Source organism: Aulonocara sp. 'chitande type north' Nkhata Bay, linkage group LG6 (assembly GCF_057382095.1).
Source record: "Aulonocara sp. 'chitande type north' Nkhata Bay isolate Kocher_YH1m ecotype deep benthic linkage group LG6, A_spYH_male_GT1.1, whole genome shotgun sequence".
In the NCBI taxonomy this organism is placed as follows: Eukaryota; Metazoa; Chordata; class Actinopteri; order Cichliformes; family Cichlidae; genus Aulonocara; species Aulonocara sp. 'chitande type north' Nkhata Bay.
The window spans coordinates 8,418,652-8,480,275 of NC_141349.1; the positions used below are offsets into that span (position 1 = coordinate 8,418,652).

The following is a 61,624-nucleotide window of genomic DNA, read 5'->3' on the forward strand; positions in this document are numbered from 1 at the left end:
TGCGTTGCCTCAAAATATAAACTTTTTTTTTTGCATTTTGAAGTACACCTACAAGAGAAACAGGGGTTCAAAAAGCAAAGTAAATGTCAAGTATATATGTCGTGATATCCTGCTGTGTCTTGTACCCCTGATATGACGCATGTTTAAGCTGCTATGCAGATCCTCACCGGATGTGCTTTATTTTGACAGCGGCGGGAGGAAATATTATTACCTGGTTCCTTGTAGCTTGACAGTGGCGACAGCGCAGAGCTGCAAGTGGAAAGTCAAATACATCTTTGCGCTTCTGGCTTTTTGCACAAAATGAGAGGAAATGCGAGTTTTTGCCTATGTGATCACAGCAGACACGAGTTTAGACCCTGATCGTGTGTGTGACTGACACGACTCTGAAACTGAAGCTGCACTTGTGAGAATTATCAGTTAATTGGGCCATTCAGGAACTGTAAAAAAGGAGGAAGACGAAGAAGTGATGGAGGACCCGTTACGAAATTAACCCAGAACTTTAAAAAATGACGTTGATTTTAAATAAGGCGGCTAAGAGCACGTTTTAAATGACCTACAACATTTAACTGAGATTCTTTTTTTTAATTTATTTTGCTTTACCATGCGTAACAGATGGATACGCCGGAGGTTGCTTGTCTTAATTTTCACCTTCTTCATCATTCTCTACGTGGATTTTCAGCTTCGAACCAGCAGCCTTCCCAAAGTTATAGTGGTTCACCATCCATCACCCGGTGCGATCCACCACCGGACCATCCAGCAGGCTACCTTCCTGGTCAGGGACGCGCAGAACCCGGCGAAAAGTACCAGAAGCAGCGGGGATACAGCATTGGCCGATGGAGGTCGCTCGGTGCCCGAGGACGCACATGTCAGCCAGCCCGAACTGAAGGTGGAGGACGTCTACATAGCTGTGAAAACCACCGGGAGGTTCCACAAGACGCGCCTCGCGCTTCTTTTGGAGACCTGGATCTCCAGAACCAAAGCGCACGTGAGTGTGATGTCTGTTTCCTGAAACATCTTACTCTTCTCATCACACAGCAGCTCCTGATTCAAGCAAACCACCAGATTTTTAAAAAAGATTTAAACTCTCTCCTATATTTAGTAGAACATTCGTTTAAAAATATTTACGCAATCACAGGAAGCTGTTGATTTAACCGAACCCGTGAACAAAACAGATAAAAGAGGAACTCCAATGCATTTATTAATCCTATAATGGTATGACAGAATGAAACTGATATAACACGTAAAGCTCAAGAGTTTAATTTCTTAGAAATATTTCAGGCAAAACAAAGAAGAAAAAAGTAAACATGTGATCTGTCAAACCATGTGCCATGACTCTAAAGATGAAGTGAAAACACTCACTTCCTTTCTGCTCTGGTGCTGCAGGTCTGATGGCTCATTAAAGTTAAATTTAGTTTCTTTTGTTGATCACTTCATGCTAGTCTTGTCCCACTAGCATGAAGAAAAACACCCCAAACAAACAGAGAGTAACATAAAGAAATCAGTTCTGTTTTGGTTTTACAGTCTGCACGTCTCACTTCACGACTATGTAAGGGTCTATTTTTAAATATTGGCATAGAGTGTCAAACCTGTTAGAAAGCCTGATCTGTGAGGTATTGGGTATTCAGCTTAAAAGTCTTTTGCTACAGCTCATCCAACATTTTGAACATACAACAGTGGTGGTACTTGTGGTGCAGAATTTCAAAGGGGTTTGGGACATTTTTTTTCACCCTTTTCCTTCATCTGGGTAATTTCTGTTACTATACTTAGAAAACTAGTTACTGGCATGTATACAATACAATATATTTATTTTTTCAGGAACATATCTATCTTATACTTCAGTGGCATCAGCCTAAAGATGTTTGAGTTGTCTTTACCTGACCTTTAAAATCAGACTTCCTTTAGGTTCTGGAAACAACCCAAGTTACTCTGAGTCGCTTGTATCGGCTTAGAGGTTTTCATTGACCACTGTGCCTGTTTGTGTGTCAGTGCTGTCAAATATGCAAGTCAGTGAGCAGTTTCACTATTTAAAATTTCAGGATTCTTCTATTTAAATACACACATACAGTGTACAGAGTGTACATACAGAGTTCATTTCCTTTTTGACACCAGATGAAAGAGCTGAGGAAGCACATTTCTTTTCACATCTCAGAGCGCTGAAAGACATTTTTAAAGACGCCTTGGTTTATACTCTTCCTCTTTCTCTTTGCAAACACAAAACAAAATGTTGCTTTAGCGTTTGTCGATGGTAGTGCCTGCACACAGTCACACACACACACACACACACACACACACACACACACACACACACACACACACACACACACACACACACACACACACACACACACACACACACAGGCCCTATATTTATTTATCTATCTCTCTCTATATATGTATATCTATAGCTACACAATGACACAAAGATGCAACTACACACCCAGTGGTAGATGAAAACATACAGACGCATACACAGGAAGCTGCGCAGGCAGGCTGTCTCAGCCGAGGGGAAGCAGCCGCCGTGTAGTGACTCTGTTAACAATACTAAAACGGAAGCTGGTCATAGAAAAGGAAGTGTAGGGCTGATTGCAGAACAGAATGAACCCCATACCCACATATGCTTACACACACACACACACACACACACACACACACACACACACACACACACACACCTGGGGTGAAAAGTCAACCAGCTTGGCAGCAGCTTCCACAAAATATTGAAGCTAATCTGCTTAGACCTGACAGCAGCTGGCAACAGCTTGTTGGAAGCCCTAAAACAGTAAATACATTGTGATAATCCCTAATATGATCTTGGCCTCAGTCTAGCTTCGGATCTTCAAAAAATTCTATCACATCTTTCAGCACCAACAACAGAAATGATCTCAGAGGTGGAAACAGATATAAGTGGATGGAGAAATGGCTAACATCTTTAATGACCAATTTAGACATTTGGAGTAAAGGTTTTATGCTAAAAGTTAGAATTTTGGCCTCACGGTGGCGCAAGAGGACAAGTGAGGAGGATTTCAATCATTAAAATGTTTTGTTCCTGTGTACTCTATGGCTATGTATCCAGTAGAAGCTGAGATATTTCACATTCAGAGTGGAAAGTTTGATCTGGAGTGATGCACAGAGAAGAATTATCTCATTAAAAATTTAAAGCAAACCGTCAAAAAAGTTTTCGAATAGTTGTTACACTGTAAAATGAGCAATCTAGAAAGGTGGAGTTTTTCAGGAGTATAAATGTTGAAGAAAATATATCATCAAAGCACAAGTGTTATGGTACTAAATTTCCAGCTTTTAATATATATCTCAGTATATGAAGGATTATGAAACAAGAATGCCCCTAACTACTGAGCAGCATGCATTGTAGTATAAACCAAAAACAGGAGAGCATCTCATTTTAAAAGCTACAACAAATCATCATCTCAAGTCCCAAACTTGGAGATTGTCAAAAGAAGAAGTGATGCAACACAGTGGTAAACATGCCCCTGTCTCTTTATTTTATAAATGTTTAAATCACATTTTAAACCATTTTAATCCAACAGAAATGAGGATTTTTAACATTTGATATGTTTGACTTCTGTTATTTCTATTAAACATTGAGTGCCTTTTTTGTAGCGCATTATTCAGACACACGGTCATAAAAAATAATTAACTATGCTGTAATAGATACAAAGTGCTACACTGTGTGTTGTTCCTTGACAGTTGCCATCTTATAGACTAGTTTTAGTAAATCATTGGTATTTCACCTTACAACTCTAAATTGTTAATGGAGATTCAGTGTTTTATACCTGAAACTAAGTTCACTGATAAAGCTATCAGATCTGTGGTTCAGGTTATATATTGTGCACTTTTTAACTGCAATTTATTCTTGGTTTTGTTATTTCGGTTAGTCAGCATGCGAGAATGTGTGACCCTGTGCCTGGTTTCACAATTTCAGATTTTTTCTTACTCCCCAAAAACTGCCATTGGTATCAGCGTCAGTTTGGCCATAACAATTATAGAATGATTTTGCCCCCTTCTACTCTCAACAAATTTCCCATTCAAGCTTCTCAGAGTGCCACAGTTGAACAGACTGAGCATCCAAATGTCCGATTCAGAAGCCAGATTATCATCATCATACTACAAAGGAATCACTGAAATATTGATCAGAGCCCTTATTAAGATATATTGCAGTCATTTTGTGTTATGGGGTGGTACAAATCTTACTTAATAGCCCTTTAAGAGTGTGAAAAACAAGTTCAGATTTATGCATTCCCACCTGACCTCAGTGAAACGTCCCTGCAAACTCTGTTTACGAGCCGCTCCAACTCCACGCTCTGTCGTTTTCGTTCCTCGTCCCAGGCTGACTGATTTCAGTGCAGGTGCTTTAGTTTGAGTTATGGCCAGAGGTGGAGAAACTAATTGTAATGGCAAAATTTTCTCTGGAGGATTTAGTGGCGTAGGTGGTGGTGGTTGTCGTGATGATAGCGGGGGGGAGGATTGATCCTGGTATCTCATTACTCCTCCTTCTCCTGCTTCAGTGATGGAGAGATGACAGGAAGGGATGAAAAAAGGTTAAAAAAGGCCTTTGGGAGAACTAGTGAGGGGGGGGGATAGAGCTCCAGCTGTATTAAAATGACCAAAGTAATGATTTAGAGGCTGTTTGATGTCACTTCAAGGGAGAACGGGAGAGCGAGCGAGAGGAATAGAGAATATTATAATTTGATTGATGGACTGGGATGCTATAATAAAACAGTGTACTTAAGAATAGATGAAGCCTTTCTCTTTGAATGCAGCAGAGAGGATATTATGGAAACTCACTTTAATGTAAATACAGAGAAAAATACACATAATCACAGCTAGTAAAACGGTCAGACAGTGAGCCTGCCATTTTTAAACACATGAATTTGCACAGTTACCTCAAATTAACACTAGTATGGCATTTCCCTGGAAGCTTACACAATTTTATAGACTGAAAGTTAACTTACTGGATTAATTTTGGAGCTCTCGTTCACATTTTACACTTCCTTCACAACTCCCTGCCTTCACTAACTAGAAGTGGGACTTACCAGACATCATCCGATATGATCATAATACAATATTATTCCGATTTTGTAACATTTTTGCTAATTAATTACATTATAACAAGCAATTATTATTATTACAATGGTGTATGTTCATATTAACTGCTTCATACTGCTTGGTTTCACTGCTTTCTGCTATTGGCCATATACTGTGTGTACATGTATTAGTGCAACTGCAATCTACATAGTGCTGCACCTCCACGAGAGAGCGTGGTAGAGGAATGATGGAAGCAGTAACAGTGTTGAACAAGAGAAGCCTGCACACCCTAAGCAACAGAATAAATACTGAAGAGTGCAGTGTTTTCAGTGTCTGACGTCTTTCTGTAGGAGTGACAACGGTTAAAAGACAAAAAGGAAACAAAAAGGCAAATGAGGCTCCTGGTGAAATAATGGAGGTGCTGAATATAGTTTCCCCAGAGACACTCACTGTGGCTCAACCAAAAGCAGAACAAAAGAAAAGTTGCAACTTTGCTTATATCTGAGCATTTCTGCATTGTGGTGTTTTGTAAAATTGTAAATAATGAGGAAAAGAAGGAAAGAAAAAACAGGTTACATATTGGTGCAGTGGGTGGCACCATCAATTACAATGAGAATGTCAGGCCCTTTCCAGCTGGGGCCTTTCTGGGTGGAGTTTTGCATGTTCTCCCCGTGCCTGTGTGGGTTCTCTGTAAGTACTCCAGCTTCCTCTCACAGTCCAAAGACATGCATGCTAGGCTAATAGCTGATTTTACATTGACTGTTAGTGTAACTGGTCAATCTCTATGTGACAGCCCTGAGACAGCCGAGCTGTGACAATAAAGCTGACATTTTCACACCACTAGATGTCAGTATTGCTCTTCTATCTATCTATCTATCTATCTATCTATCTATCTATCTATCTATCTATCTATCTATCTATCTATCTATCTATCTATCTATCTATCTATCTATCTATCTATCTATCTATCTATATAGTGATATGGGGGTCTGCCAAAGAAGAAACTGACTCAGCCATATCGTGCTGCTCTGACCACTCTGGATCATGATGCTGTGTGTGTATGTGTGTGTACAATGACTCATTGTTTTAGCTCACAGCAGGGAACCTTGTTTTTGTCACGTCGCATTGCTCCATCACATTGATCCCATTGATCCTTGTGAGTATATGATGTGTTTGTGTTCTTGCTCTCTAATGAGAGTACTTTCAGGATGATGTGTTACAGATGTTGAGAAGAAGACAGATAACCAATCGAAGCTCCTGTTTTTAATTCCTTATCTTCTTTTATATTTCCTTTTTTCTTTTGTATAGACGTTCATTTTCACAGACACAGAGGATGTGGACCTAACTTCAGAAGGTAAGCAGCAATCTTGAATCTCATTCACACAAAAATTTAGATTTAAATCAGAATATTTATATATGTGGGCGCATGCAAATGTGTCTTCCATTCCTTATATGGGATGTTTCTCAGATAATGCTGGCGCACACAACCTTAAATATGTAAGCTCATTCTCTGTTTCAAGATGACAATGCCACAGTGTACAAATGCAACACCACAGACATCAGGAAGACTTCTAATACTGGCGTGCACACAGGAATGAGATGAAGTGACCCATAACTCTTACCCAAGGCTACAGGATAACTAGGCAGCTGCCTTAGGCATCCCCTGTTGAAATATTTTGTTATTGCTCCTGCGCTGCTCTTTAAAGTCTGCCACTAACACCCGCTATCAACACCACTGCTCATACTGCAGCAATAAACATGTGACACAAAGGGGAGACTGCAGGCAGGCAGTTAAAGGACTCTCCAACAATCTGCAATGAAAATTTACATTAAAATCAGACATTTTGATATTAATCGAGCAGCAATAAATCCAGATGTGCCCAGATGTTGTGAGAGTCACCAAAAATGAATGCAACATAACCTCACAGGAGCTGAAGTTGTGTTTTTGGAAGTCTTTTTTTCCCCTAAGAGTATTAGGAAGGATGAATATGAGCATGCCCATACAGAGAGAGGCGCATACATTTACTCATGTGGCACGACAGCAGTAACTTCATCAATTATTTAGTTACAAACACTAAAACCCCCAAACCATAGCCACAGCCCTGGCTTAACCAACTCTGTAAATGCTTGTTGTGACTGCAACAGTGCTTCGATTTCCAGCTGGCCTCTCATTTCTAGTCTGTTTTGCCGAGTAAAAATGACAACTGGGCAGACTGCAAGCCAGACCTCATCACCCTACATCAGTGACTGTTTTTTACAAATGCTCCTGTGGGTAAATTGAAGGGAATCCTTTCAATCTGGGTCCTAAATATCGTGGAGTGTCTTAAATAGATAAGTTAAGTGGAGGCTGAGCTGTCTACTCATGCTGTTAGCTTGTTAGTTTTTTCCTTCTTCTGTTCACCCCTGTTATATTGTTTCCTCACTCTCTATCACACACATCTCTATCTTTATATTTTCTCTCCATTTCTAATATCACTTGTCAGTCACAAACAGGGTTGATCATGGCTGATGGTAAAATAATGTACCATGCAGAATGGTATAATCATCAATACACCCAACCATGTGCAACTGCTTTGAAACAGATGGCATCCAGTAGTATCTCTTTCTCATCTCTCTCTGTCTGTCTCTGTCACCAGGTTATAACATGGTGGTAACAGACTGCCAGTCTGATCACAGTCAGCAGGCTCTGTCCTGCAAGATGTCTGCAGAGTACGACGGTTTCATGGCCTCAAACAAGAGGTGAGCCCGATTACGGTCTGTCTAACACCCTCTCTGCACCGGCTTTAAAGATCAGATTAAGATTGCAAACTTTAATGATCACCGTGGGGAAATCAGACCGTTACAGCAGCACTTAGTGCGGCAAGAAATCAAAGAAGTAAATTATGTTCCAGGGTTACAGAGGCATAAACAGAGGTGAGGATTATTACAGTCACACTTATTACAACAGTAATCTTTGAGGAGTTTAAAAGACTGGAATTTATTTAAGCATAACCTGTGCATTAATCGATCATCTTAACTACCTTTTCTGTGCGGTGCTGTCCAACTTGTAAAGGTATGAAGAACAGCCTTTTATGTTTTTATTTTTTATGCATTTAAAATAAAATGAATATAATTAAAAATATTATTAATATTAGGTTCGGAGGACAGACTTGTTTAGAAATTCTTGGAATTCTTTGAAAGAGGAGGAATTTCTTTGCCTTTTTCTGGTTCCTTCATTTCCTCTTCCATCTGCTGTTTTAAATGAATGAGTCTGTCCATCCATTCATCTGTGGCTTTTTCCTCTGCACCAAAATTCTCCTTCAGGGTTCTAATTGATTGTAGGAGCCAGGAAGTTTCTCCTGCGCTCCTGGCTACTTTCATTTTCCATGTCCTTTTGTGCCTGAAGTACTGATGTGGTCTGTCTGTGCTCAGCCAGGAGACGGCACTGGTCCTCCTCTCAAATATCATCTTTGGTCCTGTAGCATTCTGTGAATGTGGGCCAGTACAGCCTTACACCTGCTGTGATAAGTCTGTCTGAGCCTTCCTCTTAGTGTTTTTAACACTAAGATTGTCTTTGAGTTGTTTAATTTATTTGGGACAAATCTGCATCTGTGGGAGTTCTGTGCAAACGATACTTTTTTTCTTCCCACTGTCACCAAGTTTTAGCTCCATATGGGATTGTCTGAATGTTGGGGCTGTATTATTGTAGGGTCTTTAGTTTACAATATAAAGCACCTGGGGTGATTGTTGTGACTTGACACTATGTAAACAAAAATTAACTGAATTGAACTGAATCAGTGACTTATGAAGAATGTGGAACAGGAGCATATAATAATATCAAGGACATAAGAGTATCTGCATAGGGAATGAAATGTCTGCCTTATTTAAGGAGACAGAACTGTTTAAAGAGCTTCTTGCAACACAAAATGATGAGGCAGAACAGGAGACTAGGACAAAGGACACACTTTGAAAATGCAGAGTGGCACATAAACACATAGACAGTGAAAGGAGTTACGTGAAGAAGAAATACACAGTGAGAAGCCCCCAGCAGCCCAGGCCTATTGTAGCATAACTAAGGGAGGGTTCAGGGTCACCTGATCCAACCCTAACTATATGCTTTATCAAAAAGGAAAGTTTAAAGCCTAATCTTAAGAGCACAGAGGGTTTCTGCCTCACAGAAGGTATCAAGCTAGATTCTCTAATCCAGGGGTAGGCAACTCCAGGCCTCGAGTGCCAGTGTCCTGCAGGTTTTAGATATCACCCTGGGTCAACACACCTGAATCAAATGATTAGTTTGTTACCAGGCCTCTGGAGAGCTTCAAGACATGTTGAGGAGGTAATTTAAACACATAAATCAGCTGTGTTGGATCAAGGACACATCTAAAACCTGAAGAACACCTGCTTTCGAGGCCTGGAGTTGTTTCATCTCCTCTGTTAAATACTCTACCAAGACATCAGGTGACATAGATTAGACAAACATAATAACTTTTTTTCTTCTTCACCGTATTGGTGAGAAAGGACAGCCGGTGCACTCTTGTAGTGTGTTATTTCACATTGATTTTCTCAGTTTTGAAGTAGTTACTTTTAACTAGCACCCTGTTTGCCCAAATGGCATCTAGGTAATTGGGACTAAGTAGGTCTTGACATATCCTGACATACAGCAATTTATGTCTTGTGGTTTGATAATTGGAGGCTCTGGCTTGGGTACTGTAACAGTCAATTTACGCACAGTTGTTTGGCAGTATTCTAGCAACTGCAGTAGGTGGGAAGCCCAAACAGCATGCTGATGCTTGATGACGTGAAGACTCCAGCGACACTTAAAGTATTAGGAAACAGCTTTATTAAGTGACCAATGCGTTTCAGCCTTCATCAGGGTCATTGCAAAATGTCAAACAGTTTGCGTTTAAATAAAAAACAGGAAACAGAAAAAAATCCAAGTGGACCAATCACACCTTCAGGAAATATACAAGCTGACCAGTTAACATTTAACAAGGTGGTATTGGCTGATTTGTTAATTGGTTAAGCCGCAGCCCAAATAGGTTCTGGGCTGAACCACTACAGATTAAAACGGGGAGAAAATAAATAAATAAATGAAAACATTCCCATCATGTCTTAATGTAAGACATACTCAAAATTACACAGAAAAATGCAAATAATCTGGTGACAGTTGCAGAGAAGAGGACATTAAAGAAACTGTTGGACATTATGAACAATGCTGGGCATCCTCTGCACACGGCCATAAACAACCAGAGGAGTCTGTTCAGTGACAGGTTGCTTCTCCCAAAGTCAAGGACCAACAGACTTAAAAACTCCTTTGTCCCACACGCCATCAGACTGTTTAACTCCTTGCTGAAGGGGAGAGGGAGGGGAAACCGGGGGACAAAGGAGGGGGGAACAACCAGTCAGATTCTACGTTTCTCTGACTCGTGTCCTTAGCAGTACACATGGCACAAGTTTGAAGGGGATGTTGAGATCGATGGAAAACCAGCAAACAGATATACAGAAATTGCTTAATTAGTTAGATAAATGTATGACTGCATTCTGTAATAGCTAACATCATTAGATGGATGTGCAGTCAATAGCTGCCAAACTAATTATTCACCCACTATCACTTCTCAGATAAATTAACCGTGCCCTGGTTGCTTCAGTTTGAGGCTTGAGTCTGACAGCGTTGAGCCTCCTCTGTGTTCACTGAGCTTATTTGAACCACACCTTTCAGTCACTGTCAGCTATCCATAACACCTTTCAACTGGGGCAAAACTAAAATAATGCAATCTGCTCTTAATGGGCCCAGAATGAAGATGATGTATGATCCCCTACACTCTTGTCTGCATCTTTTCCAATTTCATGCCTTGTCTCGAACACTGCATTAGCACACAGTGCAGGCTACCCTTGTGTCATTGTTGTATTTATTAGCTCTTTGTGCGTTATGTGATCACAGAAGAAGAAGAAGCAGGAAAAAAACAGGATTAAAATATTTCCAAGAAACTGAAAAGTTTGTTTATTAGGGACTTGAATATGCACGAGACAACGCTGCTTGATGCTGCTGTACAATATAAAGTATTGACAATCCTTTGATACTGATCTATGGAAAAATGAATGAAACTTAACAGCTTGTGTTTGGGGTGGGAGTGAATGGGGGGGCGTTCATTATTAGAATGGCAGTGAAAATGTTTTCAAATTGGTTCCAAGGCACACTTACAAACCTCCCCAGTTTCACTCAAGTCCCACTCAAGAGGGAAGTGAGGATGTTTGGTTTGGAAGTAAGCCTTTTCTGTTGTTGGGCAGCAATTAGGATGGCAGAGGAAACAAGGCAGCACTTCAGTTTGGTACCAGCAGCTTTGTAATTTGGACTCTGATGTTGCAGTGCAAGCCTGTTTGGTTTGGAATGAGGCTCTGACATCATGTCCAGTCATTAAGATGGCAGAGAAAAAAATCAAACAGCTCGATTACTCACAGAGCAATTCAAGCTGTGAGGACAAAAACAAATGTAGATGAAAAAAGCTTCAAAATGGGAGAAGATCTTAAATCTTCTCCCATTAAAATGCCCAAATTCAACATTTCTTTGCTAGCTTTTCCAGAGCTCTTGTGACAGTATCACATAGAATGATCTGCCAAGATAACCAAGAGTTATCATTACACATACAACCTTATCTCTTATCACGTGACCTTAACAACTACCATTAACTGAAGAAGTTAACTAGAAGTTGAAGTAAATTATTACAGATGTACCTCATCATGTTCTTCTTCCACAAAAAGATTAAGTTCCCTCTGAAAGGGACACGATATCTTGCTTCACAGGCGTTCTTGAGCCACAATGACATCCTTCTCATGAAGAACACTGTCTGAATGAGTGGGGATAGAGCCATAACTTTAATTCTAATACTAATTGGGACACAAAAATATTTCAAGTAAATCTGATGAAAAACATTCCTTAAATAAGTTTGTGACTCTGCCTAAAAGTAGGGATTGAAAAGCCCCCCCCTATAAGTCCTACTTTATTAATGCCTCAGTTAAGACTGCAGACACAATCAGTGTCTCTGGTTTTCTATCAGAGCCCTGAACAAACTCCATGCTAAGCCATGTTATGGATATAATAAGCCAAGAAATGTGATAAGTACCCCTACCTACATCTTTGCTTCATTAAGAATGTGCCTGCGAGTGCATAGCCGTGAATGTCAATGACATGCAGGCATCAGCAAAGCAACGTGATTGGCTCTGAAAGATTGGATGCTGATTTGCTGTCTGGGGTCAATTTCTGTTTTTCCATGTCTGTCTCATATAATGTCTCTGTTTATGTACAGCATTTCAGTCAGGTTGAGGTCTGGACCTTGACATTTTCAGCCACTCTGCTGTGTATTTACTAGTGTGCTAGAGATCATTGTCCTGTTCTACGAACCAATTTTGTGTGTCTGTTGGATATAAGAACACATATGGGTCTAGAATACATTGGTGTAGAGAGGAATTCATGGTCGACTCCAAGGTCCTAGGTAATGTGGCTGCAAAACAAGCCTAAATCATCACCCCTCCACCATCGTGCTTGGCAACCCCTTGCAACCCTTCCAAACAAGCCATCGGTTGTTTGTGCTGTCGTGATCTTTAACATTGAACGTGGTACCTGAGGCCTGTGGCATCTGAGCTGTAGTGCTTGTTTTTTTTTTTTGCTATATTTCTGAGAATTGCATTTTTTGACCTTGGGATAAATTTACTGAAACATTGACTCCAGGGAAGACTGGCAGCTGTGCTGCATGTTTTCTGTTTGTGAATTATTTTTCTCACTGCACAAATGATGGACTTCAAATTGTTTGTATTGTCTGCTCCACACCAGCGAACTGCCAAACCTTCTGCTTCTATAGAGGTGCTCGTACTCGCTGAGGATCAATTAATCAAGTGCACTTGATCAGCAGCACCTGACTGCTGCTTACTGCTTTAATTCCTAAGTACTTACTACTTAGTTTCTCATTGCACAGCACAGAGTCCCATAAAAACTCTTTTTCACATGCTGTACCTTGTAAACTGTGATATGAATAGTTTACAGACTGCTGTGACTCCAGGTGTCTTTTCTCTCTGTTCTCTCACCTGATCTCATGAATTTAACAGTCACATTTACAAGTTGGTGAGACTGTTAAAAGACTACACGCTGAGTCAAGCTCTGGGTCTGTGTTTGTTGGTTACTCGAGGTAAAGCCTATCAGTGATGTCTATAAACACAAACAGCAGGATACGAGCACATACAAATGCTTTTCAGTCTCTGTTGTAAATCTTGTGGTTAAGTGGCTGTCAGTTCTCTATTTAGATGAAGTATCTGGCACTATGTGCCAACATAACCTTTTTCTTTTCAATGTCTGTAATGAAGATAGGCTTGCAAGGGCTTCAGGATATTTATATGACCAAAGGTCAACTATTTTTCACATGGAGTCCTAAAATATCAAACTTAAAAGAAAATCTCATATTTTTGCTGTGGCATCCAACCACAAGTAAATACATGCATATGGGTAACTAGATGACTTGGGGTTACAGCATTGATCACACTTGGTTTGAGGAATTTCATCCCGCTTCCGTTTCTCCTCTTCCAGTCAGTGTAAGGTATCGCCATTTCAAGTACAGATGCACGATGCATTACTTAGGTAAGACTTTTTTCATTTCTCTGTTGCAAGAGTGGAAGCAACAAAGAAGAAAATTAGTCTTCAGATTTTTTTTCCGCCTGATTGCAAATGTCAACAGGAGAAATGGAGCGAAGCTGAGAAAACTATTATTATAAACCCAGCACCACGGTTACATTTTAAATGAATATTTTTCCTTTTCTTTCACCGATCGCTCCTCAGGTGGTTTTGTCATGTGGACGATGATAACTATGTCAACCCAGAAGCTCTCCTCTCGCTGCTGTCAGCCTTCCCCCAGGAAGGTGACATCTACGTGGGCAAGCCGAGCCTGGACAAGCCCATCACTGCTCATGAACTGCTGGAGGGCAACGCAACGGTACGATACCACTCATGAGTATTTTAGGTTTCTTGGCAGAGTCAACCTTAGCACTAGGACTTGGCTGAGCTTTGCAAAGTACATGCTGAAGTCGTGATTTAGTGAGGAGCATATAACTGCACCCTGAAGAAAAAAAATCTCTTAAATATGCAAAAAGGGACGAAAACATGAAGGTTTTGGTTACAGTTCCACGTTCAGTACATCTCATTTTAAAGACGGAAACTGACACCCACTCAAAAAATACTCTTTGTAGCACAGCATAATGCAACTCTAAACTCAATTTTATTAATGTGGAATGATCATTGATTAGAGCAGGATGGCCGTCCGCAGATTTAATTTTTCCAGTGAGCCTCCTGAGATTCTTTATCTTTCTCCATCTTGGTTTCCTTCTCTCCTCCTTTGTTTTCAATGTTTTCTTATTTGCTGTTATGTCACTTGCTTGTTGTTATTAAATCAACCCTACTGTTTCTCCGGTTTGTGCTCTCTCACTCCATGGATTCTTTTTTCGTTCCTTCTGTCCTTGTTTCACGGTGTCCCTTTTTCGCTCTGTTTTGCGGTGATAGTGAACAGCTTCTTTCTGGAAAGGTTAATTGCTTCGACTAATACCCACAGAGTGCTCGACTCTTTAATGCGTTCTCCACCAGAAATATTTTCACAGTTTTGATCCTTACTGGAAACGGTTACAGGACCAATTTCAAGAAATCACATGTTAACATGTTTAATTGGGTCAGGCTTATTGCTATTTGGATGTAACAAAGGGTTTCTGCTAGTGTGTAAAAGCCCAAACTGGGCCCCCTGCTAGTAATACCAGCAGCTTTCTCTTCATATTTATTTGTTGTACTTAAAAAAATCATTTTAGACACGAGCTATAACCATTAGTATAATTAATGATACCATCCTACTGTTTCCATTAACTGGCTTTACTCATATGGAAGAGTCTCACAAAAACTAAAGGAAAGTTAAAAAAGGGAGTAAAGAACCAGGAAAATGTTATGACCTTTTAGGGTTTTAGCTGTTCAGCTGGAATCTGTCCACTCATGAACACGAATGAAACAAAACAAAATCATTTATAGCTGTATGTGAACAAGGTCAGCTGTGATTCAGTGCTTTTCTGCTTGTGTTCACGTCTTACATCTGACGCCGTGTGCATATTGTCCCCCATGCTGGAAGTTACATATCTGCAAACACTCACAAACTAGTAGTGAGTGTGATGAACCCAGAAATAGAGAATGTTTGTATTCAGAGTAAAAGTGCACAGCGCTGAGGCTTTCAGACAAGCCGGCATCTTGCAGGCAATCTACTAGCAATCAAATCAATGGCATGGATGTTTTCATTGGGGGTGGCTGTAGCTCAGGAGGAGCTAACCCCAAGTTGCTCTCCGATGCATCCATCGGAGTGTGAATGTACTTAGATAGCACTGAGTATAGATAAAGTGCTTGTAAGAATGGGTGTGATTGGGTGAATGTGGCATGTTGTGTAGAGCGCTTTGGAGCTTTGGAGCGTCTGGGAGAGTAGAAAAGCGCTGTAGAAGAATCAGTCCATTTACCATTCATTGCAGCACCTCGTACCTCTGAAACCATTTTACCTTGCGGCTGCCAGCAACTGCCAGCAATCACTTACTAACCAGTTTAGGAATAGACATTTGTCCCAGTCTCTAAGCCTGTGTTACTGGAGCCTTATGGTGTTTTTGAATTTGAATTTATTTATTTAAAAGGGACAGTGCAGTTTAACATAGTCCAAGTACAAAAATACGAAACTGATGTAACGCACATAAGTTTATAGCTATTGCTAATTTTCAACAATTGTCCCTTGTTGGGTTTACAATCAAAATCGATACATTTTACAATAAAACATACATTTTCATAAAACCAAATTACATCATAAATTAATTAATAATTTTAATTAATAAACAATAAATTAAAATTAAATTAAAATTATCATCAATCCAATGACTACATCTCGGATTTCCCTTTAACCAGATTTGAACCTTTAATGTAAAAGATCTGATGTCTGTAATCAATTTGATTTCGGCTGGAAGTGTGTTCCACAGATGGCAAGCCTTTATGGAAAAAGCTGACTGACCAAATGTAGATCTGCAATATGATATCTTGCAGTTGCTTGCCACGTCCCTGGAGCTGGACAGAAGAGACAAGTGTACGACGGTATCTTCTGTGTGGTGGCACCTATTGTTCAGGGGAGTGCTGCGGCGGCTTCCTGCGCCTTAACGGCGGGCTTAGATAGATGCGACTGCCTGCTGATGTTACAGCGCTGCATGAAATGACTGCTGTAACTGGCGCTTCGCTTACAGTTCAATTCAATTCAATTTTATTTATATAGCGCCAAATCACAACAAAAGTCGCCTCAAGGCGCTTCATAGATACAGAGAAAAACCCAACAATCATATGACCCCCTATGAGCAAGCACTTTCCTTCCTGTATGCCTTCCTTCATACAGGAAGGATGATCTGATGTCACATTAATTTTCACGTGGTTAGTGAAAACACGAGTGTAAAACCTGAATATATATACACATATATGTTTCTCTTCATGCTGGTGTCTTCGCTCTGTATTCCTCCACATAAGCTGTCCCACTGTTCCCTTAGAGCCAACACACAATTAGCAATTAATGCTATAGCAGGTAGTTAGCACTACAGGAACCAAGTACGACATTCAGTCCTCAAATTTCAGCTGAATTAATGACTAATTCAGTTCAGTTATTAGACTCAATGTCAAAAGGTGACAGAGTTCAGATCACTGTGATGCATCAGCACATTAAACATAAGTTTGTCCTGTGTGCTCAGTGAGGGGAACTTAGAGAAGACATCTAGAAAGGTCATCGTGACATATCTCTTACCATGATCATTACCATGGCAACATTTTATTTTTATGGTACATAAAGCTGCTGCTCCACATCGAAAGGAGCCAGCTGAGGTGGTTCGGGCATCTGACAAGGATGCCCCCTGGGCGCCTCCTGGGTGAGGTGTTCCAGGCATGTCCCACCGGGAGGAGGCCCCGGGGCAGACCCAGGACACGCTGGAGAGATTATATCTCTCGGCTGGCCTGGGAACGCCTTGGTATTCCCTCGGACAAGCTGGAGGAGGTGGCTGGGGAGAGGGAGGTCTGGGCCTCTTTGCTTAGGCTGCTGCCCCCGCGACCCGACCCCGGACAAAGCGGATGACGATGGATGGATGGATGGATGGTACATAAAGTAAGTTGTTAGCATTATGCATGTCAGTGGTGCTGATTATAGAATGAGTAACAAATCCTAGAGATGAGATGAAAAAATATTGCTGCTGTAAAGGTAAGAGGATGGGTCACCACAGAGTGAAGATTTCCAATATCAAGAGGGAAAACTAAAAATGAGATGAATGAAAGCAGCCAGGGTTTTCCCTCCTGCTCACACAGCAGAGAGAGCAGCTGATGTCAGAGGACACCGTCCCTGTCAAGAACTGCTGGAGTCTGTCGATCACATGTAATTTACACAAGGAGCTTATGGAAAAAAACTATTTTCTGATGGTCATTTTCCTTTTTCCCTCCTTTCCTTCGTTTGTCTATCCATCATGCTTCTCTTCTTTCTCTTCTTTTTGATCTTTGGCTTTGCTGGTCTTCTGCAGGCACCATTAAACAGTAAAACAAAGCTGAAGCTGCTCCTATCGGTTTTATGTCAAGTTTCACCCAAGTCAGGTTAACTGCTGCCATTCAAAATCCATACCATCCATTCTGTTTTCTTCATTTTCACTCTCCACTGCTGCAGGGGCTCCCCCTGAGGTCAGCAGCATCTTCTTCTGAATACACATGTCCTCGTGTGTGTGCATGAGTGTGTGCGGCGCACGTGCGCCTACATTGGTATGCATGTGTGTTATTGAGTTTACAGAATTAATGCTGCTATTGAGTTAAAGAGCATCCTGACTCCAGCATGCTCTCTGAATAGGGTGTCGTGCTCTGTCTCTCTCTGCTTCCCTCTTGCACTTTACAGTCTCTCTCATTCGTTTCTTGAAATGACTCTCTCCGTCTCCCTCGTGTCACATTCTCTGCTCTGATTGCAGCCATTTGCAGGGAAGAATAGATCTTTATTAATCTTTGCTTTGCTTTTTCTCTCTCTTCCCTTCTTCCTTCCTTCTTTCTGTTCCCTTTAGTGAAAACAAAAAAAAAAGGCGATGTCAGGCTCCTCTCTGTCTCCTCATCTCATTTTCTTACATCTTGCTGCCTAGTTTTTTTCCGATTTCCTGTCACTATAGTGAAACGGGAAGGATAATGATCGGAGGAAGGAGGAAAAGAAAGGAATGGAGTGGGAAGGAATGGGAAGTAAAAAGGAAGGGGAAGAGATAAAAAAAACAGAGGAATAGTAAAAAGGAAGAGAAGTTTATTTGAAGAGATGTACAGGAAAGAGGAAATTAAAGTAAAGTAAAGGAAGGAAGGACAAGTACATTTTTCACATGTTAAATTTTACAAGAAAATTAGTGAACAGGAGGTAAAAAGAGAAGAATGAAGAACAGAAAGGGAAAGAAATCTTCCAAGCTCCCGATTAGTTGTGCAATTACAGCTCGCTCTATGAGTTAAATTCTTTATCTGCCTGCTGTGACAAACAGGAAAACAAGGCAGCACATTTACCCCGGCAAAATATCAACTGAGCAATTTAAGCCACAGGAGAAGGAAAAACACAATAGTTGCTTGAGAAATGGCTCAAAGTTAGAAGATAAAGATGTACTATTCATAACAGACTGGAAACCAGAGCAGTTAATACGCGCCTGAAAGAGAAACCGTGAACACTTAGGTTCAGTCATAGAGGCCCTTTTCCTCTTCTGATTTCCTCTGATATAGCAGAGGTATTGTGTGTCTGTGAAATGGTGGCAAATATTTATAACATTCAGTGTGAGCTTGTGTTGTATTTTTTGTGTTCTGTATTCCCAGATGAGTATATGTGTGTATGTCTGTTGGTGTGAGTCTCTATATGTGTGTAACAAAAGTAAACACAATTTAAAAGAATTAATACAACCAAAGCTTTTAAAGGCTTTAGCTCTTTATTGGGCCATAAATAATATTTGGTACCTTAAATGGACGTCAAAATCCCCCCCCCCCCCCCCATAAATCACTGAGAGGTGGTACAACTACTGTACATGGATTTCTTCCAGCCAATCAGCAAATATCAGGTGTGTGACAGATAGTGGCAACAGTGTGTCTAATCAATCAGTGATGATCTGGAGAATTGTAATTTTCAGTGTTCTTCCAGAATTCATGAAATCGGGTCCTTCGCACTTACCTGCTCCTACAGTTGGGCTCATAATGCCCAAACTGATAAGTCGATAAGAGCGAAGGATTATATAGTTCAAAAGTTGCTTTAGATGTTGAGTTAGATGTTGTTTGTGTTGGATTTCTAGAAAGTATAGATTAGTGAAATTTGTGGCATAATAATGATGTCACCATATTTACTTTTCACAACGTTCACCTAAAAAACGTTCACTACTGATGGTTACTTTGTAGTTTTTAGCACCAGGTGAGCCACATTGTGTTCTAAAACACACCCTATTATAAACATAGGACAGTAGTATTCATAGTAAAATGGATTTTGTCAAAGCTTCATACAGACAGTTATCCAATGATAAAAATTTAACCCACTTTTACACATTTCACCTTTTTTTTCTGGCTAGAAACTGTGAGATATTCGATTTTGTTTGCTTTATGACATCATAGCAGGTTTATAATAAATAAATGGCATTTATTGGGGTTTATTGTCAGTCTTACTACTGCTAAAATTAAGATAGTAATTCAGTATTGTAATTTATTTAGTTTCGATTGAATTACCTACATGCAATTATAAGGGGCACCCACACCAGGTGCAATGCTATTTTTTATATATATATATATTTTTTATTTCTATGCCAATATATGTTTTTTCAGTAGATCTACACTTCACTGTTTTCCTTCAGAGTTGGCTGGATAATGACTAAAATGACAATGACCAGCATTATCTTAGTGGACATCATTACTATGTTACAGCAGCTTTACCAAGTACAGTGAAGCAGGTTCCTGTGACAGCGCTGCGCTTTCATTTTGTGTTATATTTGTGAAAACTGACAATGTGTGTTTTTTCCCTATAGTCTATGTATACACACTGTTTAGAAAAATGCGAACCCCAAGCAGTGAGTGTTGATCTTAAAAAAAGTTTGAAAAAAGTCACACAAGTAAAAAGAAAAGTTCTGCAACATGCTCAAATAACACTCGGTAACAACGACTGCCATATAAAGGGTTAAGTCGGTAGATGTCTAATGGAAATGTATCTGTATATTTTTAAATAGTTCATTCAAAGCACAGAAAATATGTTTTAAACAGCTTTTTGAGGAAACAGCATCTACTGTGAGTCTGAAGCGGCTAAAAGGAGTTTTTCCTTGGAAACATTTGAGTGACATTTCACAGCCAGAGTTGCACCCTCTGCAGAGCACTAATATTTCACATAGTACTTTACAATGGTTAATAAGCACATTTTACCACAGCAGGAATAGTGCAGCGCTTCAGTGACTGTTCTGTCTACTGTACTGTCACAACATGTTGCAGCAAAAGTCGAGGTGGAGTTTTTGTTTCCTTTATGGTTTGAAACTGTGGTATATCTCCACTGGAACCGCATTTTTACTCATACGACACCCAGTCCAGTCTTTGTTAGTTTGTGATTATTTTTATACGGTATCTCTTAATAATTTCTGTGTGTTGTCTATCAGAGGGAGGTGCAGTTCTGGTTTGCAACAGGTGGAGCAGGCTTCTGCCTGAGTCGAAGACTGGCAGAGAAGATGGCTCCGTGGGCCAGGTATTTACAATTTGTGTGTGTGTGTGTGTGTGTGTGTGTGTGTGTGTGTGTGCTTTATAGGGACGATGATGATAAGACAGTGAGGAAAAAAAACACAAGCACACAGACAATTGCATCTATGTAATGCTGATATGAATTCAAACCAAACATGTTTGGGGCTTTTACACATTTTTTCACTGGTTTTAAACATTTGTTTGTAAAAATGGCTTCTTGTTTAATAAGTGTGCAGATTTTCTAGTTTTAGACGACCTCCTGTTCTTTACATTGTTGTAGGGAACTTGCATTAATGCTCAATGATATAAACTTGTTTTAACATATCTCATCAGTTTTAATGGAAAAAGCACCAAACGTTAAACTAATTAAATCATAAATGCTAACACAAGTAAACCTCTGGTTTGAAAAAGCAAAGCAGATTCTAAAATGCCTTAAATGTGCACTCTTTTTAACGGTCAGCAGGGGGCGACTTCTCTGGTTGTGCGTCCCTTTATAGACAAATATAGAAAAATGACCCCACCTGCCAAGAGACAATCAATTTAGAGCAGGGTCGCACATTAACAGATGATGTTCAGTAACTGACAGACTCCGATGTAAGACTGTAAACATCGTGATCTGTAGCATTCTTGCATTAAAATAAACTACATCCCTTCAAGAGACAGAACAACTGGAAATGACAAAGGTTTATTTCTATACTCTCAGACTGGTGGTGTCAACAGGTCAACAGTACCAGCACAATTTTACTCTGATTTGTTTAGTTAAAAAAAGAAAGAAAAGGATTTGCAGATCTCATGTGGGAATCTTTTATGTGTGTATCTGTGATCTATATCTCACATATTGTGATGCACCTGTGGTTATGTTTTAGAGCACAGCTCAGACGAGCTCATGAAAAATGGATGCGCTGTCCATGGTCCTGAATTTGTAACGGTTTCATTGGAGTATAGTGAAAATTTATTGGAGAAAACATTGTTTTTGAAGTTTATTAATGGAAATGCATCGATCAGAATAAAAGCAATCAGCACCGTGATCAAAAAACAAACAAACATCAAAATACACTTCCTTTGCCTGATGTCCATCTAAGACCTGATTTTTTTTTTTAGCTCCAAAGCCAACTTCATCGCTCCGTTTGCTCTGTTCTTGTGTCATTTTGCTCTGTACACCACGGGGTCAACTGAAATTCCTACACACGCTCTTAAACCTCTGCATTGCCTCATCAGTTCACTTAATGCTGTCAAATCAAACACAAAGCACAAGAGATACTTTTTCATTGCTACATCAGCAGAGTTAGAGTAAATTGCTCGTTGCGAATCTTAATAAATCTCCTCTTACTTTTTACTGCTCCAAATACCAACAGGACTGGTTTTCCACCAAAATTATTTATTGCTGTGTTTATGGTCTCAGTGGCTAATTTGATTACGACAACTACAACATGATTTTCATTCTGTAAATTATCTTGTAGCAATTTGTTAATCTTTTGACTGACAAAATTGGTGCTGTATCTGTTTTGACTTTTTGGTTTCTCAGTCTGTCTCTGAAACTTTGTATTTGTACTTCTCTCAAAGAGCTGGAACTAATAGCTGCCCAGGGCTACAGGTAGAGCTAGAGAACCAATCTAAAATAGTTCTTTGGAAAAGGTCAGCAGTAAAATATGCACAGTAAACAGTCAATGGGCCCAACCACATGTTTTCAGATAAAGGTTGGACAGTTTATGGTGCTAAATTTCTCCCACAGTAAATGTGGATGTATTGCACACTCTGTTATGTGAGAAAATATTGAGAAAGGCTCTTTTTCCCTGTGTATGTCAGTGGCTCCCAGTTCATGAGAACTTCAGCTAAGATCCGTCTTCCTGATGACTGCACTGTGGGCTTTATTGTGGAAAAGCGACTGGGAATCTCCATGGTCCACTGTCCTTTATTCCACTCACACCTGGAAAACCTGCTGCTCATCAGCCAGAGAAGCATACCACAGCAGGTAGTAGCAGGCGGTTTTATACACAGGTGTCCAAGCAAATGCACTTCTTCCTACTCTCATGTGTTTTCTAATCTGCAGGTGACACTGAGCTATGGGATATTCGAGAATAAGATGAATAGCATCGAGGTAAAAGGGAGCTTCTCGAAGGAGGACGATCCCTCCAGGTTTGTTTCTCGCAATATTCATTCGTAAATGAGGGGTACTAAGAAATGTGTCCTTGCTGACATTATTGTGTTTAGTGTTCCACTGGCTCCCTTTGCACATAAATGACATAACATTAAAAAAACATATGTCGCTTTTAAAGACTAATGGATCAAACTCTAATTATTGTAGGATTTTCATGCGGCTTGGTTTTAAAGGCTTATTGGATGCCAAAACCACTACACGACAGGTTATAATACTCACATAGTCTAAAATGATCATGAGTGCAACTGCGATACTACATAATGACCAAAAACTGAGCATAAAAATCCAGGTCGAGGCACTGGAGATAGAGTGGATCATGTAAGAAGAGCTCTGTATCTCTGTGTGCTTGTGCTTTTTTCTCAGCGTGAATACAGTGTCTCTAGGCATTTTATTGCTTTTTCAAAGTACCTGAGTTCTCTTCTTTCATTTTTTGGTTGCATTTTCCCCCCCGTATTTAGTAGAAGTAATTTTTAACTACACAAAGCAATTTTGAATATGTGTTTGGCCAATTTAGCAGGGTTGTGTCACAGTAATGTTAAGGTTTGTTTTGCAGGACAATGCCTCACTCCTTGAGCAGAGCATTACATTTTAACCTCTGTCCTATGAATGCCAAGTACGTGTTTTACAAACAGCGCTCCCCTCAGAGTCTGCAAAAGTTACTGCACCCCACAATATGACCCTACTGATGTGTGAAAACAGCATAAAACATGAGCGTTACTAAGACCATTCAACAGATGAATGCTGTATGATTATGCAGTGTAGTGCTGCATAATGTCTAGCAGCTTCTCCCCGTGCATTCTTTTTGCTCTTGGACTCACTAAAAGTTCAGTATCTTGCCCGAGGAGGCAATCAGGGATCAACTTGCCGGCCTTCCTGAGCCACTGGATGCGTCACTTATTCAGACACATGGGAACAGGTTAAACGGAAGCAGATGGGGGTTTGATGTGAAGGTCACAAAAGAATCACAGGTCAAGGACACGCGTTATGAATTATGGTTCCCAGGGACAACTACAAACCCTGTGGTCCAGCAATGTTTCGTTACAGAAAGAGCAGCCCAGATTTAGAAGTAAAAGTGCCTCTAATCTAAAAGCACAGGAGCACTAGTATCAGGGAAGACTCGACTCTGTGCTGCAGTTGCCTTAAAATCTGACTGAAGTGTATCAAAGCAGTAATGGGCCTCATTTTGACCTGATGGCGATATCTAGCAGAGGGAATCATGAAAAGCTCCAGGATTTAGGACATCAAATGCACATAACAAATGACACGTCATTTGTTTAGCCTTCAGTTTATTATTTACCTTATCATACCAAATTGTCAAGGGGAGACATAATGTCTGTCTACAAAATGCTCACAATTAAATATACCAAAAAATATCGATATTGTGTGATATTGGACAATATCGATATTGTTACTGAGAATGGAAAAACGACTTTCTCCACCGCAAAAAACCCCTAAACAATTAATAAAATAAGATAAATATGTAAAAAATACTGTAAGTGTTTTATAATTATTATAATTTTAGGCTTATGCATTTATTGTGCGTCTTCAGTGATAAAGCTCTTGTTTACTAAAGGTATTTGCTGTAGAAATCTCCAGCTCCAATCTCCAGTTTTCAGTTTTGTCTCTCATGATCTTACGTTAAGGCATGACAGCCCTCTGGCTCCAGTTGATCTTGTTCTATCTTCACTCCCAGATAAAAGCAATTTGATGTAACACAATGGAACAACAGATGTGTTTGTCTTTTCCGGTTTCCTTCATCCTCAGCTGTAAGAACATATCACCACAAATGCTTCACAGTGGCATTTCCATTTGCTCCCATCCTCTGGTTTAGTGCACGGTTGTGTTTGCCCTCCCTTCAGCCTGAGAGGAGTAGGTCACAGGTTCATCTGTCTGTACAAAGGCTTGAACTGTATATAATGGAAAAATGGTGTTTTTCCTGCCAACTGTTAACAGACAAACTAATGGTTCATTCACACAAGTTTGAACTTGTATGTTAGGTAATTTATATATATAATATCAATATATTCTGGCAATGTTTCCTTGCAACTAAGAAACATTTCAATTCTGCTGGTTACCATGGCTTTATTTTGGTTATTGGTTATTTATTTAGCTTATATTCCAATATAAAAGCAGGGTTGCTGATCTCCTAAGTCATTTTGCGGTTAACTCACTTCTCTCTGTGTTGGAATTTCTTTTGTTTCAAATCTTTGAGGTTCAGGCTGCACTCTGAATATAAGCAGTTAATGCAATTTTCTGTTTAATATGAATTTCTTTGTATGCACATGGCAACAGATCTGCAGGTCTTGCTGATTCGTTGCCGTTAATTGCCATATTATCACAAACAGATTGCATGTAATTTCCAGCTTAACAATATTCAGTTGCAGACTGATAAATAAACGGACTCCATCTTACTTCTGTTTTATCGCCGTCCTGACACACCAGAATTGTTCTGCAGACTTGGTCCCTGCTTCGGAGCAACCATTTCAAAGACATGCAGGGTCATTGCAAACAGTCACAATAATTTTGGTCCTGCTGTCCAGCTGTGGTCTCCAAACCCTGTTCTCCCTTGTGCGACTCTAGCTCAAAGGGGCCAGAACATAATCTCTTTTCTGGAAGTAAAAATAAATAATAGGAAAATATGAAATTATTAATGGATAATTGCACAAGATATTCATCAGATGCCCTCTAGTTGACATTCTGCAGTTGCTGTTAGATGAAAGTACAGAGCCACAGATAAGTGTTTACACATGCAAATCAACAGACGACCCAGCGCACCGTGCATACTATAAATACCCAGTTTTCACCTTTATAACATTAATGAGCAGCACTGTAGATTTAACTTTGTCAAGTGGGGCTGACTTTCATGAGCCTGCTTTTTCTTAAAAATGTTTATATACATCTTAGCCAGAATACAGTTTTGACTTTCAATAAGGAATTAACTATGTTAGTGTAATGTTTATTTATTTATTAATTTTATTTATTAATCTCAGCACTTTAGGACCCACTGCTTTAACACACTGTGAATGAGGAGCATAACATTTAAGAAACACAGATGCTCTGCTGTAATCTTTGCTGCTGTAGATATTTGTGCAGGCCATTTTTGGTATTTAATAGATAGATTTCAGAAGTTCCCATTCCCAGAAAAGAATGATAAAAGTAAGGATAATAATTCACACACGTTCTTTTCCAGGTGATTTGTTTATTGTCACCAGTGGTGAGTTGATACCTATTAAATCATTCAGCTTTGTGCACACACAGGGAAATGTGTGGAAGGAGCCAATAAGATTCAGTGCCTTACTAAAAATAATAATTGGTACCACTTTACAATAAGGCTTCCCTTATAGATGCTAATAAATAGTTTATAGCTATATTATTAATTAATCTGTAAATGCTTTATAAACCATTATTAATGGTTTATTATGCATTAGTTAAGGGTGAGAAAGAGGAAAAAAACTGACCGGTTTCTTGCCAAATAGTGAGCCAAATGTGTTCACCTATATATTTCATCTAGAGTTGCTATATTAAACATTTCAGACTAAGTTACTATCCTGTAAGCACAATCAGCATTTGTAAACATATTTTTTATCATAGAAAATTGTACTTCAGAAATGCATTATAAATATCCACAACTATCAATCGGAGCTTTGTTGTAAAGTGTAAAGCATAAAACCATTTATTAATGAATAATAAACATTTATAAATGACAAAAGATAGCTTTGTCGTAAAGTTTAAAACATGTCAACATTTATTAATCACTAATAAACATTTATAATTGCCAAATGGGAGCCTTATTGTAAAGTGTAAAGCATAACACCATTTATTAATGACTACTAAACATTTATAAATGACAAAAGATAGCTTTGTCGTAAAGTTTAAAACATGTCAACATTTATTAATCACTAATAAACATTTATAATTGCCAAATGGGAGCCTTATTGTAAAGTGTAAAGCATAACACCATTTATTAATGACTACTAAACATTTATAAATGACAAAAGATAGCTTTGTCGTAAAGTTTAAAACATGTCAACATTTATTAAGGACTAATAAACATTTATAATTGCCAAATGGGAGCCTTATTGTAAAGTGTAAAGCATAACACCATTTATTAATGACTACTAAACATTTATAAATGACAAAAGATAGCTTTGTCGTAAAGTTTAAAACATGTCAACATTTATTAAGGACTAATAAACATTTATAAATGCCAAATGGGAGCCTTATTGTAAAGTGTAAAGCATAACACCATTTATTAATCACTAATAAACATTTATAAATGACAAAAGATAGCTTTGTCGTAAAGTTTAAAACATGTCAACATTTATTAATCACTAATAAACATTTATAATTGCCTAAAGTGAGTCTTAAATGTATAATGTCACCATTTATAACACTTAGACCTAAATTACAATCAGTGCTTGAAATAACATTTAACTACTGTCAAAAATGGCAATGTATTGTAAGAGTAACACATGTAACATTAAATGTGTTTTTTAAAACACCAAACAGTCACCCACTCCAAAAAAAGTTCATGCCAGACTGGTTCAAACTGGAAATATTTTTTGTATGTCCTTAAATAAGCGTCCCAGTGGTCCATCAGGGTGTCGCGAACCAAGCCAAGATGACCACTCACGAACCATCAGGTGTTCCTCCAGCAACTTCTCAGTGCGATTTCCTTAGTCTACGGACATGTCCTTTGATGGTCATCCAAGCCCTTTCGATATGCTGTGTATGACTGCCAGATTGAGGATCTACAAACCACCTGCTGTGATTTACAGTGTAATGTCTGTACCCTATGTTTGTCAAAACATTCTTGTAGGCTCTCCACTCATCACTGATAATGGCACTACCCAACTTAGCATGCTGTCTGATCAGAGGAACAAGGTGGCGCCTTGATCGTTTTTCAACAAGTTTTAACACGAGCCTTCGCCTTTTGTCTTTAATTCCCATCATTCCAAATACCCATTTCTTCCTTTTCCATGCATTTCCAAAGCGTCCACGTGCATACTGAAAACAAAAAGAATAAAATTAAACAGAATATCTACAAAGAAACATTCAAAAAGATGGTTGCTTCTATTAATTTTTTTAACTTATGGTAAAGGTTTCCATGTTTAGAGGACACATTCAGATCTGCATTGATTCTAACAAACCTGTCTGAGAGTTTACCAACCTTTCGCTGATGACGGAGACAGCTTTCATCTATAACCACAAATTCTCTGTCACCACCAAGACGGTGTCCATTGTTTATTCTGTGTCTTTTAATTGCACGTATACAAACATGTCGAATGTGTCTTGCCATGCTACTTAGTGTTCTGGAGCTGCCAGCCACTTCATCATCGATCATATCTATTTGTCTGAGCCTGAGCCCTTGTGAAAATCTGTGATAGAAATTGAGGCAATTATTACTTACTGAGGCCCTAATTTTATTTCACAAGTCTCGTATTGGTGTTCAATTATGAAAGGTGCATTGCTATTAATGTCTACATCTACATATACCTGTAAATGAACTTCATCCAACTGAAAAGAGATGTTTTTGATTTCTCAAAGAGGGAGCTAGTTCTAATTGTTCTGGAAACTTTCCTATGACTTGCTCTTTTGCAGCACCTGAGAACATACAAATGAGTTAAGTAAAGAAATGGACCCTTAAACAAGAGCATTAATTGAAAAGATAATCACAAAATTAAGTATGAAGAAAATAATAATGAAAAGAGGTTAATGCTCCCTCTTGCATTGATAACCGAAATATTTTGTTATATTTACTACATGCACTACATTATCATGCATTATACATACCACATATATTGGTCTTTCTTCACCACGGAAATCATTTTCATCTTATGGTGACAAACAGGACATCTAAGCTTCTTTTTTAGCAGGTGTTTCTTCTGCAGCCATTTAATGAGCCTTAGTGCCTTATATTTAGTTTGTTTTCCTTCTATTCTGGCGCGCAATCTCATTCCCAGAGACATTCTGGTGGGAAAAAATGAGTAATTTATTTTATTATCACCTCGAAACACCGTAAAATACTCTATGGGAGTCTAGTGCAAATCGGTTCAGAGTTAAAGAACTTCACATGCTATATAAAACAAGCCCTATAATCAAAAATAGTCCCACGCAAAAAAGAGGATTGTCTCACCTGTTATAATGTATCTCCGACTTTGTTATGTAGATCTAACCCGCTGGATTCATGCTAAAGAAATATGTTCTGCCGCCAAAGGGAGGGAAAACAAATTTAATTTAAACGCAGAGGAGCTTATACAACCATCCAATCACAGTTAACTTTATTAAGGAAAGCCCCTCCTCTCAGAGCGCGACAGGCAGTGGAGCGCTCTGGAAGGTCAAGCCAAAGGGGCACGAACAGACACACTGAAGGCGCTCGTTCAAGTTGCTGCACCATGGATGGAGCAGAAGATAAAAATTTGTGTGCGTCTGCGACTTACACAGTTAGCACACGTTCGAAGAGATACAAAAAGCAGAGACTGGATGATCTAGATTGCACTAAGCCAACGACGTCAGCAGTTAGACATGAAGGTGAGTATAATGCTAGCTAGCTAGCTAGCTACCGAGCCATTTGGCTGCTAGCTACAGTGGCTAACTAACATCACATAACATGTGAATAGCTCTATTACTATTGGTTATTCCAAACGATTGATATCACTTAGTTGTATATTTTTAGTTTTGTTTATGTGCATCATTAAATTTATATTAAACACCCTGGTAAGGCAGTACACATAAGAATTATTTGCCTTGTTTTAGAAATGTCTGAACCACCACATGTGTATATAACATAATTTTTACAAAGTGGCTTTTTATAAATTCAAGTTGTAACCGTTTTTAATCAATATTTTATTTGAGTTTCCCAAGTTTAGATTATAAATTATTTTAGTATTGTAATTTAATAATTGTTTGTTCTTTAGATTCTTCTTCTAATCCTGCCCCTACTGCAACTGCCCTTCTTAACAAGGAGCGAGAGAAACTGACTTTTCTTAAGGAGGAACTGGAGCGCGACACCCTGATGGACCACTGGGACGCTTATTTAAGGACATACAAAAAATATTTCCAGTTTGAACCAGTCTGGCATGAACTTTTTTTGGAGTGGGTGACTGTTTGGTGTTTTAAAAAACACATTTAATGTTACATGTGTTACTCTTACAATACATTGCCATTTTTGACAGTAGTTAAATGTTATTTCAAGCACTGATTGTAATTTAGGTCTAAGTGTTATAAATGGTGACATTATACATTTAAGACTCACTTTTGGCAATTAAAAATGTTTATTAGTGATTAATAAATGTTGACATGTTTTAAACTTTACGACAAAGCTATCTTTTGTCATTTATAAATGTTTAGTAGTCATTAATAAATGGTGTTATGCTTTACACTTTACAATAAGGCTCCCATTTGGCATTTATAAATGTTTATTAGTCCTTAATAAATGTTGACATGTTTTAAACTTTACAACAAAACTCTCTTTTGTCATTTATAAATGTTTAGTAGTCATTAATAAATGGTGTTATGCTTTACACTTTACAATAAGGCTCCCATTTGGCATTTATAAATGTTTATTAGTCCTTAATAAATGTTGACATGTTTTAAACTTTACAACAAAACTCTCTTTTGTCATTTATGTTTAGTAGTCATTAATAAATGGTGTTATGCTTTACACTTTACAATAAGGCTCCCATTTGGCATTTATAAATGTTTATTAGTCATAAATAAATGGTGTCATGCTTTACACTTTACAATAAGGCTCCCATTTGGCATTTATAAATATTTATTATACATTAATAAATGGTTTTATGCCTTACACTTTACAACAAAGCTCCGATTGATAGTTGTGGATATTTATAATGCATTTCTGAAGTACAATTTTCTATGATAAAAAATATGTTTACAAATGCTGATTGTGCTTACAGGATAGTAACTTAGTCTGAAATGTTTAATATAGCAACTCTAGATGAAATATATAGGTGAACACATTTGGCTCACTATTTGGCAAGAAACCGGTCAGTTTTTTTCCTCTTTCTCACCCTTAACTAATGCATAATAAACCATTAATAATGGTTTATAAAGCATTTACAAATTAATTAATAATATAGCTATAAACTATTTATTAGCATCTATAAGGGGAGCCTTATTGTAAAGTGGTACCTAATAATTCCAATAGGTGTCACCCAGTCCTTTAGAGAAAAAGCCTCCCCCCCCCCCCCCCCCCCCCCCACCATCATTAACAATAGCTGTTAACCACCTCTGAGTTATTAATCATGACTTATGTGTTCTGCAGGTTTAAGACTGTCCACTGCATCCTGTATCCCCTCACCAGCTGGTGTCCATGAGTACCCCCTAAAGACGACCACATCCAAGCACCTGAGACAAAGCTGGTATCCAGCTGAATGTAATATTTTACCTTTACCTGCAGAAAAATGGACCGATTCATTTTGGTGGAGCAATTCTGGATGCAGAAGGAATAACGGTGACTCAGACTTATCTGTGTTCCACAACGCCTCACCTACCACTGATCAACACAGACTGTAAAAGAGGGATCTAGACATCATCTGTTTTTGGACTTCCATTCCGAAGACATGATTTAATGTTTGGCCATTGTTGTGTTCGTCTTTTAGAGCCACAAGAGAAGAGGGTGAAATTCAGAAATTAGGCGCTAATGTAGCAAGCTTAGTTAGCAAGGCTGGTCCACTGAGTCTATAGGAATTTCTTTTACTTATGTATTAATCACATTATTTTATTGTATGATGCCTTGGTGCCACTGGATTTTTAAACATGTTTCACACTCATACTATAAGACAAATGGTGGGGGTCTAGTAAGGAAGTTGAGGGAAGCAGACAACTCCACAGGAAGAATCTTTTGTAAACATTGGGAGGGAGCAAGGGAGTGTGAACCTTAAAGTGTGAAACAGCTGTGTACTGCCTTTTGTTCTTGAAGAAGGTATTTAACTGAGAGCCATGTTAGGCTCAGGAGACTCTGCTGACCGTCTGCCCCGCGATCATGCAGGCTCGCCACAAGCTTGGGTTTTTGTGTTCTTTGAGTTTTTGATTAAAGAATGTTAGCTACCGCTCACCGCTCATCTGCAGGCTTTATTTAATGGAAAACTTCCACAACAGAGTCTATAGCTGAGCTGCATAGATGCAGATACTGGTTATCTAGTGTTAAGTAACATACAGATGAAATACTAAATTTTCCCTCAGCAAAAATGTCTTGGATTTATTGAACCACAAAGCATCTTACATCTAAGATAACTGCAATTAAAATGCTACAAGAGGCACTATTGCCACAAATACAGGTGAAGGGTCTAGGTCATCGAATCAAATTAGCTGATGTGAAGTCTTGGAGACAGCTAGTTGCATAGCTGTCAGTTATTAATGAGTGGATGCTCCTGATAGGACAAATGTTAAGCCTTAAAAAAATTTAAATGATGAGCTAGATAAAAATTCCACTGCAAAGCAGTTTTTATAAATGGGAAAAGAAACTCTAGGCACAAAAACTGCCCTTGTTCAAGGCTGTAAACCTGTTTATGTGGTATTTTAACACGGGAGTCTGCACGATTTTCGAGCCAGTTTTTCAGCTTCTTTTTGCACAGCGCAGTGGTTTCATTTTCAGATGTCATCTGCTGACAGCACCAGCTGTTATGCACTCAAAACATTGGCTTTAGAAAAATGTATGAAATACGAAATTTATTTTTCTACTTTAAATCTGTGTTATGTTCAAATGAAATTGTTACAAGAAATGAAAGGAATTTTATGTGACAAATGAGCACTTAAGATTATTGTGGATTTTGGTTGTTGTGTGTGCTGAGATCTTTTGTCATTTTGCTGGCAAGTGGGAAAAATTAAAATGTTAAAGACTCACTGTGCAAAGTTGAAATTGTGTTTACCTGTTTTTCTAATTTCTTTGTTATCACTGGAGGTTAACGATGATTAAAATGGCAAACTTTACCTGGAAGACCTAAACTAACCTCAGGTGCTGCTGATGCTCTGTGACTTCATGAAGGAGGCTCTGTCCTTGTTCCTGTGAAGTCTGCACAGAATGAACCATCTTGACCCACATCTTCCTACTCTTACTTCCCCCCCCCCACCCCCACCCCTCCATCTGTCCCTTCCCTCTATGTGTTTGCTCAGTCTTCTCCACAGTTGTTTTTCTCCTTGAAAACTGTAAGAAAAATGAGTAAAATAACTTCCTACCCAATCGGTCTGGGTCACTTTTCTCTGCTTTAGATTTACAAAACAACAAGAAACTGCTTGAAGTATGAAAAAGATCACAACTGACACGGCTGCCAAGAAAGAGAAGCTCACATTTGCAAGCAAATCTCTTCAAGCTGGACAGATCAGGGGTTGAATGCAAATGTCGCTATGATATACACACAACCAAATGTTGTTGGAATAAAAGCCAGAGGCCATACATGCAGTACCTGCAGAGAGATGACACCGCGCCGCTGGCTGCCCGCGGGTTGCTTGTTTGCTGTGAATGGAGATGTGATGAATACAGATATGCCGTTGAAAGTGTCTGGGACTGACCTTCTGTGAAGTGGATGGAAAAGTGTGACTGTGTGACGTTAACACATCTCCAGGAGAACGCTGAGACCAATCTGTTTCAAGTAAACAACCTGAGCATTTCAATGCAGACTGAAAGTTCTCTCCGAATGTAAAATCAATTTCCCACAGTGGCTACAGAATGAGGGATTTTTCTTTTTATGCTCTTCAGAGCGGTTGTGGTTTATTAAATGAGAACAAAGATGATGAATAGTTTTTAGAATATGTGTGACCAGTAACCCTTGACTGAGTTAGTGGTATAGTCATGCGGTGAAGGTGATCTGAATGGTTGGTTGGGGAGACATAGGTCACAACCCAATGAGACAGCTGGTTCTCTCTGTATTTGAAAAACCTACAGCATCACGAGAGAGTCCATCCTGCGAAGATTAAAGCAGTGCACTTGTGGCCAAACTACTGTGGCTTTGCTATTAGGTGTGAAAGCTACATTTAACTTAAAATGCTGGTATGAATTAGTTATGACACAATACAAATACACGCTCATTACATATACTGTTTGATTGTTAGCAAAGGTTGCAGCTGTTCCATTCTATAGCTCACTGACCAGAATGACTGAATTTAGTCAGTGATTGATGGTGAGAGGACCAATGCTAGAGGAGTACATCTGCATGTCTGTGCCTTTAATTACACAGCATTGTTATCACTATGGTATAATACATAAAATCATATATAATCATATTTGATTCACAAAGTATTTTTATTGTAATAAAAAATGAATAAGAAAGTTTATTTGAAAATAATGAAGTTTAGAATCGGTCATTTCATATTAGAGCATAGCATCATACCATAGCATAGCATATCATAGAATAGTATACCATTCCATTGCGTATCATAGAATAGTATACCATAATATAGCATAGCATAGCATAGCATCGCATCGCACAGCATCGCACAACATGCATATCATAGCATAGAATAGTATACTATAGCATATCAGTTAAAATATGCTTCTATGGTGAATCCACAGTAAAGAATAAATCAAAACAAAAACAATTTATAAGGAATAAAATGGAGGCAAGATCAGCATGTCACAGATATGCAGCCTATAATAACATTTATAGCAGTATATAAGTAAGTCTTTAGTGATCAATACAATGATCAATAAGAAGAAGATACTGCGAGTCAGAATTCTCCACTACTTGGATCATTCCACTACAGAGTAGCCCCTAATAGCACATGCTCCGCCATCTTTTGTCTTTAACTATGAGGTGTGATCTGTTAGCAAGTTCCTGTCAGAGGATCTCACACTGAGCCCCAGTTGGTACATGGATAACAGTTCCAGTATGTCTTCTGAAACCAGGCCATTAGGGACTTTAAAAGTAATTATCAAAGATGATTTCTTAAACAAATCGAGAGCATGGGCAGAGTCATTACAAGTGACTTAATATGTTCACTTTTCTAGGTTCTTCTGAAAAGTCTTGCTGCTGCATTTTGAACAATTTGAACACTATTCACTGACTTCTGATAGATATCTCTTATAAGATCAGTACAGTAACTCAGCAAAAATAAAAGCATGAATCACAGTCTGAATTCATTCAGTATAATAGCAACATCAGGGAAACTTTACATTTTTTAAAACATTTTTTTATTAACAGTAAATCAGTAAATAAACTCTGGTTTTCATGAAGTGTAAACATGGGCTACTGCAGTATAGTATATGGACATTACTGCCAATAATTCATGTCTTTCCTAACAATAAGAACACGATCTCTTCATCAGCCTGTTTATTTCTTAGGATTTGAAGCATGTATTTACATTAAATGTCATCTGAGGCCAGAAGACTCCACAAAGTACAAATCGGAGTGTTACGTCATTATGAAATGAGCCCTTCAAAAATAACTTTGTGAAAGGATGTCACCTTTCTTTGCATAAACCCTCTTTAGATGAGCTCCCACTTTTAATTGATGTGGTTATAATTACATCAATTGATACACTTGAAAGGTAATTACATTTGTTTATGCTTCACAATACGATTAGCTTAGACTTAACACAGTTACAACCCCCAGTAATGAGTGGTACAGCCATATGTGCACCAATATGTTTTAAGGCTCCACTTTTAATACACTGACTAAACAGCCTGATTCTCTATTCAATACAGAGACTATAGAGTCAAATACACCAGCTGAGGCACAAAGGACTAAAGGAATAAAATAGTTAACAATCGAGCAATTTACCGTAGTATTTGTAGCAGTCTTAGATCAGGCCAAGATTATTATCTTCCTTATTTTAATGTATAGGTTGGGACTATCAGAGGTGACAAAGTCAGGAAGTGGGATTTGGAAACCTGAGTGTAGCCTTCATGCTCCTTCTCTTTGACTGTGCTCTGACTCTGTCCACTTGTACCATAGATTTATGGCTTCCACTGTCCATAAACGGGACTAACTGTGGTAGTATGGGGACCAGGTCAATTGGAGGCAGAGTGTTGGAGCTGTCACAAGAACACTGTGTTTCATCCACTCTGTCCATCACATTAAAACAGAGGGGCCTTGTAAAAGACACCGAGGCAGACAGGATTCATGGGAATAATGAAATGATGGAGGCGGCGGTGGGTCGATAAGAGGAGTGACAGGCGGGCAGATTTCAGCTGAAAACACAGGCACTAATATAGAGAATGCAGAAATGATTAATTAAATGAACAAGACTGAATATTTTATTGTTTCACTGCATTAATTGTTTCCAGACAAATATCCTACTTGCGGGCTAATAGAGCTGTGCAGAATTTGGCTGACAGGTTACAACTTAAAAAGTTCATGAAAAGTATGTCCTACAGGACAAATGGTCCAGCTTCTGACTACTAAAAACTAAATCATTCTCCAACGATTATTAAAGGCTGAAGTTCTTGCTGGGGACATGTGCATGTGTGCACAAAAGGAGATTTTGTGACTACAGAAGTAAATCATACTATATAGGCTATATAAACAACAGAGAGAATGAACTGTCTCTTCACTCAGTTCCTTGGATGGGCTCACTCACTGATACTCAGTTCCATTGTCTTTTACTGTAGTTTACAGTGGCAGTCCTTGTTCTGTCCTGAAGCCTGAGTGAATTCACTGTAGTGACACAGAAATCAGCTCACAGGGGAAAAGCTGCAAACCAAGACAGTGAAGTTATGGCTTTGTCCCACCACAGCATGACAACACTGACAGGATCAGAGAAAACAGGTTGGCGGTTGAACCTCGGCTTTGGCGGCTGCAAGCTTGTTAAAATAAGGGTGTGAGGACTGTCTGCTAGTAAATCAATCAGGTCCTTGTCTTAGGGGAAACACTGCATACACTGCTCGCAATGACAATGACAATTTTAATCATATAGCAGAATTCATTATATGTAAACTCAATGTGCTCAACACGGAAATTAAAAACATAAAAACCTATGTAAGTTTACAGTATATGTGGAATATATGCACAGATGTAACTGATCTCAGGTCAGCAGGCAGCTTGTTCATAAGAACAGGACCAGAGTAAGTGAAAAAATCCTGAGCAATACTCAGATCTGATTCTAGGAACATTTAAAAGATCTCCACCTGATGACCTCAGAGACCAGGAAATAGGAAATATTAGTTATTTAAATTACACGTACAAGAACACAGGTCACAACAGAGCAGAACATTATTTGCATTATTCTACATTTATGCTCATTATTTTTTATCTTTGAGTGTTTACATTTTATTTATCAGTTTATGCATGCATGTATAACAAATATAACAAATATAAAGCATATAAATTGTACACCATATTGGTGTATGGTTGTTTCTAACTGCGTTAGAGCCCTTAACACCAATTAACAGAAATGGCATGCTGTACAATGATGCTTTGGACAATAATGTTTTGAACCCCACTGATGCTATCATGGTTATAAGTGTGGTGGAAAGCTTTCTGGAAAGATCCAGTCAGATAATTCTGACACTTTTGGGCATCCAGTATCAACATCAATATTAACACTTACTTAAGAAGCCATCTATGTCCACTGTGAGCGACCATCTTTGAACAGAGGCGGTGGTTTACGACAGCAACTGTCTGCCATCTATAATCCAGTTTTGAGTTCCCTCCCCAGACGCCTTAACGCCCACTCACATCCTGGGCCTCAGGATGTGAGCTCAGGAATTCGCATGATAAGGTGGGGCCAGGTTTCACAATGAGCTCACCCAAAACCCTAGCTGATTGGGACCCACACCCAGTTTCACACCTTGGCTCAGGTGATTAGAGGATCATCAGGGGGTCCTTTTGTCCCTCTGTGGGGGGGATACTCCCACTAGGTTTAAATCTGGGACTCTCCACCATTTGACCTTAGAACTGAAGAAGCTTCTCGGATGAGAGGTGAAACGTCTTCAAGCAACTAAAGAAGTCCAGACGCTTTTCTTTGCAAGCTCCTTTGACTACGATGAGAACCTTCACAGTCATATTAACACTTACTATATACACAAACAGTCTAGACTTATCTGTCTGGTAAATTTCCTAAAAATTCTCTGTTGAAAATGATCATGACATATTTTAAAATATAGAAAAACATTGTCTTAACACTTGAATGCAAATGTCTAACGATAAAGATGCTGCCATGTTTAAGAGTTTAGGGGCAAATTGAGGCGACCGTGGCGCTGGGGGTGGGGACGTGCATCTGTAACCGGAAGGTCGCCGGTTTTATCCCCGGGCTCTCTGCCCTGGTCGTTGTGTCCGTGGGCAAGACACTTTACCCTGCCGCCTACTGGTGTTGGCCGATGGCGTGATATGGCAGCCTCGCTTCTGTCAGTCTGCCCCACGGCAGCTGTGGCTACAACTGTAGCTGCCTCCACCAGTGTGTGAATGAATAATGGAATTGTAAAGCGCTTTGGGTGCCTTGAAAAGCGCTATATAAATCCAATCCATTATTATTATAAATTAGATGAAGTGAATTCTTGCCTCTTCCAAAAAAAACAACAAGAAAAAAACCAAACTTAAAATAGAGAGTCAGCTCTGCTTTTTTTGATGGCAATATCAGATATTAGTAATTTTGCAAATTTGCCGTCTGTGTGCTGCCTCTGCCTTTCAACTGCTTGAATTTCTCGCTCCGTCTGTCATTTATTTATTCGTGTTTGTCTTGTGTCCCCAGCCTCCCCTCTCTAGTGATTTCTCGACATTACTCTTTTTATTTCTCCATTTTGTCGCTTCAATTTTTGTTTCATCTATTTCCATCTCTGCTTTTCAGCATCAGCTGTTTTGTCACTCACCATTTTGCTGCCTCAATCTTTTCATATTTCTGCTTTAGTGTTTCTCCTATCCTGCATGAGTGGAATTTAATGGAAAGACATCAGGCATAGCGGGTATGACTGCCACCGCTTCTGTTTGTTTTGTGCGACAGAGGACAGATGCACCGAAGTGGACAAAGTTGACGGACTTGACGGACTGACAAGGGCCGTGACAGTTTTCACTATAGTATGGTGCAAAAGTCTAGAGTCACCCCTCATTTGTTTTTGTTGTTGGGAAATACAATATAGAAAGCAAAAACAGAGTTTATAGATCTAACGAGCTTGAACGTTAATATTTGGTGTGAACATCTTTATTCGTCAACACAGCCTGAGCATTTCCTTAAGTAGCTTTAGGAATAGTTCTCAAGGGATGTTGGCTGCTTTTACTTTGTTCCCTGTCAAAATGATCCCACATTACTTTGATAATGTTGAGGCTCTGTGGAGGCCAATCCATGACTGATAGTGTTAAACCTTTCTATCCAGGTATGCTTTGACTGCACTGGCATTTGATCCATGTATTTCATGGTGAATAAAAATCTCAGGGTGCTTTACTGCATTCATAAGCTTCTTTGACACCACTGGTTGAAAAATGAAACCTCAAACCACGACAAAGCCTCCACTGTGTTTTACAGATGTCCGTTTACAGTTTTTGTACCTCTCTCGTGACCTACATACATAATGGCAATAATTCAAACGAAAAACTCAAATATGGATTCATCACTGCATCAGACCTAAACGGCAAACCTGAGCCTTTTCTCCCCGTTTCCTTCTTTAGCAAATATTTCTTAACAGGTAGATCGACTGGATGTATCAGATGCATTTCTACTAGTGGTGTCAGCGTTAATCTTGTTAAAATGACTGTTAATGCGGTTATGGCTTTAGGTCATTTTAACGAGATTAACGCTGACGGCACGAATTTCTATATATCCTATGTCAGTTCTTTGTTGGATTTCTTTTGGTTTCTTAGGGCAGGACCTACATTTACTGTTGCAGTAGATGTTTGATTTAGCTAGCTTTTTTTTCATTCTGCAATTGTCCACTTGTTTTTTAGGGACACCCAGCACACAATGCCAAGAAAAGTTTTTTGGTGATGGGTCTGTGGGAATCAACCTGCTGTAAAATGTTCATTTTCATAGCTACTAAAGTGTGCTATCTTTGGAACGTTTCACAGATTCAACCAAAGAAATGTAAAAAAATGAGAATGTAATATGGCAGCCCAGAAACCCCCCCAAAGCAAAACAAAGTAAGAAATAAAGAATAAATGAGACAAAAGAACCCCCGCAACACCTTTAAAACTTTAATCTCAATTGCTAACGTAAATGCTAATGCTGCACCCTCAAAGAGACATGACTGCATTCTTGTTTTGACAACTTTATTACCCTCACATCAGTTTTAGAGTTTACATGAAGCACAGCTAACATATGTTCTCTCTTCTTACTCGTGAGTTTCTACTAATCACGTTCTCGCACGTACTCGCTGATGACATCATGACCCAGTCTTAACTCTAACTTTTTGGCAATAGTAAAACTAGAATAAGTCACAGCAAATGCCCCAAATAAAAATAAATTAAATTAGTATAATCCTTGCTAAAACCTTAGATCTTTTCCAGAGATGAATGAAATAAAAAATATTCTAAACACTTTTAGATCGCAACACTAACTTGACATTCACTAAGCTAATTAATCCAGTGCTGTATACATAATACTAAATACTACCCAGCTCCATAACTTGAACTTGTTTAAGCTGTCCAGCATTCCCATATAAGTGGAATGATTATTGTAATTTAATTTACTGATTCTTCAGAATATGCATTATAGTACCAGATCAACAGCAAATCAAGTTCCCACATGTTCCCACACACCCACTGTCAAAGTCATTCTTAAACAAATGACATTACTTCCAGTTTTTCAATTTAAATGAGCAGATTTTACCCATGAAAATAATCTTCTCTAGTCATTAATGTTGATAATGTGTTTTCTAAATGTGAAATATTGCTATTGCATCAGTAGCTTGTAAGACAGATGTTCAAACTAGATATGGAAAACATCTTGTGTGTGTAATGATGTCATTTGAAATGTTGCATCTGAAACCTCCCCCATCTCCAACCCTGAGCCATGTTCTTTCAGGGTGTTCTTCCTGTTAAAGATTTTTTTTCCTTCCCACTGTTGCCAAGTGCCTGCTTGTGTGACTGTTGAGTTTTCTCTGTATTACTGTAGGGTCTTTGCCTTACAAAATAAAGCACCTTGAAGCTGCTGTTGCTTTGATTTGGTGCTATATAAATAAAATTGAGTTGAACCGAACTGAAAATACTTGCAAAATATAATTCTGGTTACACTCTCTCTACATATGCTCAGCACTAAGCCTCAGTACAGCAGCTTTATTGACATGTGCATGCATTAACATAACAGTCTTGTGAAAGAAAAAGGGATGTGTGTTCTACTTTGAAGTGCAGCTTCACGTCACTTTCTGATGAGTGAATATCTCCATGGCCTCAGCAAAAAGGAAACAAAGGGTGCAGCATGTGAAATCTTGACTTTATTATGTATGAACCTCCCAATTAATCAATGGTGGCAGATATTCCAGGCCGCTGATCCCTGGTCATGTGACTTCCCAGTAAAGATTAGAATTATTTCTTTAGTGTCAGCAACAAACACTTCACTTTTATTGAGCTACAACGCAGATAAATCTTCCCATATACGTTAAAAGAAGAAAAAGATATGATTCAACTGACCAGTAAACTGGGCTTTTACCAACTAGGGAAACAATTCCACATTACTTTTACACACTTTGAATTACAGGTCTATAATTCTCACAGCACATTTGGTTTTGAAAAATGGTCACGGCAGGAAGCTGAAGGGGCAACTTACAGTAAACCACTTTCCAAAGCAGGGACATTTCAAGCATCTGCAGTACAACACGCATCAAAATAAAAACTCCATGTTCTTTTTATGTGATCAACACAAAAGGACACTTCTTTGACAGGAACATAAAAGGGATTATGGGAAGATGTAGGAGGACACAGTGAGAGATTAAAAGGCAGATAGCTGCTGTGACCCACTTCCAAACCAGACAAACAGGGATAAAGATGAACCCTTTTGCACACTCTCTAGTGTTGTAATCAAGAAAAAGTGACACAAATAGTATCTAAAATTGACATATGGAATTGCTGTACTGGATTGCCAATTTTAGGAAGTTACTAGATTTGTTGGACACAGGACTCCTCATGCTGACAATGGAAAGGAGCTGAGGGAGGGAGTTTCAGACACTGCTGCCTGAAATACTTTTAAGCCATACTGACAAATTTCTGAGGTCAGACTGACCCATTTTGGGGTAGGCCTGCTTTCAGATCCTCTGAGAGGATCTATGTGGGTCACGTTTTTTGGCAGTTCCTAGCTTTGAATTGGGGCACAACTTCTGCACAACTTACTAACGGTGAGTTTAACAGTAATCGTCCTCCATTTGGACAAAACTCTCATGTTAATGTAGCAAAAGTTTTCAACATTGCTGCTTTGCCTTGGCTTACAGATAGAGAAGACTTTGAAGGCCTTTTACAAAGCACTGATTAGAGATAAGAAGGAACACCTGCACGGAAGTTGAAAAGACAGAAGATGAAGGTAAAGGTGGAGGCAGGGACGGTGGTGGGTTGTCTCTGAGACAGATGGTGAGGGGTGCCAGGAGAATTCTTCTCCCATTATGAAAACCCCATGAAGCAACAAAACTCCAGTTGTGAACGGCACCAAGCCTACCTCAAGCAGCCACCAAGAGGCAGCAGCCTGCCAACAAACCTCCTCTAATGAATAAAGAAAAAGAGGGCTTGATTCAGAGGCACAGGGAATGTAAATGGTAGCACACGTGGCCTCTTTCTGGTGCCTGAAAGAGGCTCATACGTGCTTGTCAGCATTACCAAATGGTCACGGTGAGTTCCTGTGTGATCGGTGGATTGGATAGATTTAGAGCCTGATTGCCAGTGACAGGTGGGAAATAGAGGGAGTAGATTTCTAGAGATTTCTCAGGCTGCTCTGAATGAAATGAGGGAGCGGAGGGGTGGCGAGGTGGAGAGTGGCAGACAGAGCCATGCAGAAACATGGAAAATGGATACAAAGGCAGCAATTATAAGTCACAGCAATGTAAAGCAGGAAAAAGAGAAACATGATAAAAAGAGAGTTCAGAGAATAAAGATAAATGTCTACAAAGAAAGACACATTCTGGGTTTTCAAAGTACTTTGGAATCTGACAGTAGAATTACTCTTTACCCCACAAGATGTCAGGCTGCCTAGTCCATTTGGTAAAACCTGAACTGTCATGCTGTATTTTTATTGTGTGTATTTATACTGTATGTGTCCTCTTCGGAACCCATTTGCCACTGAGAGACAGGCAAGTATTCAGCGAGTCAATTTCAGATTTCATTTCAGCTCAAATTAATCCGGGAACAGGAGAGTCGAATACAAAACACTCAGATTCTGCTGGATTTTTGAGGATTAGCCTCTCTGCTTGTGTTTTGCTCCAGCAGGTGCTACCTGAGTGGTGCAGTAAATTGGAATTGAAGTTCTTTTGTACTGCGGGCAGCTCAAAATTAGACTGACAAAAACTTCCTTAAAAATCATTTAGCTTGAGCACTTACAGTCAGTTCTTTCTGTGTTTAAGAATATATTGATGTAGATGTTCCAAAGAGTCTGAAAATACTAAATGTGTTAATGTTTGCTAAGTTTGTAGAATAACAAAGAAAGTAGACACTCTTTATTCTAACCTTTTTTGACATTTGAACTTTTCTGATCTTTTTTTTTTAAATGTTTATTTATAACATTTTAAGTTCAATGTTACATAACATCACACCAGACAAAGGACATAAGATTCAAAAATAATAACATTTAAGCACAGAAAAAAAGAAAACAAAAACCAAACACACAAAAAAAGACCCAAACAGGAAAACAGGAAAGAAAAGAAAAAATACACCAGTTAGCCAGTACAAATCAAAAGTTCAAAAGAAACACCAGTGTCCAAAGAAGATGATCTTTTGTGTGAGGTCAGACAGGGCAACAGAGAGTTCCCCAAGTCCAAAAGATGGGGGGAACAAGACCAGGAAGGAATCAGGGTCCGGCAGAAGTGCAGACACAAACACAAAGTGCAGTCAAATGGGTTAAATTTTATGTTGAATCCCCGTTAATATGATTGAGAAAGTCGAGCCCATCTGCCAGTGGCATAAACATGGACTTGTCCCAATTAATTGTGAAACCAGAGAGTTTTCCAAATTTGTTAATGAGATGAAGGCAAAGAGAGCCTGGCATCAGACAGTGTTAGAGCCACATCATCTGCATATAGAGGTATAGTAGATTTGACAGGACCACAGGATATAACCAGAATATCAGAGCTGCTTCTAACTGCAATAGCCAGAGGCTCCATAGCTAAAGCAAAGAGCAGTGGAGATAAACAGCAACCCTGCCTAGTCCCCCGGTGAACTAGAAATGGATGTGATCTATTAAAATTTGTCAGTACCGATGATCTTGGCCGTGCATAAAGCATACGTTCCAAATTTGTAAAATTACTACCAAAGCCAAATTTCTCAAGCGTAGCAAACAGGTTTTTCCACTCAATTTGATCAAAAGCTTGTTGTGCATCTAATGAAATAACAGCTGAATTTGGAGAGTTTGTTCCATACAGTACATTCAACAGACGACGGGTATTAGAGAAAGCAAATCTGTCTGGGATAAACCCAGTTTGATCTTGTTGAATTAAAGTGCCCAAAAATTTATTAAGGCGTGAAGACAAGACTTTTGCAATGATTTTTTGATCACAGTTTAATAAACGAAGTGGGCGATATGAAGTCACATTGGTGGGGTCTCTGTCCTTCTTAGGGAGAAGACAAACGTGGGCATCATATATGCTATCAGGGAAAGAGCCCCGTGCAATAGAGCAGTTCACCATTCTGAGTAAAAGTGGAGTGATTATATCAATATGGGCTTTATAAAATTCTATGTTGAACCCATCCGGTCTGCAGGCTTTACCGCTAGGGAAAGAAAGGATAGCAGCTTTGACTTCTGTGATACTAAAGTCGGCTTCAAGCGCTTGGGTGGCAGATTCTGTGAGGGTTGGGATGCTCAGAGAGTTAAAAAAGCTAAAAAGCTCAGAGTCAGTGGCATTTGATTTAGAAGAGTACAGTTGGCTAAAAAATTCAATGAATCTGTCATTAATCAGCTTAGGATCAGTAATTAATTCAGAGGAGGCAGAGGAGGCAATTTTATGTATGGTCCGATGGCCTTGCAAATCTTTAATTGTCTGGCAAGTAATTTATCTCCAAACTCAAAGTGTCTTTGTTTCAATTTAATAATATCGCTTCCGACTTGGGTTCCCAAAATATGATTGTATTCAAGTTTTAGTTTTAGAATAGCATTAGATATGTCCTCTGTGTTAGATTGGTGAAGTCCTCTAATGTTGATCATTCAGACTCAATTTGGGACAGACAATTTAATCTAGTTTTTTTTCGAAAATGTTTGAAAGGAGATGATCTTGCCACGCAATACTGCCTTAAATGATTCCCAAAGAGTGGAATCAGAGACCTCACCGTTGTCGTTGTGTTTTAAGAAATCTGAAATCTCAGTGGAAACATAAGTGGAAAAAGTTTTGTCTGACAGAAGGGTAGAATTGAATTTCCAATTGAAACTTCGAGGCTGTAAATTAAAATCTATTTTCATGGTAAGTGGGGCATGGTCAGAAATCAAGATTTGATGATAAGCAAAGCTGACAATAGTAGGTAATAGTCTAGAATCTGTAACAAAGTAATCTATTCTGGTAAAGCTACAATGTACAGGTGAAAAAAAGGAATATTGCCTATCGTTTGGATGCTGAATCCTCCAAACGTCTACCATGTTGTGTGATTTTACCAAGTTGTTCAAAACTGTCATGGATCTAGTAGCGGGGGCTATTTTTGTAGTTGATCTATCCAAAACAGGATCAAAATGGCAGTTAAAATTGCCACCAATTATTATATTAGACATATTATAATCAGAAATTAGGTCAAATATTTTGGAAAAGAAGTCAGGACAGTCAAAATTAGGGGCATAGATATTTAGCAAAACCAGTGGAAAAGAGTTAATGGACCCAGAGACCAAAACAAAACTCCCACCCGGATCAGTAACGACGGATCCAAATATAAATGGAGTGGTATAAGTATAGCAACACCTCTGGCCTTAGATGTGAAAGTGGACTAGTAGACCTGCGACACCCAATTTACTCTTAAACATCTCTGTTTATTGGAGTGAATATGAGTTTCCTGAAGAAAAATTATATCAGAAGATAAATGCTTCAAATGTGACATAACCTTCCCACGTTTCAAAGTGCTGCCTAAGCCCTTGCAATTCCATGATGTAAGAGTCAAAGGACATGTTCCTAAACCAGCAGCACTGTTACCCCGCATCTAAATGAGAGGTGGTATGACAAATGGACTGGTGAAAAATTATACAAAGGACTGGCATAAAAACAGTTAAAACAAAATTAACAACAAGAACACTGAACCCCACTGCCAAAAAGAAAAAGGCCACAAAAAAAAGCAAGAAGAACAAAAAAAAGAACAAAAAGAACAAGAACCACTGCAGCGGCTTAATAAAGTTGTCTTTCCCCAACACATCCAGCAGCAAAGATGAAACAAAGTCCGCTGGCTTACCACCTTCAGCACCTTCCTTCACTCAACAATCCTGATGTTGGCCCGACGCGAGTGCGCCTCCATCTGGCCTAGCTGGTATAACGCAGGTTATCGGTGGCCGCCATTAGTTCCTTGCATGTAGCTTCAAGCATACAAACACGGCTGTCCATTGTAGTAAGCGACTCATCGATAACATCTAGACACTGTTCGGGTGACCGGATATCTGCCTGGAGCTTAGACAGAGTTGACTCAATTGTGTCAAGGCGGCTCTCCATAGAGTTTTTAGGCTAGCGATAGCTGCTGAATATGGCGTTGGTGCTCGCAGAGATTTCAGCTACTGCTTTCTGGCAGTGTGTTGGGTCTTTTTTAGGCGGCATGTGGTCTAGTCTTTATCGTAGTCAATGCAGAGCAGTAGTGCTGTTGACCAGTTAATTAAAGAAGCAGGGTGTCGTGTTAATTGTTGGAAAATAAGAAGAAACGTGCGGAGCTGAACTTGAAGTTTTTCCAGTTGCATTGAAGGTGTTTTAGTCTGGCACTTGATAGGCTCCTTTTCCTTAGTTCTGCTGTCATGCTCATCTCAAAGCAGCTACAGTGGGCTTAGGACACAAGATAACAGAAGATGCAGAACTCTGTCACTCTCGCACTGATTCAAAGAGCCCTCACAGGGCTTGGAGGTTTGTTCTGTCTTGTTGTCAAGAAAATATTTTTCCCACTTCACCATATGCTATGGTGTAGTTACCTTTGTCTCAAACTCCATATATGGCCCACAGCAAAGCTCCCTAACCATCACACCCCCATCTTTATGTCTCGCAGATGGAAAACACACATGCAAATAAAATCTGTTCTCTTCTCAGTATTTCACACACATCAAGACATTTCGATAAGAACCAGTAGTGTTTTTTGTTCTGTTACTTCTAACGTGAAAGCTTAATTTGTGGTCTCCTTCAAACAGCTGATGCTGAGATGTGCATTCAGTCTATTTTCATTCAGAGGGTGTCAAATATTGCTGTTGTATCAAAGCCTCTGGCGTCACATACACACCAGGTGTTCTTTGATGTTGTTGCCATGACTCAGTCGTTGCTGCAATAACGAGACCGGCCAGACTCCCACCTTGTCATATATGGATGCCTATTCTGGACCCAAAGGTAGTCTGCAAAGCACAGAACTTTCAACAGGAACATGAACAGCAATTATTTGGTTGACAGGGATGTGGTTTAAGCCACGTCCTCAACTCCTAGGTCATTGTTTTAACCATTTCAAAGATCTGAACATTGGATTGCTAGACAACTTCTCCTGAGTGGTAGAAAGAAATCTTTTTCTTCCTTTTCAGGAATGGGATGGTGTTCATACTTTGATTTAAAAATACATACATCTTATGACCTATTTCTGTATAAAGACTTCATAGATCTTCTGACCACGTTTGGACATCAGCAACACTGATAAGCTTGCCGTGCACCTGGTCTAACATCATTTAGTAATTTTAGTGGGAAACTGTGTTTCAGCCATATGTTGAACAAAAAATATGGATATAGCTACACCTTCAATTTAATGGGTTTTCTTTATTTTCATAACTATTTACACTGTAGATTCTCACTGAAGGCATCAAAACTATCAATGAACTCATATGGAATTATGTAGTGTGAAATATCTCACAACACGTTTTACACAGATTCTTCAAAATTCTGTCAATGAGCTTCATGAGGCAGTAAATGGACTGATTCTTATATAGCGCTTTTCTACTCTCCCAGAGTACTCAAAGCGCTGTATACAACATGCATCATCCACACCAACTCATACAAGCACTTTAAACTCAAGAGCAAACTAACCAACATTCACACTCCGATGAACGCATCGGAGGGCAACTTGAGGTTAGCATCTATATATATATACTATTATGCAGCCAAGGATCGAACCACCAACCTTCCAATCAGTAGCTGATCTGCTCTACCTCCTTCCATAGCCACCCCAGCAGTGGCAGTCACATGAAATGGTTTTCCAACAGTCTTGAAAGAGTTCTTAGAGATGCTGAGCACTTGTTGGCTTTTTTGCCTTCACTCTGCGGTCCATCTCATCCCAAACCATCTCCACTGGGTTTAGTTCAGGAGACTGTGGAGGCCAGGCTATCTGGCGCAGCACTCCATCACTCTCCTTGTTAGTCAAATAGTCCTTACACAGCCTGGAGGTGTGTTTGTCCTGTTGAAAAATAAATGATGGTCCAACTAAATGCAAACTGGATGGGATGGATATCGCTGCAGGATGCTGTAGTAGCCATGCTGGTTCAGTGTGCCTTCAATTTTGAATAACTCCCCAACAGTGTCACCAGCAAAGCACCCCCACACCATCACACCTCCTCTGCCATGCTTCACAGTGACAACCATGCATGTAGAGACCATCCATTCACCTTTTCTGCATCGCACAAAGACACAGGTGGAACCAAAATTTTCAAATTTGGACTCATCAGACCAAAGCACAGATTTCCACTGGTCTAATGTCCACTCCTTGTGTTTCTTGGCCCAGACAAATCTCTTCTGTTTGTTGCTTTTCCTTAGATTTCCTAGCAGCTATTTGACCATAACATAAGCAGAGGTGACTCTTGGTCTTCCTTTCCTGGGGAGGTCCTCATGTGATCCAGTTTCGTTGTACTGCTTGATGGTTTTTGCAACTGCAGTTGGGGATCCATTTAAAGTTTTAGCAATTTTCCAGACTGACTGACCTTCAATTCTCAAAGTAATGATGGATTGTTGTTTCTGCTACTTGCTGTAGTAGCCTATTAGTAGACAACAGGCTAAATTATCATTTAATGTTAGTAAGCTTGGTCAGTAAGCTCACATTCACAAACTGTATGGGTGCAAGACACTTCAATGTTCTAAATAGAGCTAAGATTATTTACTGTTACAGCAGCCAAAACATAAAAAACAACTTAGCTTAATAAATCAAATCTAATATCATGAAGTAAACATGCTTAGAAAGGTAATAATTACATTAGAGAAGGAGCTCAGTTAAAAAGAAAATACAAATAAAGTGAAGGGCACAATAGAACTAAATCTAAATATGACACAATGAAGAATGCATGCTTCTTGTATCAGTGTACTGTATCCCTGTGGCTGTGGGCCTGAAACAGATGTTAGAGAAAGTGTACAGCTGCATGTCCATTAAGTGGTGCAGAGGGCAGTGAGGATCTGTTATTAATCCACAGCCATTCACCATAGTGACCAGGATGACTGCTGCATCAGCTGATGGAGGAATCCAAACGGATCCAAATAGGAATGATGAATCTTCTTGGAAAGTAATATGGAAACCTTCCAACTGTTAGTGCTTCATTATTCAGCCCTGAGAAATGATTTTTCACAGTAACATTTCTGGGATTACAACACTCAATCCCTACACCTTTCTTCTTACCGCTCAGATTAAGTCTCTGTCAGTCCAAAAAATCCTGAAGTCAGGTAGAGTCAAACTGTAGTTCAGCAAAGTGTGAGTGTGTTAAAGTCCCACTGCAACACTCCATGAAGCAGATCAGCCTACACTCACCGTGTTCCCGCTGGTGTTAATGAGCTCACTGAACTCATCTACATCATTGTAGAAACACCTCAGATTTCTGTGATGATCGCTGGAACAGCTCCTTTGCTGAAACCCCATCACCTGGCTCTACATAGCAGAGCGGACAGCAGAATCAGCTGGTAAAGATTCCCTGTTACCAACATGTCACGTAAAGTAAAAACACTAGTAGACTTTTTCTATATGACTCAATAGTATAAAAAATAATGCTTACTGTAACGTAATGGGTACTATATCACATAGTAAACCCTATACCCCAGCAGCCTAACCATGGTGGAAAAGTCCAGTTCAAGTTAAAGGAAGTGAGACCCTGTTTATGTGTTGGCAGCTGTTTTGATATCTTTTAATCTTACCAGACTTTAAAAAAACAAGGGGGAAATAGGGTCATTAAAAAAATGTTGCCATTTAATTAAGCTTCGATAATTTTTCATTGACCACTGAGGTTTGAAATCTACGTTATTTTTTTAAGGCCGAAATTTGCTTAGACATTTCCCAGATGTGAAGACCTGAGAGTCGCTAGTTGTCTCAGCAGTAGTAGTAATTTACTGCTGGCTGTTATGTCCATATTTGACACGAGAGAAATCCAATTAAAACACACAATTTGTTTTTGGAGTTATCTGAGAGTTGTGTCTGTGGATCTGTGTGGTCCTATACTGTTATCACTGCACAAAAGAAATCACAAATAAACAGACGCTGTTTTGTCCATATTAAATAGATGTTAAAAAGGTGCATTCACTCTGAATTATGTATTGAATTACATGTATATCTTTGTTTGAGAGTAGATATCATATAGACCGCTGTGCCTATAATACTGAAATACTACCTAAAGAGAACTATTGGGCTGCTTTAGTTCCTCTCACTGGCTTTCATGCAAGGCTTGCAAACTATAGTGACATTATTTAATGATTGCTGAGCTCATAGAATATTTATTATCCTGAAATTATAGCATGCTGGGGGAGTGCAGAGTTAGTGCTGGGGAAGTTCATTAACACCTGTAGTGTTAATTTAGAAAATAAACTCAATAGCTTCCTAAATACTGGTCTGATAATACTGTTTTTCTTATCTGTGTCCTTTGTTGTTAATTTGCAGCTGCTATAAAACATAACAGTTATTATTAGTGTACTGGCTTTAAATTTGTAGGACCTAGTAAAGGTTCTGTACTCATTTGTATTAGTTTTCTTTTCTTATGTACAATTACATTGTGGGAATTAAATAAAAAGCATGCTTTTTTGGAAGAAATTGCATTGTTGTTAAGTGAAGGTACCTTTTAAAAAAGGGCGACTTAAAATTAGAATGCTCGCTGTGATACTATTCATTCTAGCTGATCTTCTTGAAATATCCTATTAATGTTTATACACTGGTTATGTGGGTGTTTTTTTATTGATAGTGGCACTCTTTTCAATTGATTTTATTTCTTTAGTGCCCAATCACAAGTAGGGATGGGTATCGTTTAGGTTTTATCCGATACCAGTACCAAACCGGTACTTTTGAAATGGTGCCGGTGCTTAAACTGTGCTCGAACCGATGCTTAAAGAATGGAGAACACACACTTTGTCCAAAAACCTCTCATGTTCAGCTGTTTTTTTGTAAAAAGATAACAATGTTAGCCTTTTCTGCAGCTATAGGGCATATATGGTATCACTCTTGGCTGGAAGCAGTGCTTAATCAATGGAAAAAAACACAAACTTTGTCCAAAAACCTCTCATGTTTAGCTGTTTTCCACTTTTTCTTTGGTCATTTTAGCTTTTTGGCCAGGGTGAAGGGAGTATCTGCCATCAAACAAGAAGACAGCTGCATGTAACTACAATGGTGTTTGCTAGTTCACCTTACATGCATTAATGTAATAATGTGGTTAGCCTACTCAACGTAAATTACACACGAACAACATTAAGATACTCACACAGGAAAGAACGGCTGCTGCTGCCATCATCATCCGTCATCATTTCTGCTACACTGGCAGGGCTAGGGGCCAGGACTCTCCTCTTCCGGTTCTTGGGGGATGTTGCTAACTCCGGGTCGATAACAGGCACCACTCCCGCAGTAGATGTGCTCGGTGTGAGGTCTCGCAAGCAAGCTATTAAATACGGCGCATTTCTCAGCTTTTAACAAAATGCTATACATTGCTAGGTGTTTGCACAGTATCACAGTATCAGCTTAAAGCACTTGTTGCAGGCTGCTGAGTTTGCATCTTTTGCTGTGAAGCACAACCAAACTTTGACTGCTTCGCCTTGGGCATTTTTAATCTGTAGCTCTGCTCTAAAAGAACGTACGTACCTACGCTTGCAAAGGTAAAAATGATTGGCTAGAATCCAAAGTGTATGACATCTCCGGGAAAAAAAAGCACCGAAATAAAGCACCGAAATAAAGCACCGAAATGTGCGCTGCTTTTCGGTCTGGTTACTACCATTTATGTCAGAACCGATACCAGTACCCATCCCTAATCACAAGAGCAGTCTCAATGCACTCTATATTATAAGATAAAGACTCTATAAAGATAGAGAAAACCTTAACGATTAATCATGAGCAAGCACTTGGCAATAGTGGAATGGAAAAACTCCCTTTTAACAGGAAGAAACCTCCAGCAGAACAAGGCTGAGTGAAGGGCAGCCATGACACAGAATCCAAGCTGCCTTCATAAGTATAGGGGATGTTTATAAAAACAAACAAACAAAAAATACTGGGAGCAGTCAGTGGCACCCCTAAGTGTCTTGGCAAATTCACCTATGGTATGAATTTCACAATGCTAAATTACCTTGTTCTCAAGAAAACTCGACCTCTTAACTCTAACAGTGCGTTCATGGTCACTGAGATTCAAACCCATGACACACCCATGGTATGAATTTCAAAGTCGGTTACTTCCTTTGGCTTTTAAATATTGTCTTTTATTTTGAAGAGTGTAATCCATATTTGAAAATTCCATTTGTACGTTTGTTGTACTTTTGGAAACATTAACATTAAACAGGCATTAAGTGGACAAAAGGACCACAAAATACAAGAAACACACACATATTACACTGCCTCTATTTTCTTACAGTGTTATGTTGGAAAGTTCTGTAGAAAAGGCATTTGAAACCTGAAAAGGTAATACTGTCTGTACACCTGTCTGTACCTGATACATCACTGATGACTGCTCACCATTCCCTCTCACCTGGGACTGACAAAGCTGGACATGTTCTCAATCTTTTCAAGTTTTTCTGTGTTAATGACAGACAGTAAAAAACAAACAAACAAACAAAAAACAAAAAACAAAAAAAAACAGGCAATAAAGCAGAAAGAAAGTTAAAATGTTCTCCACAAATGAAAGATAGAAACGAAACTGTTGTAGAAAGATGTGAATATATTAATGAATACTAATATTAACATTACAACTTCAGCACATTCTGGTCTGATAGTGATAAGAAGTGCAGATGAAAAGTCCCAAGCACCTGCAGTTCCACTGTACAGTATCGCTAAACCCTCAGTTGTTCTGGGAGAGGTAGCCTGATCCACAGACGTGTACAGTCCATCACACCAGTGCACTCTGACCTCTCTGTTTTCTTACTGCAGGCACATTTGCTCCTCTCCTGCACTCCAGCAGACCCTGGGACTCATTGTTACAGTCTCATACTGCCTCAGCTGCCAAAGTTCTTTCTGACTGTAGCAAGAAATGTAGTGAACACCTTCAGTCCAATTTATTTCAGGCATCAGTTAATCCATAACAATAGATTTCACACTTTGATTACAAACAACTAAATAGTAAGAGAACACATTCAATGTACTAAAACAAACACATATATGACATGCCACAGATATCCACCATTAAATTGCGATGGTGAAAGTTCCATTAATTAAGGCTCATTGTTTACTGGGACTCTGAAAGCTTTAGAAGAGCTGTGATACTGCTTATGCAAGCTGAACAGTCTTAACTGCTTCAAAATAAAAACCACACTCCACTGCCAACAGACAGCGTGTGCTGCAGTGGCAAAGGGGGGGCTTACTGGGTTTAAGCCCGGGTTGTTTTTTCAGAAGCCCGGGGTCTTTTGGAGTGTAATTTTTTCATAGTTAGATGCCTGGCTGACAACTGTATAAAACAAAACCTACACACAATATTCGAAGCACATAGCGCACACTGTGGGAATTTACGTCTTAGCTTATGTGTGTTTATTTCATATTTTCAGTTGTTACCCTCCACGACTAAATAAATTGGTTTCAGTAATGCACTGATATACAAGAATGGACATAAGGGGCTTTCAAAGAAAAAACTCAAGTAGATGTTATTTTATATATTATGCTTTGTATGTTGTTCAGTATATTTCTATGCAAAACACGAGGAATTTCCTTACACAGCAGTATATCCACAGTTTAAACCAGATATTTACATACACTTTATGGAAAACACAAGAACATTGTTTTGCTGTACAACATCAATTTAGATTAAACTTGTTTTGTTTTGGATAAATAAATATTGAAATATCCTTTGAATTAGTTAAATGTCAGAATAAAGAGAGACAGAGCTGTCTATTTTTTATCACTTTCATCAAATTTAGGAGTACATATACACTAAGTTTATTGTTAATTAATAAGAAAACTCCAGATGATTCCATTCTGAGCTGAAGAAGCTTCTGATAGGTTAGTAGAGTCCATGCGAGTAAATTGGTGGCACAGCTGTGGATGCATATAAGGCAAAACACAGAGCCTGTTTCTTTGAAATGGGAAAATCAAGAGATGTCAACCAAAACACCTGGAAAAGAACTGTGGAGCTCCATAAGTGTGGCTCAGTTTTGAATACAATTTGGTGCCATTTACAATTAAGAAATACAGATAGTTTCTCTCTTTACTCTTAAAGTTAACAGATATGTTTTTTATATTTATCAATCTAAAAAAAATAAACATTTAGTCTGATTTGATGTTACAATTAAAAAAGTGTTTTTATCTGAAGAGTGTGTAAATATCTGCTTTCAACTGTATATTTGATGATGTTGGTGTTTGGCTTGATTGTCAGCACAGAGAGGGAGAGAGAGGAGCAGAGAGGGATGGAGAGGAAGAGAAAGGGAGAGAGAGGAACAGAGAGAGAGAGAGAGAGAGGAACAGAGAGAGAGAGGGAGAGAGAGGAACAGAGAGAGAGAGAGAGAGAGAGAGAGAGAGGAACAGAGAGAGAGAGAGAGAGAGAGAGAGAGAGAGGAACAGAGAGAGAGAGAGAGAAAGGAACAGAGAGAGAGAGAGAGAAAGGAACAGAGAGAGAGGGAGAGAGAGGAACAGAGAGAGAGAGAGAGAGAGGAACAGAGAGAGAGAGAGGAACAGAGAGGGATGGAGAGGAAGAGAAAGGGAGAGAGAGGAACAGAGAGAGAGAGAGAGAAAGGAACAGAGAGAGAGAGGGAGAGAGAGGAACAGAGAGAGAGAGAGAGGAACAGAGAGAGAGAGGGAGAGAGAGGAACAGAGAGAGAGAGAGAGGAACAGAGAGAGAGAGAGGAACAGAGAGAGAGAGAGAGGAACAGAGGGAGAGAGAGGAACAGAGAGAGAGAGAGGAACAGAGAGGAAGCGAGAGGGAGAGAGAGGAACAGAGAGAGAGAGGGAGAGAGAGGAAGAGAGAGGAAGAGAGAGGGGGGAACAGAGACGAACAGAGAGAGAGAGAGAGGAACAGAGAGAGAGAGAGGAACAGAGAGAGAGAGAGGAACAGAGAGAGGGAGAGAGAGGAACAGAGAGAGGGAGAGAGAGGAACAGAGAGGAACAGAGAGAGAGAGAGGAAGAGAGAGAGAGAGGGAGAGAGAGGAACAGAGAGGAACAGAGAGAGGGAGAGAGAGGAACAGAGAGAGAGAGGGAGGAACAGAGAGGGAGAGAGAGGAACAGAGAGAGAGAGAGAGGAAGAGAGAGAGAGGGAGAGAGAGGAACAGAGAGGAACAGAGAGAGGGAGAGAGAGGAACAGAGAGAGAGAGGGAGGAACAGAGAGGGAGAGAGAGGAAGAGAGAGGAAGAGAGAGGGAGAGGGAGGAACAGAGAGAGAGAGAGAGGAACAGAGAGAGGGAGAGAGAGGAACAGAGAGAGAGAGGGGAACAGAGAGGGAGAGAGAGGAACAGAGAGAGAGAGGGGAACAGAGAGGGAGAGAGAGGAACAGAGAGAGAGAGAGCGAGAGAGGAATGGAGAGAGGGAGAGAGAGGAACAGAGAGAGAGAGAGGAACAGAGAGAGAGAGAGAGAGGGAGAGAGAGGAAGAGAGAGGGGGGAACAGAGAGGAACAGAGAGAGAGAGAGGGAGAGGAATGGAGAGAGAGAGAGGAACAGAGAGGAACAGAGAGAGAGGGAGAGAGAGGAACAGAGAGGGAGAGAGAGAGAGAGGGAGAGAGAGGAAGAGAGAGGGAGAGAGAGGAACAGACAGAGAGAGAGAGGCAGAGAGAGGAAGAGAGGGGAACAGAGAGGGAGAGAGAGGAACAGAGAGAGAGAGGAACAGAAGGAGAGAGAGAGAGAGAGAGAGAGGAACAGAGAGAGAGAGAGAGAGAGGGAGAGAGAGGAAGAGAGAGAGAGGGAGAGAGAGGAAGAGAGAGAGAGGAACAGAGGGAGAGAGAGGAACAGAGAGAGAGAGAGAGGGAGAGAGAGGAACAGAGAGAGAGAGGAACAGAAGGAGAGAGAGAGGAACAGAGAGAGGGAGAGAGAGGGACAGAGAGAGAGAGAGAGGAACAGAGAGAGAGAGAGAGAGAGAGAGAGGAACAGAGAGAGAGAGAGAGGGACAGAGAGAGAGAGAGAGAGAGGAACAGAGAGAGGGAGAGAGAGGGACAGAGAGAGAGAGAGGGGAACAGAGAGGGAGAGAGAGGAACAGAGAGAGAGAGAGAGAGAGAGGAACAGAGAGAGGGAGAGAGAGGGACAGAGAGAGAGAGAGAGAGAGGAACAGAGAGAGAGAGAGGGAGGAACAGAGAGAGAGAGAGAGGAAGAGAGAGGAACAGAGAGAGAGAGGGAGGAACAGAGAGAGAGGGAGAGAGAGGAACAGAGAGAGGGAGAGAGAGGAACAGAGAGAGAGAGAGAGGAACAGAGAGGAACAGAGAGAGAGATAGGAACAGAGAGAGAGAGGAAGAGAGAGGGAGAGAGAGGAACAGAGAGAGAGAGAGAGGCAGAGAGAGGAAGAGAGGGGAACAGAGAGAGAGAGAGAGGAACAGAGAGAGAGAGAGAGTTGGGACCAGGAAGCAGAGCTGCAGTCTTACACGCTTCTCTGCAGCTTCTCTCCTCCTGCTACCCCCCCAAAAACCCATCTCCATAGAGACTGTGTCAGCTTCCAAAAAGACAAAAAACAAACTAAAAACCAGCAACAAACAACTTAAACATAAACAATCACAAAGAAAGAACAATACAGTATCCACATCTGAACCAAAGAGTAAAACAGTGAAATGTGGATTATTAAATATTAGGTCTCTCTCCTCCAAGTCTCTGTTAGTACATGACTTAATAATTGATCAACAAATTGATTTACTCTGCCTTACAGAAACCTGGTTGCAGCAGGATGATTATGTTAGTTTAAATGAATCAACACCCCCGAGCCATTCTAACTACCAGAAACCTCGAAGCACAGGCCGAGGGGGCGGTGTGGCAGCAATTTTTCACACCAGCCTATTAATTAATGAAAGACCAAGACAGACTTTTAATTCATTTGAAAGCCTGATGCTTAACATTGTCCACCCCAGCTGTGAAACTCAGAAACCAGTCTTACTTGTTATCATCTATCGTCCACCTGGGCCTTACACAGAGTTTCTGTCTGATTTCTCAGACTTTATATCTAATTTAGTTCTGAGCTCAGATAAAATAATTATTGTGGGTGATTTTAACATCCATGTAGATGCTAAAAATGACAGCCTCAACATGGCATTTAATCTGTTATTAGACTCAATTGGTTTCTCTCAAAATGTAAAAGAACCCACCCACCACTTTAATCACACTCTAGATCTTGTTTTAACATATGGCATCGAACCTGAACATTTAACAGTGTTTCCTGAAAACCCTCTCCTGTCTGATCATTTCCTGATAACATTTACTTTTACAATAATTGATTACACAGCGGTGAAGAGTAGACTTTATCAAAGTAGATGTCTTTCTGAAAGCACTGTAACTAAGTTTAAGAATATAATCCACCCACTGTTATCATCTCCAATGCCCTGTACCAACACAGAGCAAAGCAGCTATCTGAACGCTACCCCAACAGAGGTCGATTATCTTGTTAATAATTTCACCTCCTCACTACGTACGACTCTGGATACTGTAGCTCCTGTGAAAACTAAGGCCTCAAATCAGAAGTACCTGACTCCGTGGTATAATTCTGAAACACGTACCCTAAAGCAGATGACTCGTAATCTGGAGAGGAAATGGCGTGTCACAAATCTAGAGGATCATCATTTAGCCTGGAGAAATAGTTTGCTGCTTTATAAGAAAGCCCTCCGCAAAGCCAGAACATCTTACTATTCATCACTGATTGAAGAAAATAAGAACAACCCTAGGTTTCTCTTCAGCACTGTAGCCAGGCTGACAAAAAGTCAGAGCTCTTTTGAGCCAACCATCCCTTTAACGTTAACTAGTAATGACTTCATGAACTTCTTCACAAATAAAATTTTTATCATTAGAGAAAAAATTACCAATAATCATCCCACAGATGTAATATTATCTACAGCTACTCTTAGTACCATTGATATTAAGTTAGACTCTTTTTCTCCAATTGATCTTTCTGAGTTAACTTCAATAATTACTTCCTCCAAACCATCAACGTGTCTTTTAGACCCCATTCCTACAAAACTGCTCAAAGAAGTCCTGCCATTAATTAATTCTTCGATCTTAAATATGATCAACCTATCTCTAATAATCGGCTATGTACCACAGGCCTTCAAGCTGGCTGTAGTTAAACCTTTACTCAAAAAGCCATCTCTAGACCCAGCAGTCTTAGCTAATTATAGGCCAATCTCCAACCTTCCTTTCATATCAAAAATCCTTGAAAGAGTAGTTGTCAAACAGCTAACAGATCATCTGCAGAGGAATGGTTTATTTGAAGAGTTTCAGTCAGGTTTCAGAGCTCAGCACAGCACAGAAACAGCTTTAGTGAAGGTTACAAATGATCTTCTTATGGCCTCTGACAGTGGACTCATCTCTGTGCTTGTCCTGCTAGACCTCAGTGCAGCGTTCGATACTGTTGATCATAATATCCTATTAGAGCGATTAGAACATGCTGTAGGTATTACAAGTACTGCGCTGCAGTGGTTTGTATCATATCTATCTAATAGACTCCAATTCGTGCATGTAAATGGAGAGTCCTCTTCACACACTGAGGTTAATTATGGAGTTCCACAGGGTTCAGTGCTAGGACCAATTCTGTTTACATTATACATGCTTCCCTTAGGCAGTATCATTAGAAGACATAGCATACATTTTCACTGCTATGCAGATGACACCCAGCTCTATCTGTCCATGAAGCCAGATAATACACACCAATTAGTTAAACTGCAGGAATGTCTTAAAGACATAAAGACCTGGATGGCCGCTAACTTTCTGCTTCTTAATTCAGATAAAACTGAGGTTATTGTACTCGGCCCTGAAAATCTTAGAAATATGGTATCTAATCAGATTCTTACTCTGGATGGCATTACCTTGGCCTCCAGTAACGCGGTGAGGAACCTTGGAGTCATTTTTGACCAGGACATGTCCTTCAACGCACATATTAAACAAATATGTAAGACTGCTTTCTTCCATTTGCGCAACATCTCTAAAATTAGAAATATCCTGTCTCAGAGTGACGCTGAAAAACTAGTTCATGCATTTATTACTTCCAGGCTGGACTACTGTAATTCATTATTATCAGGATGTCCAAAAAACTCACTGAAAAGCCTTCAGCTAATCCAAAATGCTGCAGCAAGAGTCCTGACAGGGACTAGAAAGAGAGAGCATATTTCTCCTGTTTTGGCTTCCCTTCATTGGCTTCCTGTTAAATCCAGAATTGAATTCAAAATCCTGCTCCTCACATACAAGGTCTTAAATAATCAGGCCCCATCTTATCTTAATGACCTTGTAGTACCATATCACCCTATTAGAGCGCTCCGCTCTCGCTCTGCAGGCCTACTTGTTGTTCCTAGAGTATTTAAAAGTAGAATGGGAGGGAGAGCCTTCAGTTTTCAGGCCCCTCTTCTGTGGAACCAGCTTCCAGTTTGGATTCGGGAGACAGACACTATCTCTACTTTTAAGATTAGGCTTAAAACTTTCCTTTTTTCTAAAGCATATAGTTAGGGCTGGACCAGGTGACCCTGAATCCTCCCTTTGTTATGCTGCAATAGATGTAGGCTGCCGGGGGATTCCCATGATGCATTGAGTTTTTCCTTTCCAGTCACCTTTCTCACTCACTATGTATTAATAGACCTCTCTGCATTGAATCATATCTGTTATTAACCTCTGTCTCTCTTCCACAGCATGTCTTTATCCTGTCTTCCTTCTCTCACCCCAACCGGTCGCAGCAGATGGCCGCCCCTCCCTGAGCCTGGTTCTGCCGGAGGTTTCTTCCTGTTAAAAGGGAGTTTTTCCTTCCCACTGTCGCCAAAGTGCTTGCTCATAGGGGGTCATATGATTGTTGGGTTTTTCTCTGTATCTATGAAGCGCCTTGAGGCGACTTTTGTTGTGATTTGGCGCTATATAAATAAAATTGAATTGAATTGAATTGAATAGAGAGGGAGAGAGAGGAACAGAGAGAGAATGAGAGAGAGAGAGAGAGAGGAACAGAGAGAGGGAGAGAGAGGAACAGAGAGAGAGAGAGAGAGAGGGAGAGAGGAACAGAGAGAGGGAGAGAGAGGGACAGAGAGAGAGAGAGAGGAAGAGAGAGAGAGAGAGGGAGGAACAGAGAGAGAGAGAGAGAGGGACAGAGAGAGAGAGAGAGGAACAGAGAGAGAGAGAGAGAGAGAGAGAGAGAGAGAGAGAGAGAGAGAGAGGAACAGAGAGAGAGAGAGAGGGACAGAGAGAGAGAGAGAGAGAGAGAGAGGAACAGAGAGAGGGAGAGAGAGGGACAGAGAGAGAGAGAGGGGAACAGAGAGGGAGAGAGAGGAACAGAGAGAGAGAGAGAGAGAGAGAGAGGAACAGAGAGAGGGAGAGAGAGGGACAGAGAGAGAGAGAGGAACAGAGAGAGAGAGAGAGGGAGGAACAGAGAGAGAGAGAGAGGAACAGAGAGGAACAGAGAGAGAGAGGGAGGAACAGAGAGAGAGGGAGAGAGAGAGAGAGAGGAACAGAGAGAGGGAGAGAGAGGGACAGAGAGAGAGAGAGGAACAGAGAGAGAGAGAGAGGGAGGAACAGAGAGAGAGAGAGAGGAACAGAGAGGAACAGAGAGAGAGAGGGAGGAACAGAGAGAGAGGGAGAGAGAGGAACAGAGAGAGGGAGAGAGAGGAACAGAGAGAGAGAGAGAGGAACAGAGAGGAACAGAGAGAGAGAGAGGAACAGAGAGAGGGAGAGAGAGGAACAGAGAGAGAGAGGGAGGAATGGAGAGGGAGAGAGAGGAACAGAGAGAGAGAGGAACAGAGAGAGGGAGAGAGAGGAACAGAGAGAGAGAGGAAGAGAGAGGGAGAGAGAGGAACAGAGAGAGAGAGAGGGAGGAATGGAGAGGGAGAGAGAGGAACAGAGAGAGAGAGGAACAGAGAGAGAGAGAGAGGAACAGAGAGAGGGAGAGAGAGGAACAGAGAGAGAGAGGAAGAGAGAGGGAGAGAGAGGAACAGAGAGAGAGAGGGAGGAA

General features: G+C 39.8%; 1 protein-coding gene and 1 pseudogene across 2 annotated transcripts; one reads left to right on the top strand and one right to left on the bottom strand.

The window, feature by feature from the left end:
* Positions 1–245: 245 nt before the first annotated feature.
* On the top strand, positions 246–31,426 carry mfng (MFNG O-fucosylpeptide 3-beta-N-acetylglucosaminyltransferase). Its single transcript, XM_086294852.1, has 8 exons — positions 246–985; positions 6,352–6,397; positions 7,680–7,782; positions 13,847–14,000; positions 20,713–20,798; positions 22,598–22,763; positions 22,842–22,927; positions 31,234–31,426. Exons 1-8 carry the CDS (start codon positions 602–604, stop codon positions 31,283–31,285), a joined length of 1,077 nt encoding a protein of 358 aa, XP_086150978.1. The 5' UTR covers positions 246–601; the 3' UTR covers positions 31,286–31,426.
* LOC147327203 (uncharacterized) lies at positions 27,019–29,322 on the bottom strand (annotated as a pseudogene). The gene is made up of 5 exons (XR_015129833.1): positions 29,086–29,322; positions 28,743–28,919; positions 28,446–28,553; positions 28,120–28,327; positions 27,019–27,956 (listed from the first exon to the last, which is right to left on the bottom strand). The product of XR_015129833.1 is annotated as an uncharacterized LOC147327203 (transcript).
* Positions 31,427–61,624: the final 30,198 nt, after the last annotated feature.

Excerpts from the sequence above, each read along its gene's own strand:
- mfng (XM_086294852.1), top strand. The coding sequence starts at position 602 with ATGCGTAACAGATGGATACGCCGGAGGTTGCTTGTCTTAATTTTCACC. Across the intron at positions 986-6,351 it reads TCTCCAGAACCAAAGCGCAC|ACGTTCATTTTCACAGACAC; the intron begins GTGAGTGTGATG and ends TCTTTTGTATAG. Across the intron at positions 6,398-7,679 it reads TGTGGACCTAACTTCAGAAG|GTTATAACATGGTGGTAACA; the intron begins GTAAGCAGCAAT and ends CTCTGTCACCAG.